The 60,948-nt window shown below is 41.1% G+C and overlaps 1 protein-coding gene across 1 annotated transcript; it reads left to right on the top strand.

The window, feature by feature from the left end:
* The first annotated feature begins 14,734 nt into the window (after window positions 1-14,734).
* Window positions 14,735-33,420, top strand: fgf10a (fibroblast growth factor 10a). The gene is made up of 3 exons (XM_080477059.1): window positions 14,735-16,223; window positions 30,843-30,946; window positions 32,568-33,420. Exons 1-3 carry the CDS (start codon window positions 15,776-15,778, stop codon window positions 32,766-32,768), a joined length of 753 nt encoding a protein of 250 aa, XP_080333185.1. The 5' UTR covers window positions 14,735-15,775; the 3' UTR covers window positions 32,769-33,420.
* The last annotated feature ends 27,528 nt before the right edge of the window (window positions 33,421-60,948 follow it).

The following is a 60,948-nucleotide window of genomic DNA, read 5'->3' as shown; positions in this document are numbered from 1 at the left end:
GAGGTGTAGGAACCACACATGCAGAGGATACCAATTCATTACAAGGGAAATAAACCTTGTAATGACTAGCAGCAAGTGAAATAACGTCATCAATATTTCCGTCTCCAAGCAGCAGCCTGTCAATTGTGCTGTTGCAGATCCAAAACGTCGATTGACATTGCCTGAAATTAAGGACTTTTGTGGGAATTTTAGAGACTTTATAAACCCTGATTTGATCGCCATGATGAGAGTGTCAGACAAGATTCTAGCATAGACTGTAACTAACTACTCTGGTAAGTTATAAAACATTGGTATGACATTTAAACAGTCATTCAGGCTCTACAACACTTTCTCTTTGTGGATGTTCTCTTTGTGGAAGTAAAACGAAACCACGATCCAAACAAATGTAACATGACATGTTTGTGGCATATAAAGTCAATGACTGGTGTTGTGGTGATGCTCATTTAGTCTTTTTCTGTTCTAATAGCCATTAATCATCTGTGCGGGAAACATGTGGACTCAGTTGGTTCTGCATCCAAAACATCAAACGTCCTTGTGTGCTGTTGCCTCCAAATGAGGAAACTGGCCTGAGTTGACTTTTTTTATGCTCTGGAGGGGAATTGAGAATTCGAATTAGTGTGTATTTGAGAGCAACTGACAAAGTCGTTTATTTATTTATTTTTTGCCTTCATTTAAGCAATTTGGCCACAGTTGACACATACTAATAATGATGACAACATTCCAGTTGCACCGTCCACCATATGAGAAGGCTCTTTGATATGTCGGAGCTCCAAATACTCAAGAGGAATGTCTGGATCTGACTATACAGTATATATACAGTACTGTGAGGCTGTAAAACAAAGCTGCAAAGTAAAAATGCTTACAAAAGTTAACAGTTTTTGCTTTACCAATCAATAAGATGCAAAGGGAATCAACACAGAACAAAACTGCATCCCATCTGCCAAGAAGTTTTGCATAACATTGTACAATATTATCACAATAAGAATTCGTCACTGCTATGATGAAAGTGTGCGAGAGAGAACAGAGAGCGCTCTCCCAAGGCTGTGTGATTAATCGATATTTAATCAAAATGTAAGTATTTACAGAGTGCGATGTTAAAAAAGTGAAAATCGAAAAATCCATTTTCCTGTTAACTGGGGTAACTACGGAGACACCTGGAGGCTGAGCAGCCGAAAGACAGTCGGAAGAGACCCCGTCCTGTCTGATAGCCCTGCCGAAGCTAAACAGAAATGAAAAACGATCCACTACTGCCCCCCCGCAGAGTTTATTTAAAGGCCGTGTGCTCCAAAGACAGCAGCACAAAAAACTTGTGTGTGTGAGCACATAAAAAGCAGTGTGTTTCATTATGGTCTGCACAGGAAAATAATCCCCGGCTAAAACACCACCACCTCTGAAGCAGGTAACACTATTGGCTTCATTTATAAGACTGTGTCCTTTGCGATGTGGAATTCCACCTCATCCATCGCTTCAGTCACTTTACACACAGTGAAAAAACTGGTTTTCAAACACAGACAAACTTGTGTTTCTTATTAAAAACTTGTAAGTTCAACTTTACAAATGGGATGAGCGACTGAAACAAGTTGAAACTGAATTTGTGTTGCATAAAGGAAACATTTGTTCAAGCTTTCTTTAGCAAAATTTTGCATATTAGTTCTTTATTTCTGTTCAAGAAATTCTAGTGTTTTTCTTTACCCCCCGCCCCAAAAAACAAAAACAAAAACAAAAAATCGAAATGGAAAGTTAATTTTTCAGTAAAGTAAATCAAAATGCGCACCCCTACCATACAGATCATAAAACAAATAAATATTATTAGATATATTCTGAAATCGCTGGGCACAGTACTTTCTCTGTAAATGCAAGCAGAAATATCCTTTTTGTTGGGGCTTACTTTTTAGCTGGGATGTGCTATCAAAATGACATCAGGATTTCAAAATGTTTACAATATAATGGAAAAGTTAGTGATCATATGTTTTAGATTCATTGCGAATAAAGTTAAATATTGCAAAAACTTTTAGATTCACCTAGGTTTGTTCACTTAAACTCAATTTAGATTAATTTACATTTATGCATTCTCAAACGCTGTATTTCATATGGTCCAATGTTTATATATGACAGTTTTTTTGCCTGTATGTAGGGATTGAGCCTTGCATCTCATTTTTGTTACTTGAAGTGTGCAGGTGGAGCTCCAGTTCGGTGACAAAGAACTCATGTAATGGCCAGAAAATATTCTAAACCTTGGATAAAACTCCAGGATACTCAAATCAGAGTAAAAATAGCCACTGATATAAATGAGAAACATAATGTTGTAGTTTTTTTTTTTTTTTTCATCTGAATTTCATGTCTTGAGGGTTGAGCTCGAGCACCACAGGAAAGGTGCATAGTGGGATTCACCTGCAGTCACACAATTTTATGAGCAAAGTTGAGAATCCGTGAGTCAAGACAGCGGCAGCGAGACGAGGGGAAGCCCAGCCACACTGTCCTCATTACAAGCAACAGAGACTTGCGATGATGAATCGTGTCGGCTCCTTTTATGTGCGACCGAGTCTCCTGTCTAATAGCCCTGTCATTACCGGAGTGTATAAACACTACATGGGATTAGTCCTGCAGTAAGTGTTTGTTGTGGTTTTCAAAATCGCAGGTTCATATGTGTGTTTCCTACGTGTCTATATGAGCGTGTCCCATCCCTGGCAGCAGTGTTTTTCCCGTCGGATGCTGTAAATGAATTTGTTTGGTGCGAAATCCTGACGAGGCATCAAAGAAACTCAAAGCACGTGAACGCTTGATTGTGTTGTTCATGTTTACCTTGTAAGCACGTTTAAGACGGTTGTTACAGACGAATCGCAACAGAAGTGAGCAATCAGCCATCCTAAACAAATTTGCAGTGCATTTGTTTATGTTGATGTTAAAACCTGTGAAATACGGTGTTTTTACTACGGAGTTTACTGTACATCTTAAATAAATGTACGGAGGATGATTAGTCTAATGATTAGAGAACATTTTTGAAAGGGTGACAGTTATGTTCAATACTTGGCACAGAGATTCTTCAAAGGAACTCACAGATAGAAATGTATCTCTCGACCTTTGACAGTGGAGTAAAACTCATTCAGTCGCAGAAGAATTTGCAAACTTCATACAAAAAGGGCCAAGACAGGAATTAAGCCTTCTTGCTGTGGGGCAAGATGGTTCACCAGTACCTACTGTGCCGCCCACTGTTAAAGCAAAAAGAATGATATTTTGTCTCATATACCATTACATCCACATGATATATACATAAATAGTATTCAATACAACGCTAGGTGGTTAAGCATGAGAAATTCACATTTTATACAAAAATTGGAGATTTGGATAATTTTTATTTATTTTTTTATCAGATGCCTTTAATGGGGTCTGAGGACATGGGGGACTTTCAGTGTAGAGTTTAGATGTTCTCCATGTCCTAAAAAATGTATATTAGGTGAACTAATGTCTCTAAATTGATGGCAGATGTGAATGCCAGTCTCTCTTTGAGACGGATGGGTGACCTTTTTTAAAATGGTCACCTGGGATCAGCTCCAGTCCAACCCGAGTTGGAAAAAATAGATATATGATAGGGAAATGATCCACCCTTCAAAATGAGAACTAAAAGATTCTACGTATATTGTCAAGATAGCTTTGATATGTACATATTTCCAAAGACATTAAACTTCAATAAATTGCAATTTTCCTTGCACTGTGCATGCATATCATATAACAAGTTTGCTATAACAAGATGCAGTAAAGGATTACGATATGTGGATATAGGTTGTGTTTACTGGTTGTGTAATGGAGGTATGGAGTTGTATTCCAAACTGAGGATGGGCAGCAATCATGTTGTTGGAGAGGTGGGAGTGAATTATGAAGTATGAATTGTTCACCAATAGATGGAAGTTAGTATTTAATGCGCAGAAGCGAGAACTTTACAGTTTTAAATAATCACTCCTACAGGGAGCGAAAACAAGTGACTTCCTAAGAACAATGATGTGAGTCATCAGAGTCAACGCTAAAAACAATCTCTAACGATTGATCTTTAAAGTGCACACTACTGAGACAAGTACTTAACAGGTTAATTCAAGTGCATTTCAAGGGCTTCAAAGTACTGTGAAAACATTTCGAACTTAGCACTTCTTCTTCTTCATCTTACCTACTGAGGAATGTCTTTTTCTCTCTCTGGACTCTTTTTGGTTTGTTCTCGTGTCTAGACAGAACTTCTGCAGGGCTTTGAAACGACTCTCTATTGTCTACCTGTGTACCAGGGGATGGCTGGGTGGCTTCACCACATCACAGAGCTCCGTCTGCCTGCCCGAGTTTGTTCTCTCACAAGAGACCAGACATAATTGCCTTTCAACTTCTGTCGACCTTTCTCTCGTCACAAATGTGCTGCGTGGGGGAAGGGTGGGGTGGGGGTGGGGGTGGGGGGGGAGTGTCTCCACCTGTCATACATCCATACATACATATATGCAGAGGATAAAGCTACAGGTGAGCTGGTCTCCAGCTGACGGAGCATGTGCACTGGGGTTAGATAAAGGAAAAGCGCGACCGTTTGAACCTGACACCTGTAATCCTACCTTAGTCCATGGAACAAGGCAGGTGTCTGGTTCCAACTATGGTCAAACTAATGGACGAGAGTGGTGCTGGTGGTGGTGTGTGTGTGTGTGTGTGTGTGTATGTGTGTGTTAAGACCTGGCGTGAGAGGTTACAAAATCCTCTGTAACTTTAGGAAGGAGCTGATGAGCTTCCTATGTCTCACTCTTTCCTCTGACGTCTCACCCTCTTCTGACCTTCATACAAAGGCTTTATGTGTACATGAACATAGCCATGTCCACATGTGTTCATGTGTCACCGGGTGTCTTTTCTAGGAGTGTCGAGGTCAAGAGAGCACTGGAAGCCATCTTTAAGATAAAACAAGGTGTTTTCTACAGCTTGGGAGTCTTTGGATGTGAGAGGTCTGGGAGCATTTTTGGTCAAATAACCTTCAAGTGCTTGTTAGCGCACACACATGGCCTCCATTTTACATCCTGTCTGATGCAATCGTGAACGTCATGGCAGTCACTCAGATGCGCCCCCATCAGAGGATTTCACAAGGAACCTGGTGACTGTACGATGGCCATTATCAAACTATAAAATGTTAGAAGTGGACGTTGTCACGCGGGTTTACAAAAACACTATTCAGTTGTAGTGATCAAGCAGAGCCTGGACTATTGTACAATCATTTCTGTGAATATTCTCCTATCCGGATGCCTCTGTGCTCAGTTAAACTTATTACAGCTGCTGCTCCAAACGAAAACCTTTCCACTGAAAAGCCTGTAGCCCACTTATGATGATGTTGGTAAGGTGAGAAGAAATTACAAATATGTTACCATCATGATAGTGACATTTGCAATACAAATATCACCAAAGACTGACTTAGGTTTTCATGCACTGTGCATTCATACTATGCATGCAAATATATTTCACCTCAATTAACTAGATTCTGGTTAAAACTGAATTCAAGAAAAGAAAGAGCCCTGTCATTTGTCAAAGCAAACAGTCATCAACATTATATACTCAAGTTTGTTTTTGTTAGTTTTTTTAAATTGCAAGATATATTGCAATACTCAACATTAATGCATATTGCATGTTTCATTAATGCAGCCTGACTGCTCACCATCTTACAAACAGTGACTTGGATTCTGGACAACCAATTTGTAAACAACTGCTTTATGTTTAAGCGGTTTGAATGTACAACACAAATACTTTAAGTTTATAAATCTTCCACACTCACTTTGGAGTTTCAGCCGACAAAACCTCACAAATTAGTCCAGCAATTACTGGTGAAATCCAAGTTTCCTGATGTGAAGGGTTCACCAAAACGGAAACCTTTTATTATCAGAGGGGCATGTTCTTGATGCGAGCCAAGTTGTCTGTAGCTATAGCTGAAAACAGACACTGTACAACATCGGTTTTTGGTTTTCACAGTAGAACTGCTAAATGTTCCAAATATCAGTAAGGTGAAGAAAAAAAAAATTCAGGTTTTTCAAAAACTTAAAACACCTCTCATCTGTTTGCCTCCCCTCAGACAAGATGACTGCCTCGTGCCTTTTTCCTCGTTCCATTGAACTCGCACTCGATTGGCTCTGGCACTCATCACGCCTTTTTAATGATAACCACTGATTGGTCACAGGCCTCCTCTGCTTTCAACCTCCCGCCTAGTGAAATAAACAAGAAAGCCACGAGAATCATCAATCATCAAAGACAATTACCTCTCTACCCTTTCCCAGGTCTCTAGATCCTCCCCTTACTCAATCATTTGTAAATATCTCTCTTTTGGTTTTTCTTTAAATGCATACATGTCTGGACTGTGACAGATGTGCCCGTTTATGCTGAATGTCAAACCTAATTACACTCACATAAAAGGTGCTCAGCTAAGTCATTACATTACATTAAACAGACTTATCACTAAACTTTAAGAGCAATAAACCTTGATAGATTTAGGAACAAGATGCCTACATGATTCATGCAGACTTCACTAAACAGCTTTGCAGGCACAGCACCAGCGACGGGTCATGTTAGCTATGTATGCTGACAAGTAAACCCAAAAGGCCCCAACTGAAGCCTTAACTCTTTCATGTTACTGCAAAAAAGTTACTTGGAAAATACTGCAAATTTGTCGTATTTTGAGTGAAAAAGAATTTTTATCTTAAGTGTCTCATCTCATCTAATTTTCCTTTTTTTTTTTTCTTTAATTCTGTCTAAAAGCTTGATGGAGGCCGTGACAATGATTAATTTATCCATCCACTCGCTTTCTCTGAAACCAGAACTAATCCACCTGTTGAATTATTCACCCGGAACCAACACTCCCTGCCCCCACATCAATATTTCAGTGAAGACCATGCACCTCCACTGGGCTTCAACAAAAACCGCATGATAGGAAGTGTATGATGAACATGTTGAACCAAAAGGTAATTGTGTTTAAAATTTAGTGGGGATGGGATTCAGAACCCCAGTAACTTAAAATATGTATCAAAACTTTGCACAGAAATTGAGAATAACAAATGAGTAAATATGTTATGAAACTGCACACACGGGGATAAGTATGCTCTCAGTCGTCCCTGGTTTGAGTCCGAGCTGGCCAGACCTTTACTGCACGTCTTTTTCCAGCCGTCTTTCCCTTACTTTCCTGTCAGTCTAAACTAACACTATTAAACAAAGCCATAAAAGATGCCCTGGAAAGAATCTTGAATCATAAACAGACAAATTCCCCCATAAATATTACAATAAATATTGTTTCCGTTGAAGATAGCGACAAAGTGAATTTCAAGAACGACAATTTCCAAAATGGAACAAAGTAGTCAGACACAGGGGTGTGTCTGACTACTTGAAGTGTGGAAATAGTAATTTCATTGTGATTCTAAACTGTTCCTGACTGGATGACAGTCTTATCTATATGTCACAAAAAGTCAACAACCATTTGTTGGATGACTATCTAAACACTATGATTCACTTGGTATGGCATTCAACCACTTTCACCTGACAAAAAAAAAAAAGAAAAAAAAAATCCTTCAGCCCACATGTACTGCTACAGTAACAGAATGGTGCAAATGAAAAAAATATATTTTTAGGCATCATAAATAATGTACGGTTTAAGCAATTGTATTAGGTTCATTGCATGTAATACTAATAATGACGGGTAATGTCATGATAAGACATCAGGCTTGCAACCAAGAATATTTGACTCTTTAAACGTACATCTATACACACATATATTTTCCATATTCAGATTCATTTTGGACCGAGTAGCCCCTTTTCTTGCTTCACTTTGAGCAAAAGAAAATACAAATACCATGCTGACAAGAATTTAGGGTCAAGTGAAACTACAGTAGAACCACAGTCTCATCATTCTTGAGTAAGTGAATGTGTGTGCCAAATCTGAAGAAATTCCCTCACCTCATTCCTTAGATAGCGGAGTAACAAGAATTCCAAGGTCACGATGACTTTGACCTTTGATTTTGACCACCAAAACCTATCGAGATCATCTTTGGTGAGAGTGACAGCAGGGGTCACATCTGAAGAAAAACCCACACACAAGGAGTGAAAACGCTGGACAGAAAAGATAGACATGTGGTTGCTGAATTTCTGGGAGACTCATAAGACTTGGTCAGTGGCTCTTGAATGGCGAGATGGAAAATAGTCAAAACATCACGTCAGGTTATCTTCGTTCATAACACAATGACAACAACAGCCTGTTAATCTCATTCATACGATGACAAAAGACCTCAGCCATGCGTCATAGAAGTTGGGCTAACCCTTCAGCCTCCAAAGTATGTTGTCTGAGTTTCCATACTGGTTCCTCCATCGCCTGTATAACTATGAACTTAATCCTGTGCCTTGTACCAGCTGATATCAGGAGTCACTGTTTGCTATTTGAGTTGATAGGGAACAAATTGAGTATGAAACTGGCTGCAAATGGATCGATTGGCATTTTGTAATCTCAGATTTAAACATAAAAATGCTGCAATGTCAATTGCCTTCACTGTTTCTTGACAAATTAAAGTCTTATCTTTTTGAATTTGAACTATATGACCGCCTTGTTATCGACAACAACATGTTGAATTATATGGAGCTAATACCACAAACACAAAAATGAAGCAGCAAATCATTCAAATTGAGGTGAGCTGAAACATTTGATGGAATCAACACCTGCTGCACACAATTCCTATGTGCTCAGGGAATTTATCATCTCTGAAATTTGTTTGGTGGTTTGGTGTATGACTATGTCTGTAAGGCAGGTGTCAGGAGGTCAAGTCTGTGTTGCAGCGGCAATGTTTGGTGTCTACAAAACAAAATGTGGCAGCACTTTACTGCTAATGTATTATTAGCTTCATTATGACTTCATATGGAGTCATAATTGTCTGCATGGCCAAAAGGAACAGACCAGTCTCTATATGAAAGTTGCAGATGAAGAACAGCAGTCCTGTCCCAGACTGTGCTTTCTGTTGCCTGTCAATAAGTCTAGAATGCTCCACCCGAAGGTGTATTTTATTCCAAGCACAATTTCAAATATTTGCGCTGGAAAGATTGGTAACGATAACCTTATACAGTGAAGGACTCCACCAGCCCACCAAGACCAAAAATGCTCATGCTCATCATACGATGTTGGATAATTTAACTTCTAAACAATAAAACATTCCTGTGAGTGATGAAAACCAGATCCAAGGTTTAATGCGCGACAATTTGACCTTAACTGAGAGAAATTATTACTCGCAGACAGAGCTGCCTTTTTGGGCTCTTTGTACTGCTACGGATAGACTTGGTCATAATCATAAAACTGGCTTTTTACACCCTCGCTCAAAAATGTTTAAATAGAAAAATCATACCATCGGAAAAACTGAATATTGGTGTATGAATCATAAGACGCCCAGAGAACAAAGCACGGACCTTATTGTTCAACGTCGCCATCTGAGAACAGCTTTTGTTTATGCCATGTGAAGGTCGCGTTGCTGAGCTCTGGAGTCTGGCACACCTTATGAAGCTGCTGTGAGAAAGAGGTGTTTACTTGTGTTTCTCTTATTGATGCAGTTAACATGCGTATCCCTGTTTGTTTCCATTCGTGGTGCATTCCGATTGAGTGACAAATATAATGCACTCAGTGGGAAGGGCACCAACACAAAGCTTTAAAAGGGACTCGGAGCTGAGTCGCTTAACATGGTGACTGTATTTCAAAAGAGTCTGCAATCGCAGTGCTTTAGATTATTAGGGGCTGTCATAGATGGTTTACATCCATGGAGAATTATCTATTCAGCAGCTTGATCGTAACTATGGTGTATCAGTAAGTTAGCTTATCGTCAGACCTCCTTTTTTTCTATAAGTGCTTTAATGTGTCTGTAATTAAAGTTAACTGCCAGGGCCATTTCTGCAGCACTGGCTTGAAGACCATAATGTGTTCAAAGCCACCAGCTCAACCGCAATGAAACAATTAGAATCACTGAGCTGAACTGCTGGTCCCTAATGGCTTCTTCCTCCCAGACATGAGCAATCAAGACTTATCCAAGGCATGACCAGCGGAGCCAGAGGCGACCGGTGTCCACCATGCTATTGGCGTTTACCGATGTGAAAACTACACGAGGGAATAAATGAGACTCGCTGTTTCGCTTAGTGCGTTGACCTCGGCTCAGCACTTCTACTCGGCGGCACTTTTAAGTTTGGATTCCGATTCCAACTTCAGTTCAAGCCAAAACCGCAAGACATTCAGACTGACTCATTTATGTCCTGTGAGAGGAGAAGAAAAAGATTTTGAAAACTGTGGCCACAACAAAATAAGAAGAAAAGCACATTATATATTTATCACTATCAAGGCACTTGGACAGAAAATGTGTTACTAGTGTGAAAGTGTGCTGGCAATTTTGGCACGTTTGTGTGATTTTTACTGCAAGGGTTTGGGCTCGATCCACGATGCATCTATCCTTTGTGTTGCGATGAAAATAATTGCACTGAGTCAATACAAAATGTTTCAATCACAAGCACTTATTGTACAGTAAACAATGTCTGACATTGGCAATCCTTTACAGAGAGGGAAGCCCCTACAGTTCTCCTGCGTAGTTCAGAAAAAAAAGAAGCTCAATGTGCGTAGCTTTGCTGCAGCCAACAAATTGTTTTCTGGTGTGACGAAATATTTTTTTTTCCCCTCATGGCCCACTGGCTTCCAACATCTGAGTCTTGTTAGGACTGTTACACTGAACAACAAGACTGCGGGGCAGGACAATGAAGAGATCAGTCAGAAACTGATCAGCAACTGATTATTGGTTCAATCGTAATTTGTGCTTATTATAACCGCAAAGCATCAACTACGCAGTTTGAAAACTTCAGTGTGATGAAATAAGGGTCAGGGACACACAATGAATGTGTCCACGTTATGTGTGTGTGCTGTCAATCTACACCCAAAATTCAAGCCACAGAGCCACTGACCAGATGTTTCCTCTATTTTTCTCCCGCTCACTCAATCACTTGGTGTTTTTCTGCTGTATTTTCTCACTCAATCATTGTTTTGTCTCAGGGTTTCCCCAGATTTGCATCACAAGGTCCATCCATGTAGTTGCTTTGGCTCGTGGTAGGGATGACCTCCGAATGAGGTGGGTGTAACATGAACCTCCGTGTCATGTGCCTATAGATGTATATTTATCAAAAAATTAGAGTGGAGGCTGTAATGGCAGAAATTGTAGTCACAGAATAAAGGTTTCTTGTCAACTGTTAATTTTATAAAGTTTTATTCGAAGCTTCGAGACACAGGTCACACAGAGAACAGAACTGTCTGTATAAGAGTGTGCAGAACTGCGCAGACACAGAATATTTCTACCTGCTCTGGATCGGCGTAGGCGACAAAGGTCAAACAGTGAGATTAAGGGGGGGGGGGGTCAGTGGGTAAAATTCCCCTTTTGCAGTAAGATTTGCAGACGTGCATCTTTATTTAATCTTGCTGACATAGGTGAAACAGGATATACGCCAGTACTTCTTGGAACACAGACCTTGACTATGCAGTAGGTGTTAGTTTCGTAATTTCTGTCTGTGTCGCAAAAGTTCAGACAGAGTTTGTCTGCATTTTGCATGAACTTTTGCACAACATAAGGGAAAGGTTAAACTGAGGTTTTCCATATATAATTTTGCCTTAACAAGGCATTGCAGCGATTCGCAATGTGGCTGCAACAGGGATTTTCTGTTTGGAGTTGCACGTTATCTCTGGGCCTGATTAGGTTTTGTAGTTAATCTGGCCACTCCAATATACAGAAGTAAATATTAAGTGGGTTACTCTAAATGGGCCGCCCTCGCTGTGATTATAGGGGGTGGGGGGGGGTATTGTTCATTACCTAGTGTCCTGTCCAAGTTATTCTCCATTTGGTCCAATGTCAGCTGGAATAGAAATAGACTGAGAAGATATGAGTATATAAGAGTGATCGACAGACACAAAATCATGGCGATGTGATGTCTGGTCAGTTTTTGGGCAGAACTACACTGATTCGAACCCCATGGTCGGCAAAACTCCATATACAGTGGAGTCATCAGTTTTTTCCTTATGACAGAGTGTAATAGGTGGTTTATGAAACCAAGAGCATTGAAACAAGTGCATGACTTTTAAGCATTTTGAAAATAATGCAGATGTTTTCATGTTAAATGCCAGTTAATATTTTGGTTAACTTTGCATGATCATACAATCAGTATTTGATCTACATGAAGATCAGAGATTATTAATATCTCCTTTCAAATGCGACCTCCTAGATTGATCAGCAGCATTCACACCTTCACAAATACACTGCTGATGACCAGAGTGCAAGTGATCTGAAACACAATTGATAAGTGTGAACTCACCAAAAAGCACACATACTGTACAGTTGAGAAGCTTCTTTGATGCTCTCAGAATAGATTTTTCTTCTGGGATCTTCTGTCATGTTATACGTTAGGCTAAAACCAAACATCTTGATACGACACTGAAGTATTGTGGGAAACATATTGAAGGACTGCACTGTACAGTGCTGTCCGGGGTGCTGAAGGTTGCCAGCTGGTATGTAGATGAGCCTCCAGCAGCAGAATGTATGATTAAACTGTGCGTGGTCTGAAAAGTATTCTGATGACTCTTGATTGTTGAAGCTATATGTCACCAACCGAAGTTAAAATCTTTTAAAATGTTGACATTTTGGCTAGGTTTAGTTGGTTGGGCATGAAAGCATTGTAAATCAAATAAATTAAAAGTTACGTTTGAAAACACTATGCACGTTTTCTTTTCTTCACAATCTCAAAAAACTTGATGAAATACATGATTAGCACATCACCATGACATTCTGCACAATGGTTAGTCTGTCAGCAAAATATCTTTCAAATCAATCTTTTTCATCTGCAAAGTGGGCAACTCAGTGGGAAACCAGGGGTTCTAACATAAATGACAGGTTGCTGGCAGCACCCAACATCTGTCTATTCTCAGGCAGAGCTCCCCCCACAGAGGGAAATACTGGCTGCCTATACCTGTACAGAAATAAGTGCATTACAGAGAAGATGACAGGAGATATGGCTGTTGTCTGACAATGTGAAAAGGAAATTAAACAATGTTGAAACCAGACAGGAGACCTAGATTCTTGAAAGGTGAAGCCCAGCAGCATACATAAACTAGAACAGTCAACCCAAAACACAGATGTTTGTCCAACAATTACAGCCCTCGTGATCAGAGTCAAAACATAAAATAGCTGTGAAGAAATGAGGGGTAAGAAGCTATTAAAATAAAGAATAAAAAACATGTGAAGAGTTCCTAATTAGAGAAATGTGAGTGTTTTGTTGTTGTTTGGTCACACAGCTACTTCATTATGTTGTAACGCAGTAATGTGCTACATAATGGGCCAACTCTTGAGAAACTGTCAACATCCAAATATAGAAATATCTTAAGGCTGGTCTCTCACCTAAATCTTTTTTTTTTTTAAAAGAGTGAATAAAAGTTCAAACTGATTTGAAAGAGCTTACAGCTAAAGTTTGCTCAGGTCACCCCGGGACATTTTCTAGCTATCTTGCAATATGTTTAGGATACTGGAAGACCTTCTATGCTGAACTGAGATTTTGTCACCCATACATTCATGTCAGCAACATTATGTGTCTGTTTCCTGCAGTCTGTTCTCTCTCCCCTCTCTTTATCACTCCCTGCACAGTCTTTGCATCCAAACACAGTTTGCTGTCTGATGTCAACCTGTCTGTTGCCCTCTGTCTCCATCTTTTCTTTGTTACATTCTCCTAATCCCAACAAGTACAGCAGAAAGGCGCCACCTATGAGTCTACATGCAGTCTGCAGAAGGTTCTCACTGGGAAAAGGGCGTTTTGTCCTGATCCACTGTTGCTTGTATGGGTTTGGCATGTATGTACTCTGCAATCTGATGGTTATGTACTTGGTGGTATGTAGACTGAATTAAATTGAATTGCAGGTGGAGCTACAGCGACGAAAGAATAATTTCAAACCCATTGGATTGTAAAATATTCTTTTTAGCAATTGGTTATCACACAATGGCTGCTGCACTGGTTAAAAGAAATGAATATTGTTATGGTGCTGTAATTCAGCCAGTAGAACTTGAGCAAACATGTCATTTATAGTCAGTACCTGTACTGCTGGATTTAGATACACTTTTTGTTGCCTTGACAGGTGGCCCAAACAACAGCATGTCAAAGTAATTTTTGGCAAACAAACATTTTTAAAGATGCTAAAGTGTTGTTTTGGGCATAGAAACTAGTAGTGCAAGTAAATATCTTATCCAGTACCAGCCCAAATGGAAAAGATAGATGCATTAACAAGACGGACCAACAAGACTGAAGGAAACAGGGATGAGGGAAGAGTTTTCCTTCTTTCTCTCTGACTTGATCGGCTCAACTGGTGGGGTTTGCTCAGAGAAGGGGAGGAGACAGACTGGGGGAGAGGGAGGGAAAGAGAAAATGGGGTGGGACAGACAACCTCCCACCCCCCATCTCTCACTCACACACACACACACACACACACACACACACACACACACACACACACACACACACACACACACACACACACACACACACACACACACACACACACACACACACACACACACACACACACACACACACACACACACACACACACCTCTTTAAAGCCAAGTGGTTTTAATAGACATCCAATTACACTAAGAGATGACATCTGGTGGAACTGTAGCAGATAAATAAGGTGAAAGAAAAGACAAGATTCAGTCACCTCAGAGAAACTCCAGATAACCGGAGAAAGGACCACTGATAGAGATAGGAGCGAGGGAGAGGCAGAAAGGAAAGAGGGAGGGGGCCAAAGGAGAGGGAGCCAGCCACACACGGTAGGAAAGAGGAGAGTGAACACGCCGCTCCAGCACTCAGACTCTGAGGAGCAAGGGCAGAGGACACACCAGGAGCTCAGCTACACTGACAGACGCACAACACGAGAAGGGAGAAAGACGAGAGCTGCAGGGCTCAGTTACACACTCAAGTAACTTCAAACCAACTCAGAAAAACCAAAGAAACAAAGAAGAAAAGAAGAAAGTCTGGAATCCCTCACTCCTGTTTTGTGAATTAATTTTTCTTTTTTTGTAGTTGTTGTTGTGGGCTGCCTTGCGTGGATTTCTGTGGACATTTTATGAGAAGCAGCATTAATTCGTCTTTGACTTTATTTATTCATTTTGTACAAAGCACTTTGCAACCTTTTTTAACCCTCCTTCTTTCCAGTGATCCTCCTCTCTGGTCTGAAGGAGATAAAACAGTGCGGGTCCTGTGCCTGCGTGGAGCAGCTTTATAGCGCACATATGAATGAACTGATGATGTGCCTTGTGGACTTTGGATCTGACAGTGTAGGTGTGCAGTCAAACTTTTAAAAAGGGATTTTCTAGCGTTTCCACCACCAACCAGGACCAAAGTGAAGTGAGGGAAGTGAGGAAAGGTTACGAGGTAGTTCTCGTTGTGTGGTGAACCCAGTTATGGATGTTGACGCATTCCTGTGGTGCTTCTGAGGAATAAACAGCAAAGAGGGGACGACAGTTGAGTCAGCCGAGTCAGCTTTACCACCACCACCAGCTACATTACCAGTAACATCACTGATAACGCCACTGAAAGTCCTGTGCTGCAGTCACTTCATCTTCCCCAGTTGTGGGTTCCCACACGGAGGAGGTTTGGGGGAAGTTTCTCCCGCTCTCGTTCCCTCTCCCTGCACCCAGCTCAGCATGCCCCAGCCCCTGTGCACCTCCACAGCTCTTCCAGCTCCACTACCATGTGTAGATGGACAGTGACACAAGGTGCACCGGTCGCCTGGTTCTCCTCCTGCCCCTGCCGCAGACCTCCTTCACTCTTCCTCTCGTTCACCTTCCTCCTCCTGCTTCTCCGGCTCGGACCGTCGTCATCCTCGCCACTGCCCGCTTCTTTGCCAGACTCTGAACAGAACAACAATGCACCGGGCGGGACGTCTCCCCACTTCTTGGTATCGCATCCGCTGCCTTACTCGTCGCCCGCGCCGTTACACGCATCCTCTGCAAGGTTGCCACGGGCATCGAACATCTCATCATCGTCTGCAACGGTTGTTGGCCGTCACGTGCGGAGCAGCTACAAACATCTACAAGGAGACGTGCGCAGGAGGAAACTGTTCTCCTACCAGAAATTCTTCCTTCGCATCGACAGGGATGGGAATGTTAACGGAACCAAAATTGAGGATGATCCATACAGTAAGTCACCTCATTTAATTTTTTGATAAATTCAATGATCAACAGCATCTTATGCTCAGAGAGAAAACAGCTCAAGAGCAGCAGAGGCCAACCGACAAGTCACTTAAGCTTTAAATCAAATTTAACATCCAGTTAAATGAGTTAATGGCACCACATTAAAAGTTGATGGCGCATCCAGAACACAAGAACGGCAGAAGACCCACTGGTGGTTTCTCTCTCCGTCTTGTGTGTTTTTCTGTTTAGACTGGTATTTCTATGTTTCCTTCATGGACAATCATGCGCATTAAGACAGGTGACTCGACACGCTGTGTTCTTCCACTTTTTTTTTAACTTAATATTCTCCTGACTACAAAGAAAAAGAGTGTATATCAATAGAAGAGCAAGATACAAGAGGATAGGAGGAGAAAAAATAAAACGCAGCAAGCCGGGCACATTCAAAAAAGGAGAAGATCCACTGGAACCAATTAGAAATGGCCCAGAGAAAGTTCTTCCTCTTTGAGGAAATATCTAAAACAGTTATTACCAAACTTTGAAGGCAAATGACAAGTACAGTGACTCTGTGCTACAGCTTTAGTAGCAGTGGGCATATGCAAACTAAGAGGTTCTACAAATTCATATGTAAAGTGATAACTGCGCAATTTCAGACCCTTTCTTTTACTGCATCTTGCGAACCACAAAAAAATATTTGAACCTCTTTTCTGAATAGGGTCACTGGGCACACATGCCTGTTTGTCAGAACCACTCAGACTCATATTCATACAGTTACACTCTTTCACAGAGGATAGAGTCGGAGGTCCTGTACCGCTGGGCACTGAGAATGTGCAGATGTTTTTCTTAGAGCACCTAGATGTAAAAACATAAAAGGAAATTAGGGTAAACTCTAAGATGCATGTTCAGGAAAAGCATAACTCCCCTGCAATGTGGTATCGTGTAAATCTCAACTAAGTGTCCAATCTGTACACGAGCAAATAGAAATGCTTTTAAGGACTTGTGAGACTCGTCATAATCATTTATGCCTGATCCAGAACAGAAAATCAGCTGTTATCACTCTGTAAGTCCACATCTTTATCTTCTAGTTAAACACATCTGGAAGTCCTCCAAGACTGCCACAGTCCCCTGGCCTGTGAGTAGCGTTGAATAACTGCGCTGCCTGAGGGCACATTGACAGTAGTTTTTGAGGGAGAACAGAACATTACTCCCACATTTACCTGCCCGGACTTTCCTTCTGCCAGTTTGTTGAATTATATGGGTTAAGTCCAGCTCATTTCTTTACTATTTTATGTGATTTCACATTTCATGTGAAGTCTGTAGTGTTTTTCTTTTTTTTTATTCCCTCACATGTCGATGGTGCGTGTGTATGTGTGTGTTTGCAACCTTTATAACTAGGTCTTTATCACTCACACACCTTCATACACATGTCACAGGTTTCCGTGCATCTGTCTATGGTGCTGTACAAGCCTCTCCTGCTGAGAGTGCGCACACACGCACACGCTAGAGCACAGACAGGCCAAACCTGCACATGGCCTCCATATGGCAAAGCCCACTTTTATTAGGGCCAGGGCCAGTGTGTGTGTGTGTGTGTGTGTGTGTGTGTGTGTGTGTGTGTGTGTGTGTGTGTGTGTGTGTGTGTGTGTGTGTGTGCCACTCAGACACCAAGGCTCTGCCAGACATGGCTGAAGGAATTTCAATTAGCGTCTCTTCCTCCCCTCCCATCGCCCGGAGTCTTCTCTGTGACACACACACACACACACACACACACACACACACACACACACACACACACACACACACACACACTTTTACGCACATGCACAAAAAAAGCTTGTCCATTAGGTTGCAACGTGTCACTAACTCTAATCACATCAGTGCAGCGCATTTTGGGGCACAATCCATCTAATTCAACAGCTCTTACCTCATAATTGTTGTTTGAGAAAGGTGAGGACCTCCCAGAGGGGAAAAAGAAATCTTAATATTTGTTATTGGCCACAGTGGCCAATGCTTGGCAGCACACTTAACGGGCGCTTCATGGAGGAGTATCCACCTGATAGCAAGCGCAGATGTGAAACGTGTTTTACATCGAGAGACGAGAGGCAAAAATCTGGTGATAAACTGTACAGGTTTGGCTGTGATGAAATCACGGTTAAATAATGTGTGCATCTGCACATCATCAAGCTGCACTGTAGGTCGAGATGCTTGCGCATGTATAGTGTTTGGGTGCGTGTACCAGCTTTCATGTAGAACAAAGTACATGCTTACGGTAAAAACGCACCACCTTCTGTGATTTTCATGTGCTGAGCAGTAAGCAAAGAACAAATTGTACTCTTAAAACCAACCAACATAATTAAGTCATCATTACTGTGATGGGGGGGTTTTGCCACATGATTTCTATGTTTTTAGCATGGCCCTGTGCTCAGGGATATTCTGGGTACGTTTGATTTTTATTCCAGCTCAAATATTGACTAAATCCATCACATTGTAAAGCAGATAGTATGAAAACATCTGCTTGAAACCTACACACAGGTCTTTGTTCAAATGACTTCCTTGATGCCAGTTTGGCCTTCATTCATTAGAAAGAATTGGCTTTTTTGTAGTGACACTAACGTAACACATGCAGAAATTACACAAAACAAACTTACATCCTATTATATATCCCGAAGAGGCAGAACTATGTAAGAGTCTTACACTCAAACTGAAGCACAGACACAACCTGATAGTAGTAAGAGATTAGAAGTATTACTGGGTTTCTGAAATATACTTGAAATGTAAAAAGAAACCCCTCCACAGACAGTAACGTCGGTCATTTTCACTCTATTGGTTAACAAATTTAAACACTTCTCTGCTCATTATATGCAAAACAGACAGGTAGTTGTTCTACGTTACTTGACTCATTTATTTAGATTGAAATAAGTGATTTGGGGAAGGTTGTGAAAGTATATATGCACACAAATATAATTGGGTGGTTTTAAAAATATCTCGAGTAAAAAAGAAAAAAATTCATTGTTAACGTGCTGGAAAAATCTAAATACAGCAATAAAAGAGCTGTACTTTGTGACCTTCGAACCCTGTTCCAAATTGTTTGAGCAAATTCTGCTGTTTATGTTGACCCATGACTTGATTGGATAAAGGACCACCTCTTCAAGTAATTAGGATCCTGAAAGGGGGCAAATGTTGGGGCCATCATGGCATGATAGTCTGGTAATGTTCAGGAAGTCACTTAGCAAATGAGCGTCATTAGCCGGTGTCAGAGGTGATGAAGAAGTTCTGGTTTTAGCTCTGGGGCTCGGCCACTACATCGCCTGGCCGCGCACACTCGCTTGTGCATGCCAGTGTTTGTCATTTGCATTTGGATGTACTCGGCTACCAGTGTCACCTCATAAGGCCTCCACAATATGGCCCTCCACTGTCGGTGTTTAAATCTGGCACGGCTGCCATGTTGATCCTGCCACTGCTCTCAGCAACAAAAACTGTCACGGCTTGTTTATAAACAAACGAATAAAGCAATGAAACAAACAGACATGTGTTTGCCGTTGAGCAGCTGGCTCGAACAGCTCGATTACTACTGAACGATGCCAACTTGACTGTATCGCGCTTCCATTGTGGCCGCGCGGAGCGTAAAAGCAGCCACACCGTCACTATAACGATATTCAGCAGTTAATCTGTTGTAAAGCGACACAGCTCCAAGCCAACAAACTACGGCTCGCAGAGTGTCTCATACACTGGACATTATTCTGATTTAGTGGAGGCTTTCCATGTATGTGCTAATTACACAGGTCTTCCTCCTCCGGTTTGACCTCTGCCTATTGACCCGAGTCAGGAAGCGTTGTTAATGGGAAGGTCAGTGCTATACACAGTACATCACTTCTGGCTGCGCTCTTTTTCTGCTCTGCTTTGTGACATAGTTCAGCGGAACTGTCCAAACTGACCGGCAGGTCCATGTAGTAGACTTGTGTTTCTAATAACACATTTAGAGTCAAAACAGACCGAATAAAACTTTTTGCTAATAAAATCAAATACCTTCATTTTATAATTCACTTGTGCACTAAAAGAAAAGTTTGTCACTCAATTTAATTCTTACAAAGAAGCTTCAATGTATTTCAGATTCATTACACACTGAAATATTTCATGTCTTTATCATCACAGGTTATAATGTGTTAAAATCCAAATATCTATATAGTTAAACTTTTCGGTTTCTGTCATGAGTGTAAAAAATACTGACAAAGCCTTCAACTTTTTTGAGACGCACCTGTATTTTCAGACACCATGTGTCTCAGTTTCAAGTTTATGCATTATGTAAAAAGAAATTACAGATTTACCCACTAAAAAAATCAAACTATTATAGCTTGACAAAATGTACTCCAAACATTTTTTTGCAGTGAAGTTATATTCCGTACTGCAAAAAAAATAAATAAAAAGAAGCCAAATGCACCCACCCCATTCTAGAGTCCTTTCTCTCTGCATCATAAACCTGCCAGTCACTCAGCAAGTTTGGACAAAACAAAAATGAAATAACTCCTCTTTCTCTCTGAAGTTTCATCTCTCTAAAACCAGTTCCAAGCTTTTTTCCCGTTCTTCTGTTTTTGGATGTCTTCATTTTGCAGTCTTTATCCCCCCCCCAGGCCCTCTGCGGCAAGGATGAGTGTGTTTCAGGCTCTCGTGGGAAAAGGTAACAGTGTGGCCCATAAAAGAGAGTTACGAGGAGGTACTAGATGCACCAGGGGTTAGTGTCAGCGTTGCTTTTCATTTAAAGTTACTCTGACATCTTCATGGACTCGCCTCCACAGCGGCCGTAAATATAAAGCTTGTGCAAACGTCACAGCGGAGAGCGGGTTCAGGAGAGTCAGGGATCGAACGCCTTTCAAGACAATTTTACCAACACGTCTTGCTGACAAACGCTCGCACACTGTCACACGTTCCTGGTCCCTGGTTGTAAACGAAACAAAAGAAAAACAGTGTCTCAGCGTAACGGAGTGGCATGAGTTGACTTGTTCATTCATTCACCTCAAAAGACCTTCAAAGCAACAGAAACCTTCTCGTATGGAAGAGCAGCTTTCAGTTCAACTATTCTTGGCTTCACGCGGAACATCTTCCCTGTGATGTTTTGTTAATATCTCAAATCCAGCCGGCGTCTGGATCAAATCATGTCAGATGTGATTCAAGACTCCTTTTACCGTAATCTGTGGACTAAACACTGTCGGCCTCCCACAAAAACATCCCATATAATTGATTATCTCAATAAATACAAAGTTACTTGACTGTAGATAGCTCTGTCTTTTGACATTACAACAAAATGATAAAACTAAATACAAACTTTCATAACTTTGGAGATATTCAGAGGCTTTGTTACTGTTACATAATCGATTGTCTGGACTGTATTATCACACAACATCCTGGCTTTATTGGTTTCTGGCATGTTTACAATTGTCTAGTTTAGCTGATGCTCCACATGTTATTGTGATTAATTGTTGTACAGATGTGGGAGGTAGGGAAGTACAAATGCTTTGTAAATGCACCTTTTGAGTATTCAGGTATATACTTCCTGGAAACTTTCTAATTTTAACTTCCAGCCTTTTTTCATAAACATCTGTACTTTTCATTGCAAGCACTTTAAAAGCAGATGTGTTGCTTTGTTTGTAACCTAATCAACACCAAAACAAACGTACATGGTTTCGATAACAACGAATGGAGATATGTAACCATGTGTGCCTTTTATGCATCGGGGATTCAGAAAGGTGAAAACGTACAGTGCTTGACCACCACAGAGGAAAGGTGCGAGCTGGGTGTGATGTCTACGACAGGGAACATTAAACACCACATGGGTGACACTGAATCAGAATACAACAATGATGAAGAACAGAAGGTAGCAGTGCAGATCTGTATAATTTCACTTAGATGGACAACCCCCCCCCCCCCCCCCCCCATCAAAAAAAATAAAAATAAAAATATGGTCATTTTCTTTTTTTTTCAATCTGTAGTTTTATTCAATTAATCTTAATTTAAGAACCAATATATTTGCCATATCTGGTGCAGTTATGCAGAGATATTTGCTTGAAACATTTTTCCTTTTCTGATTGAACTAGATATACACAATTTTGGTCAGTTCATTGTAAGTATGCGTCTAATTCTGGGTCTCAACTGTTACTGACTCCAATTCCTCCATAGTGACAAAACCGACAGAATTCATCTGTGAATGTGTGCTGGTGGAACTCTCCAGGGTGTACCCTGCCTGGCAAGACTGAACTTTGAACAAAAGCGGCACAGAAGGTGGATGAATGGAAGCATGATCACAGAAAGACAAAGTCTTAAATCAATTACAAAGACTGCTCAGTGATAGCTGACTAACAGCTGCGCTTGAACCTGCAGGGTCATGTCAGGAGCAAGTGTGTGGATGTTTAGACAACGATTCCGACTAATGGAAGTTTCCCATCAATTTCTAATACACTGTTGTTGTTTTGATACTCACGACTGTCTCAAGGTTTCTTTTTTGCTAAGAGTCACTGAGGACAATGACAGGATCTATCTCATTTTTCCATCAGTGTTTACATATTTCCTGTCGTCGCGGCTTGATATTTTCCCATAAAGTCGCTCCCTCGCCGATTAATGTGTCAGCTACACCGCGACAAAAATGAGAGACAGATTTTTGTAGGCAGACCAAGGCTGCCCTGCCACAAACCCAACCAGTCAGGCACCACCTTAAACAAAAGTCTTTCAGCAGCAAATCATGTTTCTGTCAGATCTTGCGCTGCTCTGGAGCACTTCTGCTCTCTGAGGAGAAAATCGCTCCAAACATTGAGAATCGATTACTGTCCACAAATACTCCTAAGTTGGACATCTTGGTTTTTGATGGACGGCCTTGGATTCTTCTGGGCTGTAAACGTATATGCTGGAACGAGGGACCGACTGATACCGATAGACAACTCATTCACGGTTTTGGTGTCAATTATTATTTCCAGGCACTTCTACAAAGTGCCCAGATATTGTGTTGAGTGAAAGATATTCTACACTTATTAGAAAGTTGAGGGGAAGTTTTGGACACATCTGTGAGTGATAATCCCGACGTCTAGCATCCCCTCTGAGTCCATATCGTCGGTGTCGAAGGACATTTTACACTATGAGTGAAAACATATTGCCCACACGGTGTCATTTTAAGTTAATCTGCCCTGTCCTCCCAGCAGACCAAAAGTTTGTTGTTGTTGTCGAAACACATCACAGCAATGTCACGTTTGTAGTAATCAGTGTTGGGAAAGCGGCTACGGCTGGAGACACTCATTTCTGCAGCCTGATGTTGTAACGCTGTGTAATCTTGTAAACAAAAAAAAAAGTGTCGGACAAAATTCAAAAAGATTTTGTGGGGAAACGCAAGAAACATGAAAAAAGGTCAATTCCGATTCTTAAATGTACAGGAGGGTTCAAGAAGTTTGGAATCTGCTCTTTCAGGTTTGGCTTTCATCTTTCATCAATCTCTTCAAAATGTCAAAACTCGGCCGAACATTTCTGATCCACCCAAACCTAAACGCTATAGACGATGAGATTGGGTCGCCAGAAGGTCATACGGCGTTTCCATTCTGTGTCATATTAAATAGAATACATTTTTTTACTTTCATCAACTCTCGTCAATAAACTCACTTCCAGGCAACTAAAAAGAACAATCCATATGCGTATCAGAGAACACCCTGGCAAGACTTCTTCCTCTACCAGCCACTTTCTGTTTTAAAAATAATATACACATGATGCCCAACACCGAAAGTGTCCTTTTGGTGTTGGCCGAGCGAGACGTGAACACGCTGAATTCATGGCCAGTGAAGCAGTGGGAGGTGAGGGATAGCATCTGTGACAGATAACATCCAGGACTCCTGCCATATAGACACCATGTGCTTAAGGAAAAGCCGTTCCCTCACACCCCTGCCCCTCATGCTCCCGCTCCCTTCACCCCTAACCCCGCTGCACACCGCGCAGGAAAAGTGAGGCTCCTAATGGAGTCATCAAAGGTACAGCAGAGAGCTCTGAGTCGAGTCAGAGAGAGAGAGAGAGAGAGAGAGAGAGAGAGAGAGAGGCATCTGGACAGCCTGGTTGTTTGAACAGAGCAGCCAGGAATGCCAGCTAATTACGCCATGTGTGCATGTTTGTGTGTGTGTGTGTGTGTGTGTGTGTGTGTGTGTGTGTGTGTGTGTGTGTGTGTGTGTGTGTGTGTGTGTGTGTGTGTGTGTGTGTGTGTGTGTACTGAATGTGTAGGAACGAGGCATGTGCAACAAAAGGCAAAGAAAGTAAGAGCAGCGCAGGGAAAGAGACCAACGGACTAACATTTGTGCATGTCTGTGCATAATATTTGTGGTGTAAAATAACAAGATTTCTGAAGCCCCCCCTGAGTCCGTCAGCACCAACTCAAACCGCAACAGTTGGGCAACAAGATCAAGCTGGCAGCTGAACTGTAAATGAAAAATGTGCGAAATGCAGACGACCGTCACAGCACTTTGCCTGAAAACATAACTCCAGCCGTGACAGGCCTGTGAAATGTTTTGACAGAAACTGGCAGCTTTGGCACTTTATCGCGTTACAAAGTCAACTGTGTTCAAGGAATCACAATTTCTCAGGTGGTTGTGTTTTGTTTTGGGGTTTTTTCTCCCCTCCTCTCAATCAAATTACCATTACCATCACTCTGAATTTCTCCTGGCTTCCTCCCAGCTGCTCCTAAACGTGTGTGACATAACTCGCTGTGGTCTCGCCGTGCGAGGTAAAGCCAGCTCAAATTCCACAGATTGAAATGATGAGTCACACAGACAAAGCTTCACACTATCTGTTAGGTAAACCGCGGGTTTGCTGAACAGATTGACTTTAATGCAGATGATTTGTTTTGTTTGATTTGGGGATCATTTTGGCGTGCCTTTGTTTTTTATAGCTTGACCTGGTTGGTTGTGCCCATTTCTCGAGACGGTCCTGTGAATTAAGTACAGATTTTATGGAGGGAAGACAAAGCGTACTAATGCAGTAGAACAGAACAATCCGACTAATGAAAAAAATACAGTTTTCAACATTTTGCGAAAAAGGGCCAAACATTATAGATTTAACATGATTTACAACCCAGAAATTCAATCTGTGCCAAACAAGTTTTGGGACAAAAACAAACAAAACAAAACAGAAAAAAAAAACTCCACCAAAGAGTCTAATTGTAGAAACATTTTGAAAATCAGAACCAGGCCTCCGTTTTCTCAGCTACAGTCAAAGTCGTCAGCCCAGAAGACTTTGATGTGGCCGCTTAGCACCGGATGATAATGTTGTCAACCACATCAGTCTAAACCAATACCTCAATCGTCCTGAAAAACACACAATATACACTGTTTCTGCTCCATAACCAACATCTCCACCAGAGAGATGTTTTTTTTCTCTCCTAGAACAGGAAAGGAAGTGCAAGCCAAAAAAATGTAATCCTGAATAGATGCAAAGAATATTGTTTAATTGTGCTAAAACCATCAGCGGCTTTGAATGCTGCAAAAAAATGTCTTTTACACAATATTTCTCTCTATTTATATTACACAAAGAAGAGAAAGGACAAAGTAGAATCCTCGGCATAACGTATTTGCTGGGGGACTGACACATTTATATTATTTGATTTTATATATGGTGATAGTGTAAGAATATCCCCAGAAATCAAATTGTATTGATTTTCAAGTTCAGTTTATTCAGAAAACAGTGGCATGATAGCGAGGTGTGCAAATATTGAAAATGCAGTTTCCCTTAATTAAGGTTCTCATGAACTTGGGAAAAGACTTTACATTAATCCAATTTCACAAAAACATGAATGAATTGTCACTTAATGAATCATGAATCCAGTAAGGTTACACATTTGTATTATTTGCCAGACCTCGCTCCTTAAACTTTGTTTGAACCCCGCGTCACTTGCGTCACTTGCCAACCCCAAGAATGATTTAAACTAAAATGAGTGAAAATGTCACAAAGGAAAGCATCTATCAGTGCAGCAATCAATTGAAACGATGTAAAGAGCGAGCAGAGAACAAGTAGGAGCCATAATTCAATGTAATGTCTGTGAGAACTAGTAGCCAAATGGTTGAAAAGGACACCAGGTAACACTGGTAAAAAAAAAAAGCTAATGAACAATAAAACAAAACACTACCTTTGGAATTGTTTTTGTTTATTTTATACAGCGAGAACACTTGATAACCTGACATTTTTTACTTGAATCAGTATCTCAACTTTAAGCTTTTTTTCCATGACCATCTGTAACGCTGTTCAAGAAAAACAAGATTCCAGCTATAGGCTTCATAGTGTTATGTTTGTAATTTATTGCTGATTTCAACATATCAAAAGTCTCCACAAGAAGCCTCTGTTCTTCAGGGTTTTTTTTTTATGCATTTTCTTTTCTTCTGAGGCTTTGGTGGTTACGTGGATGTAAAGGTTCGTGTCACAGGCAATTCGAGACATCGTCAGTCACTCTGTAGAGTGTTAAAAACACAAAAATGATCTGTGCTCAGACCTCAACTTGTGACAATCTGTCCTTAAATCTTAGGGTCATTAATGGGGTCATTTTTTTTGCTACACCAAAAAATGTATTACTTGGATGTCAGATTTTACATCTGAAAAGAGAAAAGTTATTTGGTGGAACCAAGACATGAGAAAATCCAGAGTTCATCCAGATTACTTGAATGTTGGCTGCTGAATGAAAGAATCCAGCCCATTTTTGTACTTTTTTTTCTACTGAGGGGAGTTCATGACACTAAATAGTCCTCTAGTGACAATATTTCACAATGCCAAGCAAGACTTGTAGAGGTTGGAGGCACGCAGTCGACCCACTCACAGCTGGTCACCATGTCGAGGTCACAAAGTGAACAACCGCAGTATAATCTTTAAAAAAAAAGACCCTGGATAAACAGTGGAAACATTTTCACAACCTCCCTTAACCTTTAGGTTCAGCTGCAGTCTCACTGACCATGTTTCCAAAAGGTCTGGTTGGAGGTCGACAGGAGGTCTGTGTGTGTGTGTGCGTGCGAGTGTGTGGGTGTGTGTGTTTGCGTGCGAGTGTGTGTGTGTGTGTGTGTGTGTGTGTTCCTGGTTAGGAATGACTTTTCAAGAAGCGTTTTCGGATTATTGCTTCACTATTACTTCCAAGTGTGTAGTAGATTTAAATTGATGAATGGAGTATGAGTCTATGGCTGCACAAAATCCTATATAATCACACTAATATAGTAATTCCGTTAATTTACAGTGCGAGTGTAAACTGGAGACCATCATCAGATTTTTGAAAGATGGTGATTTGAATATCAAAGCAAATCTGACATTCACCTGGCTGCTGAGTTTAGTGGTTAGTGTTTTCGTCTCATAGTGAGAACATTACCAGATCCAGTCTGAGTTCTTCTCTCTGTACTCTGACATAAAAACAGGCATGTGACACTAAATGGTGATTCAACGTTGGCCATAGGTATGAGCATGTGTGGTTTTGCCCTGCGACGGCCTGGAGACTTGCCCAGGGTGTACCTGCCTTCTCCTAAAATCAGCTGGGATTGACTCTGATACCCCTTGACCCTGAGTTAGATAAGCAGTATAGAAACTGTAGACTTAAGTAGTTGTTATGCCAGATGATCTTCATGCTGCTACCAGGATTTGAATCAGGGTCGAGATTTAACCATAATGTTCCACCAAGATAATTTCACAAAAACCTGAATCCTCCGATGTTCAAATTTACAATAAAAATCAAAATACAGACCAAAGAAAATTTAATACACGTTTAGAAGAGCACTCAAATCAGAATGAGTCCCCAGATCACAACACCGAAACATCTTCGGGATTCATATATTTTTAGCACAGCGTAAACTGGTCTGATTTTCTCTGGCTGTGATTATATATCAGAATGGATGAATTTCCATTCAGAACACGGTTTTGCAAGATCACAAAAACACGTATATTGTATATAATTGAAGTTGATGTAAAATTAGGCCAGCGGCTGTAGAGTCTCTGATTTTATGTCTCCATATGTGGACCTTTGCAAAGAAAGTCATGATAATAAAGATAACCTGATAATACTTAAGTTCCTTTCCACAAGAGACTATGTTCTCTGCAAAAACATGAATAAAATATGTGCCTGTATCGTGCCAGAGGAATATCGCTCGGATATCAACAGAAAATCTGATATTGTACATGTCACTCCGGAAATGTCCCATGAAACACACACAAAAAAAACAAAAAAACAATCTATGAGGAACACAGAGTATCTTTGCTCAAATTACAAATTCAATTAGCATGATGCCTCGCCATGTTTTCTGCGCTGTTTCTTCTGTTTGCAGTTTTACTGCTGCTCTTCTATTTGTAACTTTAAGTCCTCTTTTACAGCCCTTCTGCTGTGCACTTATGAATAAGCTCCAAATAAGCATCTAATAAAAAAGCAGTAAATATGCACTCACTGAAGGATCACTGTGGTAAATACAGTTCAAATTCATGCAACAGTTTGGATGGAAACCGAGCTAATAAACTACCACACAGGTCACTGATGCCACAAAAGAGCAATCCTCTGTATGGATTTAACATGAAGAGCACAAGTATGATACACACTACGGGCGTGATAATATGAAGTCTCCTGTAGAGCTTTATAAGGTAGATTTTCTTGTGTAACAAGGAATGAAGTGATTCACAGTTAAGTAAAAAAAAAAAAAAAACTGGTGTAAAACAACTGTGATGACCTTTATGAAGTGGTTTGGTTCTTGTTAGAAAGCCAGGTTGTATTGACTTTTCGCCTCCAGCTGAGCGACTGTCAGTCTTGTCTGACTTGCAAAGCATGTTGGCTTGCTGCTACGAAAGTTGTCGTTTTTCCCTTCTACACACAGGTGCTTGGCCTCGGTAGTTCCTCAAAGAATGCTGTTCGCTGTAAATGTCTAAGCCTTTTAAATGAAGTAAACTATGTGCTATTTGTACTTTCAGTGTTGGATCATAAACCTTTGTTCCCCTCTTTGCACTTAAAAATGTACAATTAAGAGGCTGGGCTGAGATCCATGAGGCACAGGGAAAGGAAAAAAGAGAAGAAAAAAGAAACTGAGATGTGTACATTAAAACCGTCAAGACATAACATAATAAAATAGTTTGAAGGGCAACAGGGGCCAAGCACCAAAGGTTGAAGCTTATTGCTGTGCGTGACTGCGTGTTTATTACAAAAACCTGATGTGACACAAGCCACGACCCGGTTCTTTTCTGTCATGGGGCTGCCTCGCTGCAATCGAAGCCTTTTGTTGCAGCTATTCATTTAAACTCACAGGCTGCTTCTGGTAAAAGGGCTATAAAATAGTCCTGTGCTTTTGGTTTTGGACAAACCACATCAAATGGGAGGAGAGAAAAGGGTTTGAACAGGTGGACGAGCAGATTTTTCTTTTTTTTAACAAATCACAACCGATGAATGTCAGCTGTGGAGAACCGTGACGAAACATGTTGAAGACCAACATGATTCACTACAAGATATGAACAGCCATTGTGAAATCTGGCTCTTAATGACTAAATAGCCCGAGATGATGAATGTAAATAACAATTCAAACAGTTGACAAAGAGACAGGTATCGATAAAATCCATTTAGTTCTGTTTGATCCTTTTCAGGTTCTCTCAGTTTTTGTGCAATGCAGACGGTCAAGTTGGAAAACCACTAGTTATCATGCAATCAGAGAAGGAATTCAGAAAGAGAAAAATAAACCGGAATTTAATGTCTCACCATTTAGAAGAAATTACCAATGCAAAATAGCTAATGTTCTCTGATGTCTTCATCAGATGACTTCTTAAACAAACTCATTCTAGTGTAAATGTTGCAAACTGCTGATGACAGAGACGCACAAGGGGAAGGGAGGGACATGTGGCTAATAGACAGGTATGAATCATTTTGAATGAAAGGAAAAATTCATTTCAAAGTCATTTCTTTCATTTTTCTAATCAGATGCTTTCAGGATCTCTTCTCCCGCGTTCCGCAAATTCCAGTATTAGGAAAGCATGAGTATTCCATGTAGTAATTTTAGGTCGACTACTGCCGCTACTATGACTTTCTTTGAAGAAACCGAGCTCTGAAGACAGTGGATATATTGCTCCCGTTTCATGCTCTATCCCAGCTATTCCCACAGCCAAGCTTCACTTCCTACTGGCCCCCTTCAGCTAATCCCCTCAAACCCCTGATAGTTTTATGGCTTGGTGTAACGGACTTTAGGATGAGAGAAGAAAGGGCCGGCGACCACAGCTTAAACCAGTAATTGGTTCAGGCTTGAAAGCTGATATGGACACCTTGACCTCTTGCCAGTGTGGCAGCCAGAAAGCCTCCCTCCGTCCTGTCCGTGTGTCTGCCTGCGCTCCCCTGGTCAGAAAAACAAACATTGAATGGAGAGATGTTTTTTCCCTGGCTTATACCTTGGTCCCAGGGCACGCAGCCCACAAGCCAATCAGCAAATGAGCAGGGGGCAAGAGGCTGGTCTGAGGTCTGACTGTCACATAGAGCCAGGGGGGGGTGACAAGACTGGGGTTCATGTGTGAGCAGAAAACTGAGAAGACGCGGGCTTCACTTATAGAATTTTGGGATTTTCTGTCTTGCACATACATCTACAATGCACAGTTAATTCTTACCCGTCTGTCTCTTTGTCCCTGCTGTTACAGGTATTCTGGAGATCAAATCAGTGGACGTGGGAGTGGTGGCCATCAGGGGGCTCAGCAGTAACCACTACCTGGCAATCAAGAAGAACGGAGTCCTATACGGAGCGGTGAGTTGCAGTTTCACAATGAGCGGAATTATTCTTAACATTAAAAAAAAGTAATCTCCTTATTTGAAGTGGCTTCCTCTGGCTATTGAGTTCTTAGAACAGGTTTACAATATTTTAGTGATGCAAGTTCCAGTTTCAACAGCAAAAACAACGATTATCACCAACTTAATACTGTTATATATATATATATTTATATATATATAAAAGTTTATATCTTCATGTCTTGGATGTTGTATGAAAAGGAAAACTTGTGATTCCCGATAAAGGGACAGAACTAAGTGTATATGAGCTCCCATCTCCGCTATCTACCTCCTGTATCCTCTCCATTAACAAACAGGAAACACAATCCTTCATTTTCTCTATTCTCCTTTGGTCCCTCTGGGGAGTGCAGCCCCTGTTTCATCAGCTTTTGTTTTTGTTTTCTTCGCTTTTAAATCCCTTCCTACCTCATTTTCTTCTCCTCATTCTCTCCATCCTCCTTCCCTTACATCAGAAGGACCCACTTTTTGGCCTGTCTCTCTGGAGTCCCAGCACAGATGAAATGACAGACGGCCGAAAAGAAATAAAAAAGAGGCGTTCTGTTGCACGGCCCGATACTGAATTCCCATGACGTCTTCAGCTCAGTGCAACACAAGCCGCTGCAGCGTTGTGGCGAGGGGCTGGTGTTCGATTACACTTGAAGGCTTTACACAGTGACCTCTTTATCTGGTGATAATCAAGTGATGCATTGTTGTGATGCATCACTACAACAAGACATGTACACAGGTTTACCACAGATTTTCTCAATAAAAGAAAAATTGACAAATTAAATTCACTGTGATGTCAGTACACACAATCAGACACAGACACACAGTTGCGTCGTACACGCCACCCGTGTGAATTACAAAGCCGCATCGTTTGTGAAAATATTCTCATTTTTACTTTGGGAACATCCAGTTTTACTTCTGGAACCAATCTGGACAGCTGTGAGCAGATGCAGAAAGAGAGCGAGCGAGAGACACCGAGCGAGAGTGTGCATGAGCATGAAGTACATGCGCATGCACACGTGCCTGTTAATGTCGACTGCATCAAGTCGGCTGGATGTTTCAGTGATGTTCGGCCCAAGCGCCGGGGCAGCGTCCAGTAAACCTGCGAACGCTGCTCTCTCGGATCATCTTCTATTCATTTACCAGCGGGCGGTCACTGTGGTAAATGAAGCCACAGCCTTAGTGTCACGGCGCTCCCAGTAAGCCTGTATCACTGGGATGTCACAGCTCATCCAAACCCTTCTGTCCCTGACTCATCCAGCATCCCACATGGCCACACGCCTGGGATCTTTCTCAAGCAATAGAAAACCATTTGTTGATTGAAGTCCTAATAGACAGTAAAATAACTTTCTTCAGCATATATACTTTTGATGTCCTCACAATGTTCCTCACTCCCGTCCATATTTCTTTCTACGATTCTACACAACACAAAAAAAAAACCAATAACATTTTAAAAATTGTTTAAAAAAATGTCACAAGTACTGTACTGCTGCACAGTGAGAAGCTACCACGCACTTAGAAAAAGCAGCCCACGGCTTACTCTGATCCCACGTCGATACGCCCCGTTTACAATGCATCATGTTCCTCCTCCACAGAGAGAATTCGGCCCGGACTGTCGCCTGATTGAACGCATCGAGGAGAACAAGTACAACACCTACGCTTCGGCCGAGTGGCGCAACAAGAAGAAGCACATGTTTGTGGGACTGAACGCCAACGGAAAGCCAATGAAGGGAAAGAGGACAAGGAGGAAAAACACAGCCACTCACTTCCTGCCCATTGTGGTACAACCTCGATGATTGGACCTATCAGCCCGCCGCGGGGGAACTGGACAGCTTTTGGAGATACAGTGATGGCTACATTGGACAGATCCGAGTCTGATCTGTATGATGCACTGAGGAGGAAAAGAAAAGAAACTTAAAGAGACATTCTGATCTATGTTGGATAAAGACATTTCTATTTTTAAAGAAAGAAATAAGATATATCCGTATACAATGTATATATTATTTTTTTGTTTTAAGTTATAAAGTACACTGGCACAGTAAAATATGAAAAGAAATGACTTCTGTGCCAAAATGTGATCGAGTAACTCACATTTCTAGATTTGTGTACATGTGAAGTGTGTGACAGGAGAAAACAAAAGGACAAACGATGTAAGGAAATTGGAAAAGGAAAGTTGAGGAAGTGTGAGTAGAGAGTTGACTTACAGAGAAAGAAAAGGAAACAAGAAGGAGGAAAGATGGCAGATAGGGAGGAAAGCACCTACACAGCAGCAAGTCCAACACTATCTTGTCTTTTTCTTTAAATTTATTTATTTTGTGTAATATTTAACAACAAAACGAACAAAAACACGGAAAAGGACAAGTTGTCTTTTTTTTTTACCATTTATGCTTCTCTTTTTGAATACTAATCATTTAAACCTGAATAAATATAAAGAATATATTTGTCTTTAACTTCTTTGACTGACTTTGGTTATTTTCTAAGCTTCTCATGGTCTGACTATTTGAGAAATACATGAACATGAATACAGATAATCCAAACACGACTAACTGAAACTGAAAAAACCCCGAAAAGATGGAGGACATTATGTTTCTGTACTGTAGCTTATCAAAGGCAAATGTAAATGTGCATTGAACATATACAATGTCTATTGGTGAAGTATAGACAAGGCGACTTTGTAATACTGAGTATACTCTCAATAATTGAAATGTGCTAAGATCTAACATTTCAGCGAAATCAGTTCAATATTTGATCATTATAGTTTAAGGCTACAATCATAAGGAACACAAGATTTAAAATAATCAATCAATATTCAGGATGGAAACCATTTATTTTGTTAGCAATTGTGACAAATGCTGAATGCAAATATATAAAAATATGCCATCCAGGTCAATCTTCCAAATAAAACAATGCATTCAACATCATCTTTTCTTGATGATGCAAAAAAGCATGAAAGTACATTGGTGAGCATTTCGCTACACAATGTAGAGTCCGAGTTGCCGGTTGTTGAAATGAGACATAAATGCTGCTTTGCCTTACCTTTATGTGTCAATAGTCATGTCGTCCATAGAACGTGTGTCCTTGGATCAGTGGAGTTCACATGCGCAGGTTTCCAAATACGTTTTCGGCGATCCATGCAACAGCTGCTGATCCTTTTGGATCCTAAAGAGGCAGAAACACAAACAATCAAAAAGCTCGGTTATTGCTCGTTAGACATGATATCTCTTCCATCAAATCTACAGCACAATACTCCCATTTTTTTCTTCTACTAACGAGTTTGAAAGAATTGCAAATAAACTGTTGCATAAAATCTACTCTTTCCCATTAAAATAGCAGCTTGACTGGATAATCTAAACTTGCTAATTCATACTCATTTTTTGGTTCTTCCTCTGGTCTTGAGGACGGATATTTCTTGAGGGAATCCAGAGAATTCAGTACTTTAAATTGGAACAAACTCGAAAGATATTCAATTCAATCCGAGTGAATTTTCCTTCTCCAAACCATAACTTCAAACGTCAATAGAAGCACTTCAACTCTTAGTCATGTAAAACTTTGCAATGCAAAGTAGTCATTGTGATTTGGTAAATATGAATTTGCAACAAACTCTGATGACCAAGGGGTTAATCGGGGAATCTGTTAGAGATTAGATGTTTGAAAGGAGCCCAGCGAACAACCTGGCCGATTAGTTGACGGGTCTTTAATTTCTCGCTGCAAAAAACCTTCTCCCTTACAAGTACACATGGCAAACATGGCTTCCTGGAGCATAAACACTGTCTTTTATGCGATAACAACAAAGACAAAACAGGGCTTTTAGAAATGGACGACTCATGCACGGACACACACGCGGAGACACACTTGGGCAGCTCGATTAAGAAGTGTGTGTGTGTGTGTGTGTGTGTGTGTGTGTGTGTGTGTGTGTGTGTGTGTGTGTGTGTGTGTGTGTGTGTGTGTGTGTGTGTGTGTGTGTGTGTGTGTGTGTGTGTGAGCATCAGTGTGGTCTAGCAGCTGGGAAAAGCCTCCTCCTTGACCTTACGTGTCTGAAACCTGTTGCTGTGCCCCCCGAGACAGAGAGACACATGGAGCAGGGCATATGGTATAATGTAAATATCACTCCTTTTGTTTATCACCTGATTCTAATTAACTATGATGTCATGTTTTCTTTATTCCTCTTTGACTTTCCCTCGCTTTTTTCCCCCTTTAACTCTCATGTTGTTGGGCCCTGCAGTTTCTCTCTGAACTGCTGCTTTAAAATCTTCTTTTTTTTTTTTCCCCCCCTCCACTGTTATTCAAACCTTTGCCATGTCTCGGTTAAGTTCTGATAGATTCCAGCACTTAGGATCAACCAAGGAACAAGGTTATCACTCCAAAGAAACACAGACTCACACACACACACACCCAGTCGTCCTCTGCCCGAGGCTCTGCAGCGCTTCAAATTTGTACAATGCATCTATCACTTTCCAGTCTCTGCCATCCATTTCGGTTTGTTCTCAGTTCATTTCCGAGTACGACGGAATCGCCCCGCTGTGTTTATTACAAAAAAGTCCTCGATCCTCTTATTGTGCTCAGGAATCCTCCGCGTCTAACCCTCATGTCAAAATGTGAGTAAGTATGATGCATCAGGGGGAGATTCAGATTTCCTTTCATCCTCCCAGGGCATCTATTCCTTTGTTTATATGATTACTTGGGTGTTCTGTAAACGACATATCAAGTACAATTACTTTGAAATGTGTTCAAGACACTGATACCCCTCCCCTTTCCCTCGTTCTCCCTCCCTCATAAAGTTCAAGGGCTGGCATTCCTAACCCAAGATGTCTTTACTATTTGGTGGTACAACTTCAGAGATGTAAAACATCCCACTTAGGGCCTAATTAGAACGCGATAATCTGGACGGCAACAGACATCAGAGAATAATTTGTCCACTTGTTCATTTGAAGAACCTGAAATCAAGACTAGTTCACGAAACATGTTTAGATCTTTCTGGAATAAGTCGATGTGTTTTTATTGCAACTTTAACATGACTTAATGCGCTCTTGCCTCTACCCGCAATACATAACAAGGCCAGACTTTAAAAGGAGTGCATTTATTCAAGACAGATGTTTCACACTGATTATCAACCTCACTTATATATGAGCGAGTCTGTTCGGAGGCATCGGGCCATGCATCGTTTCTCCCGTTTCTGCTGCGTGCCCGACATGTTCCGAAAAAAGTGTTTGTAGTATCTTTTTTTTGTGTGTGTGTGTGTGTGTGTGTTGTGCTTGGGTCTGTTTGGTTAGTGTTTGGTTTGTTGAGGCATGCGGCGAGGCTCAGTATGCGGTTTCTGTTTTGACTACATCGGGATCTATCGGACCAGTGTCGGACCTCAAATGAAACGTACACCGTTGGCTTCACACGTTCACAGCTCCTCTGTTTGCTCAGAGAGTCTTGTGGCCGTGCTACCTGACCGCAGCAGCAGCTGTGAATATTTTACATCCTGGTGAGAGAGGGGGGGAGTTGGGGGGGGGGGACGGAGAGAGAGAGAGAGAGAGAGATTGCAATCCTCAAATCTGAGAAAGACGTGTGGGTTTGGAGAAGAGGTGAATAACTGAAAGAACCACGGTCCCTGGGGCATTTACAGCAGTTGAGGGGGGGTGAGAGAGTGCGAGAGAGAAAGGGAGGTGGGGAGATGTTTGCTGAGAGGGCAGCAGTTTGAACGGGATGCCAAAGGGTGAGAGGAGGGTGGGTTGAGTGGAAGACGGAGTGATGGGGGGCGATTATAGTAGTTGCCAGAAAATTTGGGCTGGATGGTGGGGGGTGGGGGTGGGGGGGGTTGAAGGGGTATTTACTAAGTAAAGTAGGATGAGGGGGCAAAGAGGCTTGGGGGGCAATCATTGGAAGCAGACCAAGGGAGTTCCTGGAATCCAGAAGGTGGACCAGGTGTCCTCCTCTCACGTTCAGCTCATTTCACTTGATTTCATTTTTCACTGTTAAAGCTCAACTAACTTGCTGACACATAACACCTTTTCCAATGTCATTAAAGCTCAAACACTCAATATTTTAGACATGAAATGGAAGAAATGACCACAGAAGGCATGAAAAAAAGACAAAGCGTTGCAACAAACTGACACCACAAACAATTTTGTCTTCTTTCCTCTAAAAAAATTTTAATAAAAAATCTAAGTCCCCACCTGCTGCCTGAAGAGGCAGATTGAACTACAGAAACAGCAGATAGTCAATAGATCATCAGACGGGTTAGTGTGTAAATAGAAGCCAAACAAACACATAATGACTGATGGCTCCCAGATTATCACGTCGGGAGGGAAAATATTACAAAATATATGACGAAAGTGAAGTTAGTTTTAAAACATTTACCTGAGTTATGGTGAATGGAAACAAACCAGAGTTCATCACGAGGGTGTACTGTAGACAGCGCGACAATCAAAGTGGCTTCCACTTCCTGTTTCTATTTCAACCTAAAATCCGGTTTGTTTATTTTTTGAACAAAATCCCAAACATTATGCCACATCGCAAAGTTTCAACAAACATAAATAAACATGGAATGGAATAGAATAGAATAGAGTAGATTAGAATAGAATAGAAAATACTTTATCAATCCCAGAGTGAAATTCTTTTAAAGTGTTGGGCCACACTGACACAGAATAGAACACAATACATAGAAATGGAATGGATTTCACTTATGTAGCACATTTAAACTGCTTGTGCAGTCCCAAAGCTCTTTACCTCATCAATCACATTCAGCCTTTCACACATACGGAGGCGGCTGCCATGCAAGGCGAGTAATCCATTGGGAGCAATTTGTGGTTCAGTGTCTTGCTCGAGGACACTTTGTCATGTGGACAGGTGGAGATGGGGAATTGAACCTGCAACATTCCAAATGGGAGACTAAAACTCTACCAACAGAGCCACAGCCACCCCTGAATACAAAGTTAAAATATCAAATTAGAATAACAAGTCCATAAGTAATATTAAATATTAATATGTGCAAGGCTTATCAATGACTAATAGAAGCGTGGAAAGAATGAAATTGACAGAAACACAACAATCTATTTACAAGATGAGGTATAGAGTCTGACGTCCACAGGAATGAAGGAACTCAGTTTGGACCGGATCCTCCTCTCTGAGATCACCTGGACGGAGTCCATCTCCACCCCTACCACGTCGCTGCCCTTTCTAATGAGTTTGTTGAGCCTGTTGGTGTCGGCGACCCTCAGCCTGCTGCCCCAGCATGCAACAGCATAGAGGACAGCACTCGGCATCACAGAGTCGTAGAACACCGTTTACCACTGTGGCCCTCTGAGGAAGGCCCTTGACCCGTAACCTGCTCCCGGGGTGTTGAACCATGGCAGCCTACTGCTGTATGTGTAGTTATGGATGGGCTAAACAGAGGAAGGGCTTTATCAAAGTATGATTTTGTCACTCAGTTACGTTTTAGTGATGTGTTCAATAATACCTGACATTTTTACATAGCTATAACATTTTAGGACAAGTTATTATTTTACCTCTTGGGATTCCTCATTTTACTGCAGTGTACACAACCCTCAACACTCAATACTTGAAAACAGAAATAAGCATATTTCCATCTCATTTGTAAATGTGGTCTTGCTTACATGGCCCCATTAAGTAGTTCACCCCCTGCCTGCCCCTCCACAAACACACACACCCACATACATACACACATACACACACTGTTCTGCATTTTCGGAGTCACTCTATATTCTGATTCCGAAGGCAATCCGAACCTGGAGCGCAGCCTCAGCTCCAGCTCCATCTTAACATCTCCTGAGGGCTTCATGTTTCCTGCAACAGGTGGCTCAAACATTTGCCTTGGCCTGCACTGAGATGAGGCCTCTGTTTATTATAGAGTTAGGAGAGTCGGGAGAAAGATGGAAAGATGGAAAAAAAAAAAAAAAAGAAACATCAACTAAAAGTAAATCACCAGGAGCAGGAAACATAAAAAAAAAAATAAAAAATCATTGTTACACAGGAGTCCTTGTAATAAAAATCAGAGTGTGTTTGATCGTAATGCATTTTCTCCACAGAGATAAAGACAAAAATGTAAACATGTATTTTTAAAAAAAACTGTCAAGTCCTTTGATAAACCTACCAAACATTTTCCAGAGCTTGAGCCAGAGGACAGTCAAGTAATGTCCCTCCCCTCCTCTCTCATCTTCTATATCTGCCTCACTTAATCCATTTTATTTCAACTTTCTCTTCTTTGCACTGCCTCTCCCCTCCTTTCCTCACCTCCACTCCTCCACCCGCTACTCTCCAGAGGAATATGCCTGCAGTCTAAATGAAAATATATTTGTTGTTTTGGTTGGCCGTCCCTCCTCAAACTCCACTGGCATGAGTCAGCCCGAGACCCAGGGTCGCTGGAAGCGGCCGTGGCAGCAGAAAGCCTCTATTAGTCCTTGATCACTGGCTGCCTGACAGCAGAGTCAACATGCAGGGCATTAGGGCCTGACATGGGATCAAATAAAGACTAATTTATTGGCTGCTTGTGTACAGTGAAGCCACATTAACCATTAGCTGCCCAAGCTTTGTTTTTTCTTAATGAAACTATTTAGAATTGCTGAATGAAAACACTGATGGACAAGAAAGCAATAGCAAAAACACTCAAACACAAAAATATCTAACACAAATATAAAAAAGTTTTGTGAAGCAGTTTTTTGTTGTGACTAATCAGCATACATATCAACTAAATATTTTACACCAGAGATTCTTGTGTGAAAATATCATATTGGTTCAACTTATAGACACCATTGCTGCCAGCAAGATTTTTTTTTCCCCCTTTGGAAGGAGTTTGTTGATTTAAATAAGGATTTGGTTGAATGTCATGTTTATATGGCAGAGGAAAGACATACATTTCAAGCTGTTATGATAGAGAATGCCTTTAACATCTGTTATTGATTCAGATGCAGAAAAGTGTCATCAAACAAATTTTAATCACAACATCCCTCTCACTCAGGGATTTGTTTTTCACTCCACAGACCTCCAAACGCCATGTGGAGGTGTTTGCGGGATGGATGCAATCCATGCAGACACTTACATACCAGACACAAAATGATAATGGCTGGCTTACACAAGGTCACTTGTAGTATTTTCTCTGTTCTTCATCATATGCCACATGAAACGACGACCTCAGTGAGAGCACCTCAAGGTTTATACGGATATTCTTACCGAGATTTGAGATCTACTGAGGTGGTGATGTCTGCAGAGCCGTTAAATAGATGTGTTAGAGAGCTATAGACTGGGATCGCTCAGTCGAAAACTGAATCCTTTATGATGTTGGTCAGTGTCCTGAACCCTCAAACTTTACACTCAGTGTTGTTTGTTTGACTTTCCCCATTCGCACCATTTCATTTGATGGCTGGTGTCAAGGTGGGCAATATTCTGTTTTCTTAACTTGTTGACACTTGAGTGCAACGCTGTTGAAGCGCTACATGAAAGATTATCAGAAGAAATGTGCCTGACATGTAGGATGAGGGGGATGTACTAACCCCCACATTTCAACACATTTCGTACTGGATTCAAGGTGGTCGGTCGTATCACAATAAGTGATACAGTTTAGTGGATGTTGGCATTTTTCCTTAGGAATTTCATAAAATGATGTTCAATGATGTATCAGAATCAATGTGTGTTGTCATAGACATGGTTGTTAGAGCCGTATGAATAGACGTGCAACTGTCATAATTCTTACACTTTGCTTGTTTTATTTGTTCATTTTGCTTCCTTGCATTGGATTCACTTCCAAAATTGTGTTTTTTAATAATATAGTTTAAAATTTTTAGCTTCATCTTTTGTTTTCCGTCACAACTGACAGTAGGGCATGCTGGGGTTAAAAAACAACAACAAATGTCTCAGGCCAAGGTTGAGACAAAATTAAGAAAAGATCAGGCTCATTTCACACAAGAATTTTAGGTTTTATATAATCTTATCCTATGTTTTGTACTATTTCAAATTATTTTGTTTTGCAAAACTATCTATGACTTTCTGTTTTTGTTTGAGTTTGAGAATAGGTGGCCTAAGACATTTATCCATCCATACTGCTTTATCAAACATGGCAGTACGGGGTGTCAAAGTCATACTTAAGCCAGACTGTGATATCTACTTCATTCTTATGTATTCTTCTTTTCTGAAAATATTACTAAGTCAATGAGGCTAGCAATATGTAACTGCAATGCACATACTCAGACTCAAAGCAACCTATGAAGAAATGTAAAGAAGTTTATTCTACGTATAATTACCATATAGAAAAAAGCAAGAATTTAAATGTTCTCAATTTACTAATGGATTATTTTACACTAGAAATGCCTTTGAAAATCCTGATGAGAAAAATTGTAAACTGTCTAAATCAATTACCATTTATATCATAAAATTATGAAATACCGTTTGAATGGAAATCTGTATAAAACAGAGGATTGTAGCGACCCATCATTGTCCTCTGGTCAGACTGCTGGTGATACGAGGGACTGCCTGTGGCTTGTGTTTGTGTGCAGAGTGTGCCAGGGGTCAAATAAAGTAAGAACAGACCGAATGTGCTCAGCATGAAGTTGAGGTAGCAAAAGAAGTGAGAGAGGTTTAGTGTGCAGGGCAATCCAATCCAATCCAATCCAATCCAATGTATTTATAAAGCACTATTAAAAACAACTCAGTTGACCAAAGTGCTGTACAACAATATAAAAATACAATTATAAATACAACAATACAGTGGCAGCACAGAATACACTTTGAGCAGTAAAAGTCAACTTCAACACTGGTTAAAAGCCAAAGAGAACATGCGTGTTTTAAGATGTGATTTAAAAACATGAAGGGAGTCAGCCTGTCTAATGAACAGAGGAAGCTCATTCCACAGTTTGGGACCAACCACAGAAAACGCTCGGTCTCCTCTGAGTTTGCGATGCGTCTGGGGGACCGAAAGCAACGCTTGATCAGCTGACCTGAGTGAACGTGCTGGGGAGTACGACACAAGCAGGTCGGACAGGTAACGAGGGGCAAGGTCATTAAGACATTTAAAAACAAATAACAGAATTTTAAAATCAATTCTAAATTGCACTGGGAGCCAGTGCAGAGAAGAGAGGACGGGTGAAATATGATCATATTTTTGTGAGCCAGTCAAGAGGCGCGCTGCAGCGTTCTGAACCAGCTGCAGGCGGGTCAGTAAGGACTGGCTGATGCCGGTGTACAGGGCGTTGCAATAGTCCAGCCGGGTTGTGACAAAAGCATGAATCAGTATTTCAAAATGATGTTTTGAAAGTGAGGATTTTATCTTTGCGAGTTGCCTCAGGTGGAAAAAACTCGCCTTCACCACAGCACTGATCTGTTTGTCAAATTTAAAATGTTGATCCATCTTTACCCCCAGATTAGAAACAGTTGGTTTGACAAACTGTGTCAGCGATCCTAGGTTCACTGGGGCGGCAGTACCAGAAGTGCTCGGCCCCACTAGGAGGACTTCAGTCTTTCTGTCATTAAAATGTAAAAAGTTAGCAGACATCCAGGATTTGATTGCTTCAATACACTCCAAAAGTTGAGTGGCACTGAAAGCATTCTCACGCTTCAGGGGCACATAGATTTGGCTGTCATCAGCATACAAGTGAAATGACACCCCAAATCTACGGAGAACAGATCCTAGCGGGAGCAGGTACAGTGAAAACAGGAGAGGACCAAGGATGGACCCTTGCGGTACTCCATACGACAGGGGGGCTGTGGAGGAAACACAATCCCCAACTTTAACACAGAAACTCCTCCCTGTTAAATAGGATCTGAACCATTTTAAGGCACATCCCCGAATGCCAACCAGATTTTCAAGGCGATACAGGAGGATTTCATGGTCGACTGTATCGAACGCAGCAGTTAGGTCCAACAGCACCAGAGCCACAGTATGGCCAGAATCATTCAACATTAAAATGTCATTAAAAACCCTTAATAAAGCGGACTCAGTACTGTGGAGGTTCTTAAAACCAGACTGAAAAACCTCTGGGATCTCATGTTCATCCAAGAATGACTTCATCTGAATGAAAACAATTTTCTCCAAAATTTTGGAAAAAAATGGGAGCTTGGAAATGGGGCGGAAATTAGAAGGGTCGTTAGAATTTAGGCCCGGCTTTTTAGTTAATGGCTGAACAACAGCGTGTTTGAAACTTGCAGGCACTGCCCCATTCGCCAAGCAACCATTAACACAATGCAAAGCAAAGGGTGCTATTGTGGAAAACACATCTTTGAACAGGCGTGGGGAAATAGGATCAAACGGTGAACCAGCGGGCTTCATTTGACTGACCACCTTTTCCAAGTTAGCGAGTGTGACAGGCTCAAACTGACAGAATAAAGCTGAGCAAGAAACATGGTTAGACATGCCTACAGAGGGAGGGCTGATAAGAGCCCTAGTGCTCACAACCTTATTTATAAAAAAGTTCAAGAAGTTTTCACACACTTCAGGTGTTGCCTCTAGGCCATTGGATTGAGGAACATTAAGAGCAGCATTCACCATATTAAAAAGAACCCGAGGGTTGTTTCTGTTCGACGTAACCATATCAGCAAAGTACATAGCCTTGGCAGATTTGACACTTTTCTGATAGGTATGTAAGCTGTCTTTTAACAGTTGAATGGAAACCTGCAACTTATCCCTTTTCCATCTTCGCTCAGCTCTCCTACACTCACTTCGAGCAGCACGAGTCGACTCATTGAGCCAGGGCAGACCGCTGTGGTCCAGGCCTGCAGGAGGAGTCAGAAGAAGAGACCTGTTTTGAAGGGTTCAGAGTGTTTGTGTGTGTTTTGGATCTCGTTTATACTGCACTTACATTAAGTCCATGTCTTCAGGCCATTTATTTTCATTTCAGAATTTGTATGCGGCGGTTCAGGCTTTCAGGCTTTTTGTTTCCGTTCTGAGTTTAGAATTTCCCTCTGCTCTATGTCTTTGGTTTCCTGAGCACACGCTTTGGCTGTTTTGTTATCTTGGAAAATTTTTCTCTTTCTGTTTGTAAATGATTTTCATCTTTGGCTTTCCATCTGTATCTCTGGTCACACAAATAGCTAATTGCAAATAATGTAATATCCTTTGCTGTTAGATAATTCCATCATGAACATGGGGAATCTCTCTTGCTAACTAAGATGGAAATCATTAAGTGGTTTTCATTTCTTTTCTCGGGTTTGCTCTCATTTACTTGCATTTAGTTAAGCTCCCGTTGGCTGTTGCTACAACTGAGCAATTGAGCTCATTCTTGGAGACTCCTGAAGTACTTCACAACACACAAGCCAAGAAAATCAATGTGGGGGGAAAAAAAGAGGAGGCTTAAATTCTGCACCGTGACACCTGTCATGCATGATCACTGACACAGGCTGTTGAGCTGAATGGTTCTTCTCAGCTGAGTGTAAGTGAAACTATTTGGATACCAATATGACGCTATGTGTTAGATTGGGTTTTTAATATATATTTACTTAAAATGTACATTTTACTGCTTTACATGATCAGTCACACACAAATCAGTAGTGACAGTTTGCGAGGTGCTTTGGGGTTAATGGGAACCCGGGGAGTGCTGTTTTACCCCAGGACACATTGACACATGAGCGTGGTGAGATAGGAGATTGAACCACGAACCGTGGGTATGGAAGATGACCCGCTCTACCAGTAGAGCCACAGCCGCTCTTTATTCCTTTCTATATGCTGCACATGTAGACCTAAACCCACAGACCCAGAAAGGAAAGGAACGATGTCTACATCAGCAGTGGTGTTACACCAAACCGGCCTGCCAGAGGATCAAATGTGGCTCATCTGATGACTTTGCAAACTGTAAAGATTACAAGGAAAGTTAACTTTCATTTTCATTTCATTTAACAGATTAACTTTCTGTTTTAGTAATTGTAGCAGTCATGTAAAAGCTAGGTCTCTTATTGCTCGCAGAGTAGCATTACCAAACTAAAACAAAACATTGATACTCAAGACTGCAGATATATCAGGCCTTTGCCAGCAATAACCGAAAGAGAGATTTTAGCAGATTCAGAAAAATTCCAGTTCAGGGACTTTCTAAACATATTTTCAGGTTTTGTAAAATTAAAAAAAAAACTAAAAAACAACAGATTGAATTGTTGCATACTCATATTTCTTTGCGATAAAACAAAGGGGAAACTTTTGGAGTTGTGGTTGTTTATAGATCATTATGCTGCAACTTTACTGGTGTTGCTCATTCTTGAACAAATATTGTTGTTCGTTGCCCCTGAAAGAAAATTAGTTTGACACTTTTGATTCCTGAAAACGAGCTTGCAAAACACATCGTGAAATCACACAGTGTCAGTCTGTACAGCCATCAAAGGAGGCATGTCGTTGAGCAACACAGGCAAGTACGTTTTTACAAATAGTGGGCTGTATAAAACACACAGTCATCCAAACAACATCTCGAGGAATTGACAGCATTTAAACAGTCGCAGAGTGAGCACACAGTAGTTATCAACATTTAACTCGCCGCATGAAAGAAAAGGCTTGTGTAAATGAAAAACCTTTTTGGTGATTGGCAGCGGGACTGGACACATCTACTATTGTTGTTTCATACAGGAATATCATTCATTTAGTTATGTCCATCTTACATTTTCACTCCAAAATGAGTCAAGCGAAAGAGCACCAACGATGGGATTGCATCTAATATGTAGAACTTCAGAAATATATTATTTATGAATTATTCAAAATCCAAGTGTTTTCAACTCGTTTGATATAAATGTGGATCAGACAGTCTGAACATAACCTGCTTAGATCATTTGTGCAGTGACCATAATTACATGATTGTTGGCGGCAAAAACCGCCGCCGCGAAACCAAAAGGTCACGGTTTAACCTGAAGTTAACTTGGAAACCCACTAATCTCACATGGTGAGAGGGAACATGTCTCTGAAAAAATTATTTCAGCCGATTCTGAGAAACGCCGTCTTTGCTTCAGAATAAAAGAATGCCTGCTTCGCTTCATCCCGGCATGCTCCAGCTGGGCCTCACAAAACGGTAATCACGGAGAAGATGAGCCCTGTGATGGTTGTGGTCATGGGGTGTGTGGACACACACATGTGCACGCATGCATGATGAGGCCTCAGCAGCTCCCAGAAACCTTGATGAGGTTTTCAGCGAGGCACTTATCTTTTCAGCACGGTAGAAGACGTCCTACTGATGTCATAGCCTGCACGCGCTCTGTAGAGTCTCATCACTGCGCCGCGTCTTCAACTCAACTTTGTTTAAAACAGTTCCAAGATGCTTCGAAGAATACTGGCACGGCCGCAGCCTTTGTAGGAGTCCAAATCAGTTATTTATGATTAAGGAATGTTTTGGCCAGTCACGGGATCTCAAGCTAGATTTGTTTACAGAGGCATGATAATCAGATCTTGATCCATTAATCAAAAGCAGCCTTGATGGATTGTAAACAAACCACAGCCGTCGTTGAGTAGGTGAGCCATAGTGTTTTGAAACCCAATATACTTTATTTTTGTTAGTTAAATTTTTGGGAGGGAACAAAACGCTGATTTGCGCAAATTTGTTACAAATGAAAACAATGTAATCAATGTATTGTGAAGAGAGAGAAAACAATAGTGCCACTGATGTTTGCTTGTACCAACAAATGATAACAGTGGAGGCAGTGTGGCGACGTCTCAATGGTAAGGCGGCCCTGAGTGAACATATTACAGTAAAAAGAAGAAGAAAAAAAAAAACTCTTGTGGTAAATGTGAACCACATGTTGGCTTCATATGAAAGCAATAAACAACTTCTGGCCCCATGTCCCCAATTCCAGCCGTCATACGGGGCGAGCGTAGATAATAGCAACAATGACTGTCCAAAACACTTTTATTGCATTAATTATTTACTGTGGTGCTTTCAAAGTTATACGAGGTGCAATCATTCACCGTTAATCACACAGTTTGAAACCCTAATCAAAGTCACGTGCAAAAGTTTAGTGTAATCTTAATAATGAGCGGCGTTTTCTGTGATGTTGATTATGAAAATGCCATACTGGTGTATTTGAATTGTTCTTACTTGAATATTGATGTTGAATGGCGCTTATAGTTTCTCATGTTCCTTTAGAGTGTAGAGTGCTTTAATAGGATTTATGATCAAATAAAATAAAAAAAAGAGGGTTCTGGTTTGCATGGTGGTCCAACATTGACTTAAATGCAAGGGCAGCAGCTGTATTACCACTTCATAAAAACTCAGCTTCACTCACAAATACTACTCTTTAACCAAACAGTTTATAACCACCAATATCGAACAATGACGTGCTAACTACGGGCAAGGGTAGTGTACACCTGGAGAGGTCACCAGTCCATCAGAGACAGACAGAGAGACAGACAACCACCAGACACTTATACTTCACATAAGGCCAATTTAGAGTCACCAATGAACCTCTCATGCATATTTTTTGGAAGAAACTGGCATATAGGAGGAAAACCCCACACACGGGGAGAACATCCCCATTCCCAAACATGCCCTCTCTTACTTCTTATTGCCAGTAGATGTGTGGTGTGGCTCAGAGGGTTTCGGATTGAAAGGACAAGGGGATACTCGGGTGGACCTACTATAAATATATTCGTAAATAATAATGCATTGCTTGGAGGAATGCAGCATGACTGCATACTGACGAAGCTTACTTTTATTAACTCAGTCGATATGATTATAATGGTTGGTAATAACTTGAATCATGAACGAACATGAGATAATATTGGAATGCCTGAGTCTGCAGGCTGCTGTCGTGGTTTGCACTCTTACCTCTCTCTCTCTCTCTCTCTCTCTCTCTCTCTCTCTCTCTCTCTCTCTCTCTCTCTCTCTCTCTCTCTCTCTCTCTCTCTCTCTCTCTCTCTCTCTCTCTCTCTCTCTCTCTCTCTCTCTCTCTCTCTCTCTCTCTCTCTCTCTCTCTCTCTCTCTCATTATATCATTATTTGTGTGCAATATCTATTAACTAAGGTTTCTGTTTAGCTGCTGTTTGTAAATGATAGTTATAACACCTGCATATGTCGTATGTTGAGGCGTGCCTACAGCCTGAGTGCCTGCAGACAGCAGCTTCCGACACTGCATCCTTAGAAGACACTTTGTGTCCAATGGCCTCTGTGTGTCCTCGCTGTCTGGCATCCCGGATCACACATAAACGCACAAATCTGCACTCCTACAGCTTTAACAAATAAAACAACAGGCGAACCGTTTCATGCTACATTCTTGCCCATATTTTTCTAGACACTGTGGACAATAGGGCCAGACATTAACTTCAGAAATACAGCTTAAAACAAAAGGAAAAGCCCTTCCTGAAAAGATGTGTGCTTTATTACACTGTCAAAAGTGATGGCTGGCTAATAGGAACCGCAGGTCACTGGAGAATTTGCGGCCCGGGTCTAATGCAGTCGGTCTCACAGTCTTTTTTTTCCTGTGGAGAAAACAGTGGTTATAGCAGAACAAGACTAGGATGGGCAACCACAATGTTATTTACAGCTCAGTGCCCAGAGTCTGTGTGTGTGCATGTGCAAGTGTGTAAAAAGGCTTTTTCTTGTAAGCGCCTGTACTGCATGTACATTTGTTGCTTTACGCATGCATTTTATTTATTCCTTCATTTTATTCATCCATCATCCCAAGCAGCAGTGGGATGACTAACCACTTTACCGTTTGAAGATGACTATAGCAGAAGGACCATTCGAGGATAGTAGTGGTTTACATTGACATTTTCGTCCGTCCCCTCAGGTCACCCGTGCAGATCCAGATGTGAGATATCTGGGATCCCTGCAGTGACTCTGGTTATGTCTGGTGGGGACCTCCTGCAGCTCAAAGTGTTTTCAGTTTGCAGCTGCTGAATTTGGCGAGGGGCATTATTTTCCCGGAATTAGTCAACCTCTGTTGTGCTGGTGTGACCAAGCCGGATTTATTTCATAAACCAGAGGAAGTGTGTGTGTGCGTGCGTGCATGCATGTGCGTGTGTGTCCCATAAAGGCTTTCAGACTATTTCATAAGGGACTTCTAAATACTACGCTGGTCTTAGCTGTTTGTTTAGAGAGAAAACAAGCAGAATGAGACGGAGGAAAGAGACTCTTCAATTTCCTTATCTCTGATTCTCTTTGGTAACTATTCATGTGTGTGTGTGTGTGTGTGTGTGTGTGTGTGTGTGTGTGTGTGTGTGTGTGTGTGTGTGTGTGTGTGTGTGTGTGTGTGTGTGTGTGTGTGTGCAATTGTAGACTCATGCAGAGTTCAGTCTGCGAAACCTGCATCCACGAGTATACACTGTTGCTTTGCTTAGTAGTAAGAGCCTCCATATGGCATGCATTATCATATTGGACTTTTTCTTGCACGTAATAGATAGAGATGATAATGTAATAACTTCTCATCACATAAATTCACCCACACACACAGTTGATGACAAAATCGTATCAATAAAAACGCTGCCAAATGTCCGATAAACTCAAGAGACCCAATTAACATTCTTCAACGTACAAGCACACACACACAACAAATGTACATTCACACACAGACTTTGGACGCGCCAGCATTCACAAGCCAAATGCTTGTCGGTTCCATTTCCATGTGTCTTTGATAAGGTGGTCTGACCGCTCACTGTGTCCCACTTCTTGTCCACACAACACTCTTCAGGCTGAAGAGTGTCTTTTGTAAGGCTCTGCATAGGAGATAAAAAGATAACTTTTATTGAACCAAAAATCTAATAAATATGAAAATAATACAATAAAAATCGAATCCATATTTACCAGAGAAGTACTGATAAAATTCGTTGGTGTTTTTGTGGCTGAAGTGTACTGAGCGACCTGAACTTCAAGGTTCACTCAAAATCCCTTTTGCGTTTGCAATTAAACTACTTTTTAAATGGTGCCAGATTTGTTGGTAAATTTCATTTGTGGGATGAGCAGCAGAGTATGTGGGTTGCGCCCATGAACATTTTGCCAAATCTATTCTTCGCTGCTGACTCTTGCACGGTGTTATCTGGTGGATGGTTAAGGTCTAAGGAAGTAATACATATTGGAGATTCATTGAACAAACAGGAGATTCAGAAGCTTGAGAAATAACTATACACACCCACAATTGCCTGTCACCTCCTGATTGATGGCGGTCACCAGCCTGGTCACACCCCCTCACCGACATGCTCTCTTGGTTATAGTTTTTTTCCTACAAATGAAGACACAATTTTAGCTTTGTAACTTATCACATAGGGTGACATTTATTTTTCTTCCTTTCGCTTTTCTTTCTTACAACGATGTAAAAACACACAGAAATGTGCTTAAAGTGAATTGTAGGTCACAATAAGTCTAGTCCTACTTTTAAGTTTACTTTTCTTTTTATAATACAATGACTGACACGTCTTGGAACCAATGACAATTGGAGACACAGGGTGGCCAACATGAAAGCTCTGCCGTTGGCTAGTGGACGACTCTTGCCCAGACATGATACCACCGCTTTGGTTAATATTTACAGCATGAGGGCAAAGCTTTTTAATCTGACTATTTGGACCACTTAATATGCAACTATCCCCACTCAAACAATGCATTCAGAAACTCTCAGATCCCACCTCCAGGTCGCCTGGCTTCTTTCATGTACTTTCAGCCGATTCCTTTTCTCAACACCGTTCTCATCACTTCCCCGTCTCACTCACTTTGCGCTGCCTGCAGCTGCCCTCGACCCGACGTCTTACTGGCTCTCTCGCTCCCCCTTTTTTCTGTCTCCTGTTGTTTTACTAGCAGAGCTCTCTCCCAGCCAGATGTACTCTATATTGAGAGTTTATCTTACCTTGGCTTTGAAACCCAGGTTCTCTACATGATTAAAAAGAGTCAGGGACTGAGAACAGACTTCAAAAGTGGGAGATGAGGCACCTCCAGGGGGAGCAGGCCGCTGAGAGGGAGGAGTGGGCTGAGTACTTAATGATGGCATGTTTATTTTCAAGTGTGCGTTTGATTAATTGACTGTTTGATTACGTGGAATATCTCACTGAAATGAAATAAAATTGTATGACTTTTAAGCTTAAAATAAACCTACTTAGTAAGAAGTTTATTTAGTCTGTGTTTCCATTTTTTATGTTATCCCAATTTTTCTTTATTGGTGCTTTTAAACAAGCAGCTATACAATCCAGGCATAATACCGTTAATGCTGGGCTTTCAGGCTCAGTGTAGCCCTTGAGGGATGAAGTATCAGAAAACAGCTTCACGTTAATGTAGAGTGGTATAATACTGCCTGTTCTGCAGAAGGATTATCAGTCACAACGCTTTGCTTTTAGATTGAGAATAATCAATCAGTGAATACAAAAAAGCTATTTATAAAGTAAAAACTAATACATTGTGCACACGTGTGTTGGGAAATTAGTGAAACTTTGTCAATAGTCATCTTTTTCCTGTTGTACAAATGTCACTGATTTGTTGCCCTTAGACCTACTATGTTTCAAAATGCTTCTCCGACAGTGTATTTTAGTGGCACCACTCACTACTGAAGCTCCTCCTATTAAACTCTTGAGAGTTGTCGCTACCATCAAATTCAAAATGAGTGTTTTTCATGAAGTAGAAAAATGACTTTATCTCTAATATATTTTCTATGGTCTATATAAAATGTATGTTAAGAAGATTTGCAAGTCATTTTATAAAAAAATGGTTTTATAGTCCAAGTAAACATTTTTGTAATTCGGGTTGTCGTCTAAAGTTGTAATTGTGCAAGAATTGCACTGCCAGTCATCCACATAAGGGTGTACAAGAAAATCCTGAATTAAATTGCAGGACTGTGTTATTCATACCAACAGAGGTACCCCATGGAGGGGTGGTTCCCCATTTCCATTGTTTGTGACTACAAACCTTGAGGTGTCTTTGACCTATAATTCAACAAAGTTTGGTGAATGAGAGCACCGCCGCCAGACTGAAACTCCCAACAGATCTGTGATGTGGTCTCAATCCTAATCCCTGTTTGAATACAAACTTAAAGTTGTTGAGGTTAAATGGAAGCAAAGCTGAAAATGGGAGCAACAGATGAGTCCCACAGTGATGGTTGCAACTCTGTTTATAGGCACCAGCACGACTGCTCCACACAACACTGTGCAGACTGCTGCAATATGGATTCAGTGTAGAAATATGATCCATATATTGTAATTAAGGTTGATGTATTACTGACTCTTTTACAGAAGATGTGACTTAACAATACTGACAGTTTCCTTTTAAAGGCAAATCTGTCTTCTGTACATTGTGTGTTTTATTCAACACAGAAAGATTGCTACTTGTGGTTGTGGATAAGCTACGTCAACAGGTTGTAGATAACGCCTTGTGGGGCTCCTATACTGTGTATATACAGATATCCATCTATGGCAAACAACTACTTGATACTTGAACATGCAGCTGCATTTCAGCATGAAATTATTAAAAGGTAATTCAGTGAGTGTATCCACATGTGAGTGATGAGGGCCAGGAGCCTGATGAAGGATCCTCCTTAAACTTTGAAACCCAAATCCTCTCTGGTGCACAAAGACACACACAGCTGACGGTAATAAATAAACAGTTGGCTGAGGTGGACAGTGCTAATATGCAAATGTAAAAAACCATCTGCTTGATGTCAGACTACAGTAATTTGTACAAGCCGTACTTTGTAATAATTCACCTCATCTATCTGTGTGTGTATCCAAGTACCTGCATGTGTTTAAATGATATCTGATATCAAGTATTGGCTCTATTTAAACACCATGGACTGGAATTAAAGTAGAAGTTTGAGAAAAAGGTCTTAAAATGGGGGGATGATGTTTTGTAAGTCTGAAAATACATGGTCTGTTTTTATACAACAAGTGGTTTTCTAAGTCAATAATTTATTTCTATTAAAAGTTATCAGAGGAGTGTCAACTACAAAGGCTCTTTACTGAATAGTTGTTAAAACAGTCGACAAACTAGTTAGGTCTTAAAACCTTTTACATAGTTTTGGACTCCTGATTTTGCATGCCGTGAAAAAAAAATGCATTTGGGGAAACATTTGGTGGAAAACAAAAAGGATGTCTTGCCTGTGCGTTCGTTGCATTACTGCTGCACAAGGAGAGGAATGATCAAAGGGAGATCTCTTTGAGTACGATTTTGACCGACGTTACGCCCGAAAACCCTTGGACAAGCAGTCAGCACCAGGCAAGTCTCCTGAGCCTTTCACACTGCATGTGCACACACCACAGGCCCATGCGCTGAGCATTCATACATTCATGTTTCCTCACGTCTGGAGCGTTCATTTGAGAGACAGAAGCAACGCGTGGAAAACTACAAACACCCGCGTGTCATCCGAGTGTGAAGCGTCTCGTAGAGCTCAGCCCAGAGCGTTGGACCGACCTGCTCATCAAAGACAGAGGGGAAATTACCCCGGCTTGGCAAACACGCACCTATACACAAACACACACATTCAGAGACAGACACTGGTCTAATTAGTCCCAGCTGTGAGTGCTTGCATGATACAGCAGGACAACAATTAATGTGGAAAGGAGGCAGGACATCTTGACCCACCAAGAGACGGAGAAAAGAGTGCATGAGAGGGAGAAGCAAAAATTAAGGAAAGATAGCGATTGAACAAGTCTAATGCAATTAGCTCCAATAAGGTTAAATCAAATACTGTCTGCTTATATACTGTCCAAAATAGTTTACAATTTGTATTAAACATGACACAAATGAGATGACTGCATGATCAAATCTCACAGCAGCTGAAGCATGCCGAAGCATGCCACATTTACAAAAAAACATATTTCCTCTACGTTTACAAAAGAAAATCTTCATTTACACATGATTGTTTACAAAAAAAAATGTATTTACACTGTCCACAATTATTGTACACCTGGTTAAGAGCTGCTATTAACATGCCAAACCTGTAGGGGGCAGTGTAACAAGAAGCATGAAGCTATGTTTGCCAATCAGAGTTATAGAAAATACACAATGTCAAGGATAGTGTGAGTCATTTCTGGGGGTTTTTAGCACACGATTCATTTGTTTGGACCAATAAAGGAGCGGAGCTCCTCCTAAATTTGGCAGTAGAATATAACGGAAAATGTAAAAACAAGCACTGCTTTCGCGGGATCCATTATCATCACAGCAAACTGCAAACACGGGTTGCACAAAGATGATGCTGATGATGCTGACGACGCTGATGACGCTGACGACACTGACGACGCTTCCGTCGCACATTGTGAAGTCAATCTCCTTCTACCTCTCTTTTGATGCAAACGGCGACACAGTTTTTCCAAATCTCCGCCGTGGCCACAAACGCAGAGAATTCTCACCGCTTTTTGAATACATGCAAACGTGGCCTAAGTCGTCACCACTTCGATCCCTCCTGACGTCCTCAGTACTCAAAAAGTGAAGCCACTCTAAACTAAATTGCCGTGTTGCTGTGAATGTCCTGCACAGTTCAGATAGCCACTGTGAGCAGAAGCGGGTCTCTCATAAGCCTTGAAACCAGAGCAATTAAGTAAGAACCTAGGGTTGAATGTTAGCGTGTTTGAGCTGTACTTTGCATCGTTTATTTCACCGCCGTGTTGACATCTCTGAACCGGAGAATGTACGCATATCCTCGTAAAATTTCCCTCGGCACTGTCGGTGCCTGTAAAGCCAGTTTTTCATTATCTGTCAAAGGAGCAAATGTTGACTTTAACTTAGAAAAGTTTGTGAGTCTCAACTCAGCATTACGCTCAGAAGGTTTGGGGGGGAGATTTGACTTTAGTGTGTTTAACCTCCATGTGCACGGTCCCAGTGAAGAAAAGCTACAGTGCCCCGTTCACAAGTCGGAAAGTAAAAATACTGGAACCAATCTTTAACAAGTGGTTTTCCCCTTTAAACATTTTTGTGCCATGACTTATTGATATTCAATCTATATTTTTGGAGTTTACGAGGCAATGATGAAGTAATGAAGAAGTAAAACACTGGCCTCATCTTAATCATATTGTCCAGCTGGGAAATATAGAATTGTGACACCGACCATGTGTTAGGACTGTACAGATCTTGGTTCACAACATTTATCCAAAACAGGTTCCGTATGAATGTCCTCTGAACTCACCTTTTAAAATCACCAGTTAACTTCAAATGCAGACTTTGCGAGGGGAACTGGAGTACTCAAAAGAAACCCAGCGTGCACTTTGAGACCGTTCAAACTCAAAACGACCTCCCGAGCCAAACGTGGACTCAAACTAGTAACAATCGTGAAAATACTGAAGGTTTACAGAGTTTATTGAGATATTCAGGAGGAGAAGATATTCAAAAAGGGTAAACCAGAAGCAAGTCTAAAAAACACAAGCAAACACAAAGAATCTAAAAAAGAAAACACTCGAGAAACACGAGGAAAGTTGCTGGATGTATCGACACTAGAGAATGAAGACTGGCAAGATCTGGCAACGGACACATGAGGGAACAGGATTTATATATAGAGGTGAAGAGGAAGACACAGGTGAAACACATTGACAACAATCAGACACACATTGAGGACAGACAGGAAAAACACGTGTAGATCTATGGAGAGAAGACAGGTGAGTGCTAAAATAAATCAGGAAAGACACACAAGTAAGAAATGCATACATTAAAGGAGACCTGACAACTATAAAATGGTATATCATTCTACTTTAAGAAAAAAAAAATAGATGACGAACATCTCTTCTTTGTAATTCTTTTGTATTTTTCAATAACATAGCATTGTTGCTCTGTCATACATAATGACACTTAATGAACTCACTGAGTAAACTAATCAGTCAGAGTACAGTTTTATAGGGCAACATAAAGTGTCAGCCTGCAGATGCAGCCAGAAAAGTGTGAGCCAAGATTCATGTGTGAGGCAGGTTTTAAGCTTTTTCCAGAGCCAAGGAGCTGCATGAAATGACTTGGTGACATCATTGTGCTGAAGTCAAAAAGAGCTGACACGTCTGTTTTTCAGGGATTTTGACCTCAGCGTAAGCTTACTGCTGTAATAAAGTGACACACTTTCCATCAAGACTGCAACAGGTCGATTCAAGGCCTGGTTGTGTTATATCAACAACAAATGCAAGTACGGCAGATTTGGAAGTTTCTTTGGAGACAGCATGATTGTCCGACTCTCACAACTCCCCCGGGATTGAGGCAGCACATACGTGACTTAATATTTTTACAATTTAGCGTAAGTAAAACACATGAAGCTTTAAAAATAACAGTAAATATTATAATGCACCTGTCAGTGGGTAAAAGCATTGCTGGCTGGGAGAAACATTTTCCCTGTTGTGCACTGCAGAGTGTGTAAAGTGAATAAGCAAAATAGAAAAGAAAAAAAAAAAGCAATAATCACCTCCCCACAAACTTTAAAGTGGTGAATTATTCAACCACACAACAGCTGCTGGTTTGACCAGCGCGCGCCCACACACACACACACACACACACACACACACACACACAATTAATATTTGGCCACCCAACGGTCTTCTGGCCAATAAAGATTTTGGGTTGCAGCCCGGAGACGGGTTGTACAGAGTAAACAGACCTTTAAAAACAATAACAAGTCACTTGTGAAAGAGTCAGAGTGTGCAGCGGCTCCATGGACTAATAAACTTTGTATTAGCGCGTGACTTTATTGAGACCTTGAGGCAAATGTGTGGAGGTGTTTGTTTTTGAAATACAAAGAAATCAGAAGGCTTGGTGACATTGAATCTCACATGCATTCACAGACAATCAATCACAGATGCATTATTTTTTTTTATTTAGCCACCTGGATTGAATATAACTTACAAATGCACTTACACACTTGTTATAATTCGTGCTAGGAGAACACACAAGGCCAAAGCTGATTGAAAACACTGTCCACTGGCAACTATCAAGACAACACAAACATATCTAACTTTTTAAATAGCCAGTCCTTCCATTGCTGTAAGCAAAGAGAAGCTGTAAATCTCCAACAAATCATAATCCACCCAAACTCTGTTTCAATGTGTTTGACTGAACAAAAGTCTTTTTGGCTAATCAACTTGCAGGGCCCGTCCATCCTTGAGCAACAGGTCAGGTTGGTGATGTCGGGTTTGTTGTTTGTAACAAAGGTTCAACTTCACCACCTCCCTTAAACGATATCAGCCCAATAGATAGGCTACTGTCAGTTTTGTTGCGAGATCTGTTGCGTGGAAGTCAATCACGTGGTGCTTGCATGTAATTTTGGTTAGTTTGAGTGAATCAGTCATCGTTAGAGTCAGATTTTTTTCAACGTGAGCACTCTCATGAGGGGGATACAGTCCTTTGTAGGCATGCAGAACTCGGCATAACACCCATTCAAGAAAGAATCGGACATTTAGCTACTGTTAAGACAAAGACAAGAAGCAGGAACCCAAAAATCTGAGCGAAACTAACAGTTTGCAGGTAGAAGCAGCAAGGTTAGAGAATTGTAGAGGTCACCACCGTGGGTCCCATCAACTTTCCAGAGCCATGCACTACAACAGCCCTGTTCCTAGTATGAGGTGGTTCAAATAATGTACAATTATGAGTGAGAGCTTTCTAATGTTCTTTCTAATGTTAGCAACACAAGTACTGTGGATACAGGCTAATGTTATTAGTTACTGTGGATAATTGATCGCATTTCTGTCAGAAAGCCTGAGTTACTTGAAAGAGAAACTTCTCCTCCTGTTATTGCAGTTGCAAAAGTAGGAGTGTTAACGAGGTGTGTTACTAATAATATAACACTGGTCATCATTATGAATGTTGAAAACTCATGATCATCAACTAATGGTCATAATGATAAAAATCAACAAATAACACAATTGCTGTTTGTTAAGCCAACAATTCTGATGAAAACGGTGGAAATCCTTTTTGTTTTATTACTTATAAATAAGGCCGTTCCTACATGTTTGGGACAGGTATTTTTCTGTGGAACTCTTCACATCGTGCCACATCTTTCTACAGTAGATGACAACATGGGCGTTTCTCATTAGTTTTTTGGTTGAGTCATTTCAGTTGGCAGACATCTACAATGCAACAAGCTCCTTTTACTGAGCCAGTTTGATTGTTTGTTTGTTTTCAGAAATTAAACTGAAATTTCTTCAAGACGTGTTTGAAACATCCATATGTGTTGTGGAAAAAAGAAACACTGGATCAAAAGTTTAACAATGTTGAAAAGACAGTTGCAAGGCTTTGGGAATAAAATGACGAAGTTTCATATGGATGCAAGTATAGTAATATACCTCACCTTGGTTCTGTCCATTCAAAACTGGGATAAGGATGAAACAGTCAGAGTTGTGAAATCTCCATCAAAAGCCTCCACTTCAGAATGAACTGAGAACTACAGTATTTTTTGGGGGGTTCAGTAAAAGCTAAGAGTTGATTAATGACTCTTAGAATATTGTTACTGGTGTAAATGTTACTTCTACAGTACAAAGTGCCATGGGAAGACCCTTATATGACCTCCATTAGTGAAGAACCAGCCTCAGTTCAACATCCTGGAGAAGACAGCTTTGCTGAGAGATGGTTTCAAGCTCACTCTGAATATGAAAGATGATGTACACCCCGGCAGAGGCTTAGCAAGGTGTGAGTGAGTACTTTTTGGTCTTATTCCTTGCCGAGTCTGGCTCTCGTTCAGCTCCCGTTTCACTGTTCTGTCAGCTTTCATACTGGGGGTCTGGAATAAAACAAAGCAAACATACTGCAGATTCCACTGTGTGTGTGTGTGTGTGTGTGTGTGTGTGTGTGTGTGTGTGTGTGTGTGTGTGTGTGTGTGTGTGTGTGTGTGTGTGTGTGTGTGTGTGTGTACAGACACTCAATATCCAGATGAAATAACATTGCCTCCGTGTTCTAAAAGGTGTATTAATATTGGCAGAGCTCACTTGGATCAGGAAAAAGACAGCAGATATTTCTAGTCAGACATTCTAATTTTACTACTCTCCATTAAAATGCATCGGAGCTCATAGTTTTTATATCCTCCGAAGAGCAACAGTTATTGTTTTTTGTGTGACTTTCATTGCCAGGATTCTGCGGCCACATCTTGGAGTCTCCAGCGTGCCTGGCCTTTTGTGCTGATGTTTTGTGTGAGGAATACTTTTCCACCTCACTAGCTGCACCGCGCGCCTGTTTTCCCAGCCCATTCTTTGGATGAGGAGAGCAATTTTTTTTCGTTGTCAGTGTGAACATTATTTCATCTCTCCTTGGTTCTGTGGAGACTGCGGTGAGGTGACCTGAACTTCAGTCAAACAGAGCAGGACTGTGTGTGACTGTTTGTGTGGGTGTGTCCATTAGAGCGGTGACCTTTTTGTTCATTGTTCTAACGTCCGTTTCAATGTGGTTGATATTAAATATTCAATCCGTAAAATCCAGAGATTGTGTTTAAAGGATTTTGGAATCTCTTGTTTGCCTTGTGTAAATATGCAGTTGTGTTGTTGAATGGAAAATACAGGAAAATAACTAGTGAGGAGTAACAATTAGGACACAGGACTACCACATTGTACTGCCATAGTGTGTGGATACAAGCAGTCAATCTGAAGTTTTTGCAAATCACTGCTATCAGTTCTTATTTGTCTCCTATACTTTTCCAGGCCTGCCCCAGTACTTTACCCATACTCTTTAAACAGTAACTATGAAGATCTCTGTGCCCGAGTGTCTTGGTCTTCCAGTGAAATGTGATCCGGCATATTGACAGTCCGTAGAAAACCTCCTGCGCCTCTGTAAGATTCTCCCAATCAGAAGAGGAAGGACCTGCAGCAAGTGATGAGGGTGGTGGAGCATATCGTAGGCAGACCACACACTCCTCATTTACGCGAGGTTGAAAGACCCCGCCCACTGTGGAGGTCGTCACAACAGTTCTCTCTATACCTCCTCTCCATAAGTTTAGAAGTGCTGAGCAAATCCACACTCAGATGCCAAGATTTCAAAACAAGAAATTACTCATTAACCATTTTTTTTTTTGCATATTATGGTGGCAGAAACCTGGAGCTATTCCAGTCTGATATTGGTCAAAAGGCAGGGTACACCCTGGACAGGTGAAACGTCCATACAGTAGCAACAACTATAATCTGATGCGTGTCCTTGGACTTTGGTAGAAAGCCAGAGCAAACTCCACAAAAAAGCCCCGGCCTCGCGTCAAACAAGGGTATTGATACTTTGAGGTGACAATACTAACCGCAACACCAGCATTGGTCAACTGAAGACTTTCATTCATCAATAAAATAGAAACAGCCTCTTTGTTCCAATAAATCTAAAATTAGACTTGTACCGAATATAGTCACACAACCTGTAGTGTGTACTTTTTATCCTTTTAGCTCACATAGACTAAAACTTAAGGCCTTTTCATGGGTTTTACAAGGTTCATATTAAAAGTATTTGGTTGAGTCACAGATGTTAGGCCTGCAAAATGGAGCTCTTTTTTTTTTTTTTTTTTAGTACAATAATGCAAGCAAGTCAACATCTTTATGAAAAAGATCTCCAACCGTTCCCAGTATTTTGTCAAGGACAGACATGTGTATAGAGCTATACAAACAATGCTGATTTTCATTTTCTTCTTCTGGATGTCGTGAACCGTGGTTCACTGACGGGAGAGAGAAATCATCCGCGCCTCACCTCATCTAAACAGACAGGTAGGTAATTTTAGACCGAGGGAGAACAAATTGACCTCCTTCACCCACTCGAGTCAATCAAGAAAGTAAGGAGGAACGGAGAAAGAGACAGACATTCGGACAGCGAGAGGAGGGGCAAAGACACACTGAACAGAACGCAGGGGATAGGAAACGAGAGGCAAGGAGAGGAGTATGAATTGCCGATTAAATGACAAAGAGAACAAAAATCAAGAAAACGAGGAGAGAACCACAGAAGAGACACAGAAAACGTGAAATGCAGCGTATCCCTCCATTCTCCCACTGGTGGTCCATGTTCCCACTGTTGCCTCTCTTGATTTAATTGCCTGGGTAGGAGTGAGATCAGAGCAACAGTTCAGCAGTAGGCTTCTATCAGACTTGAGAAACAATAACAAATATAAAATTAAAGAGAAGAGAGAGGAAGAAAAACGTGACACGGGGGAAAAAGGCACATAAAAGCATAGATTTGTAAAAAAAAAAATGGGG

Source organism: Lipophrys pholis (assembly GCF_963383615.2).
Source record: "Lipophrys pholis genome assembly, chromosome: 12".
Taxonomy (NCBI): domain Eukaryota; kingdom Metazoa; phylum Chordata; class Actinopteri; order Blenniiformes; family Blenniidae; genus Lipophrys; species Lipophrys pholis.
Note: the sequence above shows the minus strand (reverse complement) of the source record. Positions and strands in the feature narration are given on the sequence as shown.

Excerpts from the sequence above, each read along its gene's own strand:
- fgf10a (XM_080477059.1), top strand. The coding sequence starts at position 15,776 with ATGTGTAGATGGACAGTGACACAAGGTGCACCGGTCGCCTGGTTCTCC. Across the intron at positions 16,224-30,842 it reads AATTGAGGATGATCCATACA|GTATTCTGGAGATCAAATCA; the intron begins GTAAGTCACCTC and ends CTGCTGTTACAG. Across the intron at positions 30,947-32,567 it reads ACGGAGTCCTATACGGAGCG|AGAGAATTCGGCCCGGACTG; the intron begins GTGAGTTGCAGT and ends CCTCCTCCACAG.